Source organism: Fringilla coelebs (genome assembly GCF_963513975.1).
Source record: "Fringilla coelebs genome assembly, chromosome: 3".
Classification (NCBI taxonomy): domain Eukaryota; kingdom Metazoa; phylum Chordata; class Aves; order Passeriformes; family Fringillidae; genus Fringilla; species Fringilla coelebs.
Window position 1 is genome coordinate 78979076 of NC_140030.1, and position 72089 is coordinate 79051164.

The 72089-nt window shown below is 39.4% G+C and overlaps 1 protein-coding gene across 1 annotated transcript; it reads left to right on the forward strand.

Moving 5' to 3' along the window:
- Positions 1-10673: 10673 nt before the first annotated feature.
- On the forward strand, positions 10674-57797 carry RMDN2 (regulator of microtubule dynamics 2; the record flags this gene model as incomplete). Its single annotated transcript, XM_084202929.1, is given in 13 exon segments — positions 10674-10701; positions 10704-10787; positions 10790-10942; positions 11431-11896; positions 18231-18405; positions 19366-19468; positions 23757-23817; positions 34943-35018; positions 36693-36770; positions 45207-45305; positions 47110-47163; positions 47249-47329; positions 57118-57797. Coding segments are annotated over 13 exon segments (1512 nt in total). The 3' UTR covers positions 57172-57797.
- Between the last annotated feature and the right edge of the window lie 14292 nt (positions 57798-72089).

The following is a 72089-nucleotide window of genomic DNA, read 5'->3' on the forward strand; positions in this document are numbered from 1 at the left end:
TTGCTGTCAGAAATTTCCAGCCAGTCTGCTCTGTGCTGCTACTGCTGCTCCAAATGAGGAAGCCAAAATGGCCCAGAGGGCCTCACACAGGGACACAGGGAAGGTGCAGGGCCTTGGGAGCCCTGGCATGACAGCAGGTCTGCAGTCCTGGCTGCCACAATCCAAGCACGAATGCACTTCCGAAATGTCAGATGTTCCCTCCAGAATTACGTATGCATATTCACTCAAGTGTGACTGCCAACACACTGTGTGTGCCTTGCCAGGGACTTCAAAGGCTTTTGTACAACACTGTAGTCCTCTGATAAAAAGTTCTGCTTCTTATTAAACTCCTAATCCTGGTCAATACTCTTTGAATTTAAGAGGAAAGTGAATTCTTCTGGATTTTTTTTTTTTTTTTTTTTTTTTTTGCATAAAGAAGGATGTGTTTTTTTACAAATTAAACTGGTAAATAACCTGCATTTTGTTACCTTGCCTGTCTGAAATAGCCAAGCTGGACAATGGTGTCTCTCTGATGTTTACAGAACTACAAAAATTACAGTCCAAAACTCTTACCACTGAAACTGAGCTCTTCAAATGAATTGGGACAGTGCTCCTGATGGGTAATATTGTAGAAGTGTAACTGTGGCTGGCTTGTCTTAGACAACAAATCAGCTATGTTATTTTCTTAAATAATAACACTTCATATACTACTTTTTTCCATATATTAGAAAGTGAAACATGATGAAAATATCTGCTTAGTACACTAAGATTTTTCCTTCTTGTGGTATTTAGAAGTAGATACTAGTAAATGAAGTAGGAGTTAAGCAGTAACTTGACTGGTTAACTAAAGTGCCTATAATGATGCTGTTTTCTAGCTCAGTTTGAACTAATTTTTATTATGCATTACAGTTGAACAGTGCTTGTGGTCTTAGAAACATCACAGATAAAGATGGCCATTGCCTCAGAGCAATTAAAGTATTAAAAACAAAAAAGGAAAGAAAGATGCAGATAAGAAAAAATGCACTGAGAAACCCATGTTTGTTTATAAATACTGGCCAAGCTAGTTTACTACACCAGACTGCTGTTCAGTACAACTCTAGAGGAGAAGGCAGCCAAGATAAGCAGGGAAGTCACCACAACTTCGTGATATTCTGCTCATCCTCCTGTTTCAGTTCAAAATAGATTGCAGGATATTTTGCCAAAGGTTGTAAATAAAGTCACCCTTTTCACTACCAAAGAGATAATGAGTATCACATGGGCTGGCCTCCCATATAACACAACCCAATACGTGCCTCAAATAATTTCCATGACAAGGATGCCTTGCAAGTGGCAGAGGTCAGTATACCCTAGGCAGATAAAGAGCAAGACTGAAGTCTACAGCCTGAAGCAGTTGTGCAACTACTGACGCTGAACTTGAAGAGTTGTTCCCTTTCCAAGGGGCCTTTCTCCCCAGAGAAGTTACAGAAAACCTATAGCTATGTACCCTGGTGACACATGTAAATTCAGGAGGTAGGAATGCAGGTCATGACCATCTCTGTTGCAGAAACAAGCTCTCTTGGCATTTAAAATTTTACAGAGACCTTTCTCCACTTTCTTTGTTTCTACCTTTGTTTTTCCTTTGTGGCTATTCTACTTCTGAGCATCTGTTCTACTGTTTCCATTTCTATTTGGGTTGTTTTGGTTTAGGTTGTTTGTTTGTTTGTATTTTTAAAGACTCGAAAGACACATCACTCTGAGCTGAAGTTTTCTTATTAAGGGACAACTTACACAGAACCACAATATGATAATGCACGGTCATTCAGATCTACACGAGAAACAAGAGCATATACTTACAAATATATGCTGCTCTCTTATCTAGTCCTGAAATCTGATAGTCTGCCTCTGTTACAGGTATACAAGGTATACAGGATACAAGGCGTTGTCTTTCCTTTCTTAATTTGTATCATCTTTTGCACCCTTTCTCCTACAACAATTGCGATTTCTCCTACAATAGTTGCGATGCACTTCCATAAGATGAGCCAAACCAGTGACTTTTCTCCTTCAGCTCCTGGTCACACGCTCCTGCCTATTTTTCTTACCAAGGGCTTTGCCTTGAGCTGATTCAACCCAGCAACCTGGCAGAACAGTGACAACAAAACCGCGGTTTTCTCAGCCAAGGCAGTGAGCTGAGCTATCTATCTAATGAATGCTGGATTCAGCGCAAGGAAGGATGTAGAAGTACTGCTTTGGATGGCAGCAGGAACCCGCGGCACGCCGCTGCCATCCGATCTCCAAACGCACGCGCGAAGCACCCGGAGAAGCGAGGAACACCGGCGATGGGCGTGCTTTAGAACGTTTCCTTCCTCCCCTCGTATCCAGGGGCGTATCCAGGGGCGCCGCCGGCCTCGGGGAGACAGACCGGGAGCGAAGGCGAGAGAGCGACCCGCCCCTGGCGGCCGCGGCGCTCGGGCGCCACCCAGTGGTGCCGCTGGATGCGGCCGCGTCCGAGGGCGCCCGGGAGAGGCGGAGGACGGGCTGGCAATCCCTCAGGGACAGGGACCCGTGTGGCTGCCGGGCGTCTCCGAGAGCCTGTGGTATGTGGGGACATGCTCGGGGACGTGGTGGGCTCCGCGCCACTCCTGCCCCAGAAGCACGCACGCCATGTGTGGCGCAGTGCACCTGTTGCTCCTGTGCGCTGCTGTCCCGGGGGAAACCGTCCCCTCACGGCCCCTCTGAAACCAGGCAGCGCCGCTGCTTCTCACGCTCCGTTGCCAGGCTGTTGTGTAATCCGGCTCCTCTGGCAGCTCGAGTCTGCAGGCTGTGCCTGCCCATGCCTAGCACGTACTGCCTTGCTTTTGTGCCAGGTGTGTGCTTTGGCACTGGCACCGCTTCTCCCGGCCTCGTGTGAGCCCGGCTGCCCCGCCCCGAGCTCCGGTGGCAGCACCCCTCGGCAGGAGGCGGCTTTCGGCAGGAGGTGGCTTTGGGGTTGGACAAACCCCAGCCCCCGGCAGGAGGCGGCTTTGGGGTTGGACAAACCCCAGCCCTCGGCAGGAGGTGGCTTTGGGGTTGGACAAACCCCAGCCCTCGGCAGGAGGCGGCTGTTGCCGCTTTGGGGCGAGGGGACAGTGGCAAAGGGCGGGGCGGTGTGGCCGTGAGGCAGGCGCTGTCCTCAGGACGGTGTGTGGCCTCGGGGAAATCCTGTGGGCCACGCGTGCCTTACACCAGCCCTGCAACCAGGCTGGTTACAGGGAGCCGCTTGATCCAGGCGCGGACTTGGAGGCAGCCCGTAGCTGGCTTTTGCCCTGACCTCCCTAACCTGGTATTGCTCGATGTGCGCAGCCCCAGCTTGCCCTCCAGACACCCACTTGCAAGCCTGCAACAGCAGTTCCAAACATCACGGCCCAGAGGCGTAATTGCATCATGACACTGGCATGGTATTGTTTTTAGTGAAAATATAAAAAGATTTTTACATGTTGTTTCTCAACACTGGTTTGCAGCCCTACACAAATGAGTAGACGGTACCCAGAGATGAAACAGATTCCTATTCTGCACATTTGCAAATTCTATTTGCCCCCTAATTTGGGATAATGCTGCAGTAAGTTAAAAACTAAGCACATTTTTTAACATTCTTTCTGTATTTTGGAATCAGGTTCTGATGCAAAATAGTGCAATGGATACCTTATCTACATCATTTGATGCCTCGCATGCTGTTGGCTCTTCAGAGTAACTCTTGATTAGTATCAGATTTGTTCAGGGTGTAGTGCTAAATTTTACGCATATTTCAAACTTCTTGCTCAGTAGGACTTGTAGTTGTGTAGGGAATACAGATCTATAGACTCCTTTAAAAGTGTTTTAAATTTAAAAAAACGTTTTTAAAATATAGGAAAGTGAAAAAAGGATTATTTCACAACTGGAAGATAAACCGTATTTTAGTATATATAAAATATATCATAATACTTTTGGAAATTATTTTCTTGCCCTTTGGAAGGGCAGAGCCATATTTGACTCTTCTAGGTGTTTTGGTTGCTTAAGTCCTGCTTTCACAATACAAGACTATTGAGTAAAATATAAAATATTTCTTTTATGAAAACAGATGGTCTTGAAAAGCTGCTTAGTAACTTGGTAAAGTGGATTATAACAGTATGCTATAGAAGTCTGTCAAAAACTCTATGTGCGCGTTGACTTACAAATCTGTATTTCCATGTGCTTTTGCAAACTGGAAAACAAACAAACAAACCAAATAAAAACATGTTTCAGTTGTTCATACAATTTCTTCCTAGCTCTGGAATCGAACTCTGTTGTTCTCAGAAAAAAAAAAACCCTGGTATTTCAGTTTGACTGTCAAAGCACATGCCAATGAAAATGCAGCTAAAACAACTACTCTGGCCAAAAATCTGTTTCATAGAAATACGGTAATGTTGCTCTAGATACTTTTCTATCTTTTCATTAGATATGGATTTTTGAAGTTGCACATTGCACAGCCATGCAGTAGCTTTAAATAGTGTCTCTGAGAAGTGGCAATAGAAGAAACAGTTTCACTGTTTTCGGGAACAGCAGTACTGCTTATATTTCAGAATGTCCTGGGAGGGATTTTGTTACTTCTACTGAAATGCAGGAGAAAATTCTGGACCACCCTGAATAATGTTCCCCTATATAAAATAATGGATTAATCACACAAACACAGTTTTTCTAAATTGGAAAGAAACGTGCAAACATGTAAAAGGCCATCATTACAATTCTTGACAATGACTCAACATCAACTTTTGCAAGTGTTGCAGTTGCTGCTGCCTTTTTCCCCACAAGATAGCAGCACTGTAACTATGAATGAGCAAAGGACTTGTGAGCCCATCTCACCAAAATTCAGAAAGCCCACCTGGTTTATTTAGTCTTTAGGAATCTGCAGCTCAGAATCAAAAGGAAAATTTCTGGGCTGCAGACATCAATGAAAAGAATAAAATCTACATTTACATTTTACTTTAACACCCATCTCCTTATGAAAAAGCACATCAGGTGTCTTGAAACCATCAGCAAAACTAAAACGCTGTGTACATAAATATATTTGTTTGAGCTTATATGTGTGGGTGCATTGCATACAGTAATAATCTTGTTACTGTATATAGCAAAACTCTTTTAAGTGGTTAGGCATTTGTTTATGCTTCCCCTTAGCTCACCTGGTTTCACCACTTTTCCTCGTGCTTTTAGCTGCACTTACTGATTGTCATTGTTCAAAAGTGCTCCCACGATGAAGGAGGAGCCCCTTTGCCAGCACGCAGCAATTGCCAGGGGGAGCTGAACTCCCAGCTGTATTCACTCTGCCCTGAATGGTTGTGGAACCCACATCAAACTCTCCTGTGTCAATATGTATGTAGACAGTAATGCTTTGGGTTGGGTCAGGTGTGCACCTTGCAGGCAAATCTCCCAGTTGTCCCAGCTTGGCAAGCTTTGCTTCACCATGTACCAGGCATGGAACACCTGGTTGCACTTTGGGAATATCCATTGCAGAAGCTCAGCAGAGGCACTGCAGCCGCAAACAGGCACACACAACCCCTGTGATCAGGCTGGAGTTGACAAAAGTTAACCCAGGGCACAGCACAGATGTCATGGCATCAGCACCAGCTGTTTGGCCCAGAGACCCACTCCTGTCAGACCCCACCACTTGCTAATGTACACAAAGCCTTAGTGGCCTAGATGGAAACTTAAAATCAGAAAGGAAATTTTTTTATAAGCTCAGAAGAGGTAACAGAGAAGAGGGACAGAAATTATGGAAGAACAGACCACGTCACTGGATGATGATTTTTTTCATGTGAAATTGTAGACATCCTAGGGCCATCAGGCAATATTTACTGGGAGGGGCATGCTGCCATTTGCAGGTGGAGACAGTAAAGCTCTTTAAAATACTTCAGTATGCTCTGAAATAGCATATTTATAGAGAAGCTGAAAAAAAGACACTTTTCATTCAGTAAAAGAAAATACAGTGGGTGATGTGGAATACAGTGTGCACACACACACATCTTTTATAAAGACTTTGATTCTTTTTGAGTTTTAACTCCCAAGGAACATATACATATACTTGTAAAATATATTTTTATACACACATATTATTTTTCTTTTTTATGACTGTTCATATATTTTTCCTCTTTTTACCCAGGCACTCCAAGGACAATTTCTCTTTGTGAAGAAATCGGGCAGTGCTGTGAAATTGCATCGGATGTAGCCTTGCTTATTTTTTCCTATTGTTGTCAACACAACATATGCAAACTCTTTTGGGCTGCCAACTCTCATCTCTTACATCAAGGAAACTGAATCATCTACCTTGGCCTAAAAAAACATTGCAGAGTTTGTATAAATATATTTTGATAATGTCCTTGAGATTCCTGAAGACACGAAGAAGGAGGAACAGTACGTACGTTTTTTCTTTTGCTCTTTGAAAAGCCATGCCATCAGTGACCATTTGTACTTAGGTGAAATTGCAGCACTGGATCCTATCAACACAATAAATAAATAAAGATGATTGTGAGTGCAGTTGAACTAACAAAGCCAGGTTTCCTATCAGGTTATAACTTGTAGTTCTGTTTGTTCACATCTGATAAAATGTGAGCTCTGCTTTAGCTTTTCCTGTCCTTGCAAAAAGCTTTTCTCCTGTGTGGATTCTCAGTTTTGCACCACAGGATAAGCAATCTTCCCCATAGCAATGACTCTAATTCAGAAATTTCTTCTTTAAAAGATTAACTAACTTAACAAAATTTGTTAGAGTTTCTCTGTTGAATTTGACTGAGAACTGGCCAAAGATTAAAAAATACTGGGGAGGAGGGAGAGCTACAGTTACATTTGCAGGCATGAAGACATAAAGGCAGAGGCAGCCTCATTTCCCCAGGGAATTGTGCTAAGCAGTATATCTTTATTTCAAGAAAACAGAAAAGGTCAGTGTGCTATTGCCCATTTCCTTTTAACTTGAATTGATTAATTTCTCATTAGGGGCGCTGGACAACTGTTCAGGCCAAAAGCAGCAGAGAATACTGGCAAGTTTGACAGTGAGTGCTTCCCTTTGAGGTAAGATATAACTTTATTTTTATAGCAAAAAAAAAAAAAAATCAGAAGAATTTAACCAAACTTGACAGAACAGTGATTTCTGACTTCTGATATCCAGACAGGATTTCTGGCAGGCTGGTTGCAAGTCTGGTCAAAGGTATTTAAGCTTTCACAATGTTTGGTGACATATTAACAATATTTGACTTTACACCTACAAGTCAACTGCTGAAGTAATAAGTATGAGCTGCTACTAGCTCATTAAAGGTTTCTGTATCTGTTACAAGCAATAGATTAATCTCTTGGGGGTGGGGGAGGGAGGGGCATTTCAGAAAGAAAAGCATATCATGAAAGAAAATGGACAGAAGAATTACAGCTAAAGAAAATTATGAAAATTGTAAAATACAAATGCCTTCCATAGAGAAGTGAAACCACCAGTAGATTATGCTTGCCTTGTCTGGAAACAGAATGCATCAATTACTTACTATGTAATGGCTCTCTGATACATTGAACACAATCGCTCAATAATGTCCTAACTTTTCTACTATGACACAAAAATGTTGTCCAAGTTCAACATTTCCCAAAAGACCAGTAAACTGCCTGTCCTGGTTTTACAGAAATAGTGCTGTAAGAAGGCTGGTGCCCTGTGCAGGCGTGTCAGTGTTGCAGCACTGGTGTGCTAAGTTCATTCCTGCGCATCTGCCTGGGGCTGGGGGTGGAGGGAGGCAGGATGTTCACAAGGTCTTGCCACTCCAAAGTGCTGGCCTTCTTGAAACTACATGGAGTGGCCTTTCAATACTTGAAAGAGTCTACAAAAAAGAGGGAAAGTGGATTTTTACTTGGGCAAATAATGATAGGACAAGTAGGTTTAGATCAAAAGAAGAGATATTTAGATTAGATGTTGGGAAGCAATTCTTTACTCAGAGGGTGGTGAGGCACTGGAACAGGGTGCCAGGGGAAGCTGTGGATGCCCTATCCCTGGAAGTGTTCAAGGCCATGTTGGATGCAGCCTGAGCAACCTGTTCTAGTGAAAGGTGTCCCTGCCCATCACAGGACAGTTGGAATTTGATGATCATGAACATGCCTTCCAACCCAAACCCCTCTATGATTCTACAATTCTATGATCTTGACATATTCTGTCACAATTTGCTGAAATTAAGCTCCATGTTCAGGAGCTAGTGGGTGGAGAAAGTGTCATGGTATGGCATGTCACAGAAGGACAACACACAGACAACCTGGGGGCATAAACTTTGTGTTCATAAGAAATAAGGCTGAAAATACACTAAAAATATTTGGGGCTAACCATTTTATAACAGATGGTTGTCTGGACTTGTTTTTTAGGACTTCAGGTACAACATTTTTTTTTAACTAGGAAAAATTAATATGAGAAGAACAGTAGTTTTCTAAAAACATTTATTTCAGTTTTTAAAAAGCATATGTCAAATTTAGGCCAATTGAATTATGTCAAATCTAGGTAAATGGATGTTTAGTTCTCCAGCCTGGAAAGCTGCTGTGTTCCAGCAAGTATCTACATATATGCAATAACTTCTTGGGACCAGACAGATGACCCCATTTTCATAGTTGCTACATATCCAAGCAGCTGTAGGTGGTAGTTCTCCTGGGCCATTATTTTTGAAAAGTTCTCCTTGTCTAAGGCCTGCAGCCTGAGACAGTTGCTTTGGAAAATCTTCAAAAATACTTGCTTAGTTTTTGCATCCATAGTATTTTGTTTCAGCTCTGTGCTATGTTTGCCCTTCGATTAATTATCTTTTAAAAATCCTTTCCCATTTTAATTGGCTTATGGAAAGATTTTGGCAGAATATACTGAAAAAAAGGAAAACAAAAATTAAAGGTTTTCCAACACATTTATATTACCATTCCTGAACACTTGAAACACTGTCAGCATATGGAGATTTATGTTTTCTTGTTCCATTTTAAAACACTGAGGAAGTGTGCATCTTAAAACCATTACTTACAGTGAAATTTGTTAAAATAATTGATTTTAGTGAGGTTTCCATTAAATTGATTTCCATCCTTTGTTTAAAATTTTCAAATTACAAACATATGAACAGATTGTACATTTTGTTATAATTATATTGTAACTGGGAAACATGCAAAATACTGAAACAGCATTCATTTCTTCATTCCAACAAACTTCTACCTTTGTCTCAGATTGTAGTTTGGTCTCATATGGGAGACCAAACTTCATCCTTGGGATCTTAATGAAAAATTATTTTAGAGCCGTAGTTGATTTAAACTAAATTCTTTGATCATAAACAGACATTAGACTGATTTACAATTGCGAATTTGTGCTAAGACTGAAAAATTTTGAGTTATTGGTACCTGTTTTAGGTACTTTTTTTGTTTTGAACAGTAATCTGCTCACTTTTTAAAGGCAATTGGTATGTTTTTCAAGAATTGTGTTCCTTTGTTTCTGATTGACGTGGCTGAGGACAATTTCAGCTGCTGAAGTGGTTCTTCTATTGGACAGACACAGTGGTATCCATGATGGTTTCCTTAAGCCCTTACACAGAACAACATGAGTTTTATGTTTGTAAATTCTGGCAGGATGTTGTGCACAGGGTCTCCACAAGCCTTCAGGAAGACAAATGGTCAGAACAGTTTGTCTGTGGTGATCCTTCTTCCATCCAAGGCCAGAAACAGGAGCCATATCATTTTGTCATAAAGGGCAAAGGAGAGTCTTGTGAGAGTCACCAATAAAAGTTATCTCAGATGGGGCACAGGAGCCACATCTTTTTGTTATAAAGGGCAAAGGAGAGTCTTGTGAGAGTCACCAATAAAAGTTATCTCAGATGGGGCACAGGAGCAATACCTCCTACACTGATAAATCCAAGTTCTGTCCCTCTACTCTGCTCTGGTGAGTTTCCACCTCCATTGCTGCATCCAGCTCTGGGGTCCCCAACACAGGACATTGATCTGTTGGAATGAGTCCAGATAACGAAAACCAGGTTAATCAGAGGGATGGAGCACCTCTCCTATGAAAAATGCTGAGAGAACTGGCATTGTTCAGCCTGGAAAAGAGAAGGCTTTGTTGTGACCTAATTGGGGCCTGGGACCTGAAGGGAACTTGAAGGAAAGATGGGGCAATATCATGTACAAGAGCGACAGGACAAGGGGAAGTTGGTTCAGATTGAAAGAGACTAGGTTTAGATTAGACACTAGTACAAAAATCTTTCCTGTGAGGGTGGTGAGACGCTGGGACAGATTGTCCAGGGAAGCTGTGGATGCCCCAACCCTGCAAGTGTTTATGGCCAAGCTGAATGGGGCTTTGAGCAACATGTTCTAGTTGAAGGTGTTCCTGCCCACGGCAGGGGGACTGGAACTAGATGGCCTTTAATGTTCCCTTCCACCGCAAACCATTCTATGACTCTATGGTAAGTTCCTCCAGACTTTGAGCAATCTATAATGGACTTTGGTAAAATCAGCTTTGGGCCCTTAGATGGCTTAAATTGCAATGAGGCTTTAGTGCCGGGACTGCCCTCTTCCTGGCAACTGGGCGGGGTTTCTCCGTGATTTTGCAGCTTCAAGTCTCCACCAACGCAGTGGAAACACAATTTCTCTGTGGCCTAGAAGCAGCAAAAGGTTAAACCGGTGAAATCGAGCGGCCACCAGACTGTGGGCAGACACACGAACAGGTACACTTGCTCTAGAACGGCGTATTTCGAGCCATGTCCGTGGCAGGTGCAGCCGGCGTCCCGCAGCAGCACGGCCCGCCGGGATTCCCAGCGCTGCGGGAATCCCTCCTCCACCGGGCAGCGCGCGTCACCCGGGCGGCCCGGCCGGCGGTGCGGCCCAGGCCCGGCCCCCTCGATCCGGGTATCGCCGCCCCGGGGCGGCTCCGCCGCCGCCCCCTGTGCCGCGGCGGGAGAGCTGCGGGCTCTGGGCCGGACGCGCTGCTGCTCCTGGCTTGGTCCGGCCCGGCCCGGCCCGGCCGTACGTACGTACCGAGGCGGCGCTGGGCTCGGGGCCGGCGCTGCCGGGGCGGTTGGGGCCAGGGCTGGGGCGGCTGCGGGGTGGGCAGGAGGGGAGAGCGGGGCTCCGGCTGCCCTCGGCGCGGTGGGGCTGGGGGACCGGCGTGACGCCCCTCCGGGCGGCGCTCCGGCCTGACAGCTGGGTTGCCGCCTCTCTGCAGTGGCGGAAAATCCGATTATATGAGTTTCTCGCATTAAAACAAAAAAATCTCAGGATGCCGGGACGGTTAAGAGTGAAGGCTGCGGTCCTGCCCACGTGCCAGCGCCCCTCACACCCCCAAACCTACTTTAGTCTTGGTTTTGCCGCCTCGTATTCCAGAACCTGCAAAAAGTGTAACTTTGTGTCTGCAGTTCTTCCTGGTTTATCCTTTCGTGGTTTCAGAGCAGAGCAAGTCGTTTGCGTAGAGCACTGAGAAACATCTTAAACTCTTTTATCATTGTCTCGCAATTCTAGGGTGTGCTGAAATGTCTCCCTTTGAAAATAAAGGACTTATGCTGGGCATAATGGCAGGGACTGCTGGATTGAGCCTGGTGCTGGTTTGTTACCGCAAGATCCGAAGGCCTGGTGCATCTGTGCGTATTCGTGCGTTGCGGGACATAGGTAACAGAATTAATTCTGTGGGCTTGCCAAATGAGGCTTCTAATGAGCAAGGAGCAGTAATGGTTTTGCATGGAAGGCAACTGCAGATACTAGAAAAATTGAATGGCCTGCTACTAAGTGTGGACGAACTGAAGAGAGAGGTGGAATATCTGAAAGAAGCCATTCCAAAACTTGAAGAGCTTGTTCGAAATGAGCTTCAAGGAAAAGGTGATTTTCAGAAAGTTAGCCCATCACACAGAGCAACAAGGCGGAGAAAAGCAGAGACAGCTTCTAGTGCAAGAGAAACGACCAGCTCTGAGGAGGCAGAAAGTGAAGGAGGGTGAGTTAATAATAATAATCTGCATATTCTACCGTACACATGCAGTGCAAGTTGCATCATTACCTTTATAAAACTGTAAGCAGGAGCTTTTTAAAAGTTTGATATAGATTTTATACTTCTGGAAAAATAATTAAAAACATTCAGATTAACAGTTTTTAGACCAGAGAAGACTCTTGGTGACCATCTCTGACTCTGCACTATGGTTGAAGTTGGCTTAATTCCAGGAATAATACAGATTCTTTTTTAAGAGTGTGTTTGGTAACACTGATGCAGTATTGCTACATAGCTATGCAATGAGAGGCAAAGTTCAGAATATTGGTATAATTTTAAAAGTTCTTCTAGTGCAAAGTGTCTTTGACAGAGTTTGTTCGAACTGTACAAATGCTCATGTGCTTTTCCTAATAATTTTTTTATCAGCCTCACAGATGAGTTATTACATGTTCTGCCTAGAGGCATTGCATACTATGGAAGTTACATCTGAGCAAAACCTCTGTACAAGTGGCAATGTTTATGTATATGAGCTGTTGTATACACTCTTTGGTGGCTCAAAAAGTGACTTTGGTGGCTCAAAAAGTGAGGAATTTAGAGTACTGACTCAGGTAGAAAGTTCCTAGTTTTGATCACATCTTGAAGTCACATTACAGTTAATGGGTCTTTTATTCTCATGAGTTGAGGAACACGCTGGGGGATGATGTGTACCAGGAGTCCAGGAGAGGCACTATATTTTTGTCTTGACATTAATCTCCTGTAATTACAACTTTGTTTTGGTATAATCAGATTAGATACTTAGATGCAATTTACTGATACTATGTTTATAGCAACTGAGTTTTTTGAGCTACTTCTCAGCGTCTTACACGTCTGTGTAGGCAGCATTATGTCTGTAAATTGCTCATTATGTCACCTTTTCTCTTTAAAATATTTTAACTAACTGTAATATTCTGGAGACAGCTAACATGCTGCATATTAATGGAATTCTATATTTAACAGTTTCTCCACATTCGTTTTCATTCCTGTGAGCAGAATTTCTTTCTATGTTACATCCCAGCCCACATGGTTCACAAGTCTTATATTTTGATACCATATTTTAAGACTTGTCAGTTCTATTATGAACCAGTTCTTTATTTTAAGTATTCAGGGCTGGCGTAAGTATTCAAGCATAGTCCTCCTTCATCTGGTGTGGAAACATCTTGGTTCTCTTAGTTTCTTAGATTATATCATCCATTGCTTGGTTTGCATAGGCCTTCATGTTATGAATAAAATATTCAGAGATGCAGATAAGGCAAAAGGACCAGCTTATGAATTACCAAGTTCACAGATGCAAAGCAGGGGTTATTCCACATGTTTTTATAATTTATTTTTTGTCATTATTTTTTATTATTTGAGAAAATCCTGTTTTCTGATCAGGAGTGATGTGTTGCTGTTTGACAACAAGCCAAGGAAACTTGTATGTTCAGGTTCTTTCTTCTGTGTGACGAAGAAGCTGATGCAGTGATCCAATACAAGTGATTATAGTGTGCAAGAGCATTGAGTGTGTCCTTAAGAGAGGCCTTCTCTGACAAGTATTTGTGTACAGTCAGAAGCAAGGAAGATAATTCAAGGTTATAGTTAGCATTAGTCATTTGGCTATGCTCTTTCCCAATGCTGTTTTTCAATCCCTTATGAAAAGAGGTGGGCTTTTTTCCTATTAACACCTTGTACTTGATGTGTTTGTTTTTCATATCTTCTCTAAATTTGAGATAATTTGATTTCATTTAAATAAATAGTATTTTTTCTTCCTCTTGCAAATAGATTGTTAATTCTTATGTGTACAGTTGTATAAATAGTTTTTTCCAAGGTCTTCTGTAACTTTAATGACTGGTGCATGGCCAGGAGGGTCAATAACAACGCTTGGGTTTTTTCCAGTTACTCTACATCACTACTTCATATGCTGTAGGCATTTACACCATGTGCATTGTTTTATACTCTTCTGTGGCTAATTCCACACACAATGGTGCATTCGGGTGCTTGTTTTTGGACTACAGAAAAAAAAAAATTTGCTCTTTGTTACTGATAAAACTTTTTTTCACCTTTCTATACTCCCATCTAAAGTGCATTGTGTTTCACTGCCTCAGCAGTAATTTCATGATCTAGAAGATAGGATTTTGCTTGAGTTAAGCACTTCTGTTTTTAATTGACAAATCTGTAGATGCTGGGAATTGACAGATAAACTAATCTGAAGAGTTTTATGGATTTGTGCTGGATGACTACATTGGTTTCAGGTTTGTAAACTTCTTCCAGAAAAGCTTTTAGTACTACCTAGTTTTACCATTAAATATTGGTAGCTGACAGTCTCTGATAAGACCCTCACTGCTTTGATCTGCTCTGGGCATATTCTCAATGTCACTGTTGGTATTCAACACCTTGGGAAGAGAAGTTTTCTGTTTTGCCTTTCAAAAATTATGTATTTTTGTAAGTGGAGAAATGTCCTGTATGTTTTAATAAATGAGCTATATTTTTACGTAACAACAGTCTGAATGGAAGGCTCACTGAATGGATGAGACATTAAATAGTAAAGGGTCTGTGGTTTCTAGTCTGTGCTTCTCTGTATTGTTTTTTTGTTTGTTTTTTTTTTAGTTTGTTTCAGTTCCACTAATGTCCTAGTGAAAACTTCAATGTTTAACATTTGAGAATGTGTAACAAGCACTCATTTATTTACAAATACAATAAATTGTGTCTAGATGATCACCTGGAATGGAGCATGTCACCGAATTCTCCTCTTTGTGATTTTCAAGTTGTTTCCTCCCTGATATGGCAGTGATGAACCCTGGACATCAGTGTCATTTTGGAACACGTCTTCAGCTGGCCCAGCATCCAAGCTCTTCAAATTGCATTTGGCATCAGGCACCAGAATGATTCACTGCAGTAAATTCTTTTCTGATAGATGCTCTATTTATAATTTTTCCTTGAAATAGTTTAGTCAACAAGAAATTTCCCTTGCCTGCTTCTCAGTATCATTTCACTTAGCATTTTCTAATTTATTTTGCTGTTCATTTATTTTAAATGCGACCTTCAGTTGGCTTAAGAATCCAGTTTCCCAAACCTTTCCTTGAAAGCCACTTATCATTACTGATGGGTATGCACTTTGCTGAATCATACAGTGCAAATTTGATCCAGATCCATCTGTGACATAAAATCACCTTTCTGTGGAATAAGCCAGAGCAGATGAGAGGGTGTTTGTGTCAGCTTGTGTTTTTCTTCTAAGTTGGCAGGAAGATGACAGATGATGTTTGATCTGTGTAAAAGCTGAAGTGTTGTGAATAAATGATACCTGGTTAGGCCCAGTGTCTGCCAATTTACAGACACCCCAACACAGTTTTTGAACCACCTAACTGTGTTTATACCACAAGGGTGTTTTATACCATGTAGCTTATTTAATCCAGTACTAGGTTCTGGGATTTACTGAACTGCTTAGCAACAGTGGGGTGAGTCTCCAGTACACTTCCCATTTGTCCTTTGAACTTTGAACAGTCCATTGTGATACAACTGAGTCCTGTTGGTTGATCGTTGCTCCTCACATTCTTATCACTGTTTTCCTCTTTTATTTAAAATCTATTGGTAATAAAGGTGAAAACAAGTTGGCACTGACTCTGGACATTTTTAAAACATTCTTCCGTTTTTTCAAATATTGATCAATGTGTTTATCACTTGTAAATCACTTTTCTGTTTATCATCTGATAAAACCTCTTGCAGGAAAATACCAAGTAAAATTGCAGATTTCTGTTGTGTGGAATATTTGTAGAACAAACAATAATGACTATTCCTTGTTTTCTGTTTATGTCTTTTTTGGAGTCATGTTATCAGTCCTTAAAGTCCTGGAGTTTTTAAACTGTGTTAGGAAGAATCTCCACTTCTGTTTGTGTCAGTACTGATTTCAGTGCTTTAGAATGCATAGATATATAAGACTGTTAGCTGCTTTGTTGAAGGCCCCGCAAGTAAATTGAAATTTATGACGTTCTAATCAATGTTTAAGAGTGTCTGTTCCACATTTAAATACTTTGAGGGTTCATAAGGCAGGTAAATAGAATAAGTAGGAGAGAATTTGCAAGTACAGTGGAGATGAGAGGGAATGGGTAAGACATGGCCCTGCTGTCGCTGCTGTTTTGTAATTAACTCCTTATGGGTTCACATGGTCTGCTAGATAGTGACCTACTTCACACTTTTTCGATGAGTCTCCCAATAAATATATTACTTACCTGATGTCATGTGAATTTGTCTCAATTTCATGTTTTGTCATGACATGTGCTGCTGTGTCATGATATAGTGCTGCTGGAAATCTCTGCTGGGCATGTTTGGAATGACAGCCCAATGGGCTTGGGTGTCAGCCCAAACTTGTATTAGTCACCTGGCCATTGTATTTTTTGCTGGGAGAATAGCATTTTCTAATAATCATTTTTATCTGTTGTCTAACATGGAATAGTAGTGATCATAAAAATTTTAGCAGATGTTTATGCAGCAAAGGTAAGAAATACAACACCTACACTGACTTACAAAACACTGATTCTTGACTTTACCTGTTTAGGTAGCATTTGATGCAGTGCCCAAATTCCTGTAACCAAGGATATTGTCTTTACTGCTTAGTTGTTGCTCTTTTATATTATCTAGTGCCCTTATTTTAGGTTGGGAATTGCCCAGATCCTCAGTGCATTTATCCTTTATTTAGTGGGAATGGAGCATCTAAACCATGTGAGGAAAGATACTTTCCAAGCCTACTTCACACCACAGACTTTTGTATTGGAGCTAAAAGATTGTCCCACTTCCCAGGAACTCCCTTAGACATTTGATTAAGTTGGGGCTCTTAAAAATGCAGCCATGATATATATCTGTGCCCACTTCAAAATAACTATTAAAGAACCATATGCTGTGGTTTTAAACATGCTTCAGAAAATGAAAATATATGTTCAGTGACTGAATATAGTCTCTGCAAGATACAGCAGAGGATGTGTCATCAACTTCAGCATCATCAAGATTTTGTAAAACAAATCTGTAGAAACATATGAAGTTTCCCATCTCTGTTCTGCTCAATGATATTTTTCAGTTTGAACATGTACACATGGTCTGTGTATATATTGTTTTATCCAAACTTATTTTTTACTCCTCTTTCTGGTGCCACTGGGTTAATTTTGCAGCAAAACTGTCATGCCACATCTAGCACTTCTGTAGCTTCATAAGCATTTGCACTTGTTCATTTACAGGCTGGAAGAGTATCTGCTCTGATACAGTCATCTGTTCTGAAAGCAGCATATTGAAAACAGAATATTTTAAAGCCATGATTAGTAACCTTCTTGACTGCTAGCTTTCTGTCCTGGTTATATTTCTGATAAAATAAATAGATTTTTTTATATACTGACTGTTATGTTCTACTTCGATTATTCAGTTACTTAATGTGTATAGTACATTCCATGCTTTTCATACTCGTAGTAACCATTTAGAAAATCTCTGAACCTGGCAGCTGATAGGTTTACACTATTCCTTCTCCCCAGAAAAATATTTTCAAAAGTGGACATGCAGAAGATGAAGCTTCTCTGTCCATTTTTAGTACATAAGCAAAAGGCTGCTTTTTAAAAACAATGCTGTCAGCTGCTCCTCTTTGAAATTGGAGTACCCTAATGTACTCTCAGCACTTTGGACAGTAAGGCCACCTGCTTATCTCTGTGTGATATTTATGCTTTTGCAAATATTTCTTTGCCCTTGACTGCCTTGTGCTGAGTACTTGTGCGCTAAGCATCATGAATCAATATAAGCGCTTTTCCAGTTTCAGATACTCTGAACTTTGGAATGCTCAGAAGAAATAAGGAATTTATAACAATGGTGTTATATTTATTGGCTTGTATTTAGATCTTAAAAGTATTTAAGAAAATATTGTATTGTATAAATGATTGTTATAGCACTTATATTTTGGTTAGTAAGCTCATTCCTTGTTCAAAAAATAGGGAAATTGAGGTAAAGAGTTGAAGAGGCCTATTCAGGGTTACAGAGCATGTCATAAAACACGTTAATGATTTCAAGTGTTCTGCATATGAAACACAAGGCTACATGTGTTTCTAATATGTATCTGCATTTTTTTAATGGAGCATTAGGCAGCAGTATAATTACTTACCTGTTATGTTTGGAATATGACTGTGCTATCCCTTTGAAGATAAAGGTTTTGTAATAATAACAATAAGCTTGATATCATTAATAAAATCCTTTAAAGTTGGACAACCGAGATAAATTGTACTCTGAAATTTTTGCTTTTTAATTTAACAATGCCCTTTTTTTTTAAAGAAAAAATGGTTGTTATTTTCTGTGATTTTAGTTACCTTACTGCTCATACTGATTCTGAAGGAGACACCGAGGAAGAAAAGAGATGTGTGAAATCAGAAGAAGATGAAGACTTATTAAATTTTTTACAGCAGGTGGACAATTTGCACAAGGGTTCAGACGTTGATAAAAAGGAGGGCTTCAGACTGCTGCTTGAGAACAATGACAAGGTATTATGGGTAAACAATATTATGTTGCTATTAACTTATACTTTATACTGCTTTTGAGAACTAAATACAAGCTTTAAAATGCACATAGAAATGGACTATGAAATTTCAAGCATATTTTAAAATATAGTCAAAAAACAGTATTTCAAATTGGTGTCAATATTCATGTTGTGTGGGCATAGGAGTTCTACTATTTTATATCCCATTCTGATTCAATAACTTTGAGGCTTTGTTTGACATAGGAATTCTTTCATAAAGCAAAGAAAAATCAGGGCTTTTTTTGATGTAGCTTGTACTTACTTCTGCTGGCTTTGGAATAGTCTGTGTGAGAAAATCCTGTAAAATTCAGTAGTAACCAGACCTACTGTTCTCAAACTGTGAGCATCTCGTCTGCTTATTCCTTTCTAATACCATTCATGTGAATTTTTCCTTTGGCTTTACTGGACCCATATGTAACCCAAGGTAAAATTTAAAGATGGTTTGATGTGCAGTGCTCAGTTCAGTGTACCGTTTTATTCTGGTTTGGCAAGCATTAGTTCTGACTGTATTTTCATCTGAATATTGGAATACCAAGAAAGGTAAATGAGATATTGTAAGTGAGTGTGGTGCTTATGGCTTTCCTAAAGAAAATACACATCACTTGTTCAGGGATTTGTTGTGCTTTGCTGGATTACCTTGTAAATGTTTATATTGAAAGACGTTTAAACTTATTTATAAAATAAAACTTCTTTAGACAGTCTAGGGTGTTTTCAAAAGCTGTATTCTCTTTTGTCCATGGAAGATTGGTCAACTGGTTCTCACATGAACTAAAAGTAGTACGTAGAAGGATGGAGAATTTACAAAAAATTATGCCATCTTTTGATTACTTGCTTTAAGCATCTTATTAATTTTAAGCATTGTGAAAGTAAACTGTTTAAATCACACTCAGATCAGTTTAATTATGTAGCTGTCCTCTACTTTCAGTACGAAAACTGTGTGGACTTTCTTTGGAGGCTTGCACGTGCTTATGGAGATCTGTTTGAGATGACTACTGATGCTGAGGAGAAGAGGAAATATGTAACTGATGGTAAGAGGAAGAATGTTTGTGAAGAATGCCATATGAATGTAGTGAAACATGCTTTGAACTTTGGTTAAGTTTTCCAATGTAAGGAATTTGCAATCCAATAGATGGGAGCATTTGTACTGTAATGATAATGTTTTGTGTAGTAAACCGCCACAGTTTGCAACTTCAGTTCATTCTTTCCTCAATGAGAGATCCAAAATCAGTGGCAGAGAAGTATAATGGGTTGCAATCGGAGGCTGTTGTCTCTGCAGTTTGCCTTAAAATCCTGTATTTTGTTGAGAAACAGATGGATACAGAATGTGAAAACTCCCAGATGTTGTTAGCACAGTTTCTTAATTACATCTTTGGGAGAGCAAGAGGAATAAATAAATGCTGAGGCTGGGTCAAAGTTTGTTTTTCTGCTTTCCTGTGGTCAGGGAGCACTCCTTCATATCAGCAGTCTCTTTTGTGGTGATGGTGGGGATGAAGCTCTGTGAATCTGGAGCAACTGTTGACCAGAAACAGAAGTGGTGTGTGACAATTGATATTACTTCCAGACATCTCTCCCCAGGTGTCCTGTTTGACAATTTAATCTCTACAAGATTGTAATTTTCTTCGTCATAGCACTTTTTTTTGGTTGCTTTTAAAATCATTGCCCTTTCTTTCACTGTCCGGATGGATATTGGCTAGAGGAACAGTTTGTTTCCCTTTTTTTTTGAGCCTTCTTTTTATTACGTTAAAACCTACGTCTTCTCTATACTGTGTCACTCTCCTCCAGTCAAGGCACTGTTTTTAAAATAATCTTTTTTGCCTCTATGTCAGTGTATTTCTCTCTTTTTTTTGTTTCTCCATTGCCCCTTCCTTTTTGCCACACCAAGTCAGGTTTTGTAAGTGTAACCCAAGTTTGGGTTGTTTTGTCTTTCGTGACACCTCTCATTGACTTTTTGTCATTGACAGTGACAGTGTCACCGACAAAGCAGTTTCAGCTGTCCTTTGTCATCCTTAAAGGCAGTATGACGCCTTCATGCTGTTGTAACATATTCCACAATCAACCTCAGTTTGTTCAAGGTCCTTCCCTTTTCCAATCCTTTTGTCATCCAAATACTCCTGAAGACTTGCACTGTCTTAGCAACTTAATTGATACGGTCTTTGCTTTAGTAGCAACTTGTCTTTGTATGTAAATCCTACAGTGCAGTGAGGATTATGACACAAAGTAAATGAAAACAGTAAATTCTGTGGCTGGATCTTGTGCTTTTATCAGTGACTGGACTTGAAGCTGGCCAGGACTGTGGGGGACAATAAAGAGTTTTTTCAAATGTATTAATGGCAATAGGCAGTGTAAAAATAACATCAGCCCATTACAGGATGAGGATAGTCGCCTCACAAATGGGGACATGGACAAGGCAGAGATGTTTAATGTATTCTTTGCCTCTGTCTTCAACACGGGAGATGGAGCAAGGGGTTATCAGTGCCCTGAGCTGGAGTACCATGGCCGCAAGAATGATCAGTTCCTAGTCAACCTGGAAATTGTGTATTATCTGCTGCTTCAGCTGGATTCCTAAAAATCTGTGGGGTCTGATGGGATTCATCCAACAATCCTCAAAGAACTAGTTGGTGTCATCTCAAAACCTCTCCTGATAATTTTTGAGCAGTCTTGGGAATCTGAAGAGGTCCAGCTGACTGGAAGTTGGCTGACATTGTTCTGATTTTCAAAAAGGGCAAGAAGGAGGACCCTGGCAACCATAGGTCTGTCAGTCTTACTGGGCTTACTTCACCAGTGCCTGGTGAAGTTATGGAGCAGATTATTCTGGGAGGTATAGAAAAACATCTGGAGGACAATGCAGTCATTGGTCGCAGCCAGCACAGCTTCATGAGAGGAAGGTCCTGCTTATCAAACCTGATTTCCTTTTATGACAAAGTACCCCACCTAGCTGATCAAGGGAAACCAGTTGATACAATATTTTTGAATATCAGTAAAGCTTTGGATACTGTCTCTCACAGGATCTTTCTGGACAAAATGTCCAGCCCACAGCTGGATAAACACATCATGGGATGAGTGAGCAACTGGCTCACGGGCCAGACACAAAGGGTTACAGTGAATGGGGTGACATCAGACTGGGGACCTGTCACTAGCGGGGTTCCACAGGGCTCCAGTCTTGGCCCTGTGCTCTTCCAACATTTTCATAAATAACTTGGACACAGGACTGGAAGGGATACAGAGCAAATTCACAGAGGATACGAAACTGGGAGGAGCTGTTGAGTCCCTTGAGGGCAGAGAGAACCTGCAGAGAGACCTCACAAACCAGAGTGTGATGGTGATTGCAGGGGTCTCAGGATGAGGGAAGAGATGAGAAAGTTTAGTCTATGTTTCAGAAGGCTTGACTTATTATTTTATGATATATATTATGTTAAAACTTTACTAAAAGAATAGAAGGAAGGATTTCATCAGAAGGCTTAGCTAAGAATAGAAAAGGAATGAATAACAAAGGCTCGGACTGACTGAACATTCCGAGACAGGTGGACTGTGACTGGCCATTAATTAGAAACAACCACATGAGACCAATCACAGATCCACCTGTTGCATTCCACAGCAGCAGATAATAATTGTTTACATTTTGTTCCTGAGGCTTCTCAGCTTTTCAGGAGGAAAAATCCTAAGGAAAGGATTTTTCATAAAACATGTCTGTGACACCAGAGAGCTGGGCAATCACCAACGGTATGAAGTTCAGCAAGGGAAAGTGCTGGATTCTGCACCTGGGATGGGACAACCCTGGATGCATGGACTGGCTAGGGAACGAGATGCTGGGAAATAGCACCATGGATCCTGGTCACTGGCAAGTTGAATATGAGCCAGCAGTGCCCTGGCAGCCAGGAGGGCTAACCCTGTCCTGGGGGGCATCAGGCACAGCATCACAGCCAGGCAAGGGAGGGGATTGTCCTGCTCTGCTCTGCACTGGGGCAGCCTCACCTTGAGTGCTGGGGGCAGTTTTGGGTGACACAATGTAACAAAGACATTGAACTATTGGGGAACATCCAAAGGAGGGTCACGAGGGTGTTGAAGGGCCTTGTTGGGAAGCTGCATGAGGAGAAGCTGAGGTCACTTTGTCTGTTCAGTTTGGAGAAGAGGAGACTGAGGGGAAACCTCATTGCAGCTACAACTTCCTCATGAGGGAAGAGGAGGGGCAGACACTGATCTCTGTGGTGCCAGTGACAGGACCCAAGAGAATGGACTGAAGTTTAGTCAGGGAGGTTTAGGATGAACATCAGGAAAAGATTATTCACTGGAGTATGGCTGGGCACTGTAACAGTTCCCAGGGAAGCGGTCACAGCACCAGCCTGACAAGAAGCATTTGGACAATGCTATCAGGCACATGGTGACTCTTTGGGGTGGTCCTGTGCAAGCCAGGAATTGGATTCAATGGTCTTTGTAGGTCCTTTCCAACTCAGCAGATTCTGTGATTCTGTAACTGTATGTAAACTCAGCTGATGGATGATAGCAAAAGACTGATGAATGATAGCAAAAAGGGAGAGATAAAGAATGATGGAATGAAAGTGAGTCTTAGGTGTTGAGTAACCAGCGTAGTTTGGCTCATTCTCATGAAGTGGGGGTGGCGGCAGCCTTTTTAATCTCAGTTTTTGGGAGTGCTGCAGAGGGCTTGAGACTGCAGGAGAGCTGGCAGTATGGTTATTTTTCATTCCACTGGGTAGGAGGACTGTGTATGCTATTTCTTTGTTTTTATGAAATGAACTTACAATACAGAAATGTCAGTGCAGCTTAATTGGTTGCAGCTGAGACTCTGCAAACAGCAAGCATCTCATCTGAACTTCTTACTGGGGGGGTGGGTTTGATCAAATCACCTACTGTCATCTTTATTCAGTTAAAAGTGGAACTTAAAGGAAGGCTTTGTGCTAGGAAGGAACTTCAACTAGTTTGTTCCTGTACCCAAGGCATTGAAACGGCTTTGCTGGTTCTTCTGACAGGTGCTTGTCTGGCCTGCTTTTAAGACTCTTCAGTCTTACAGACATGACGGCTTCCTTTGGCAGTCCAGTCCAATCCTTCCCTGATTTAACTGCATCTGAACTGGATATTAAAGGAAAATACTAAAATTGCATGTATAGTGTATATATACTTATATGTAAGTGTATGACTATGTAAGTAAAGCCAGGATGTTACATTGTTTGTCTAAATGTTTCTAAGAACAGGAAGCAATTTCTTTGCTGCTAGAGTAAATCAGATTGCTTTGTTCTTGGGAGCCACCTAAAATGTGGAAGAGTACAATAAATCCTTTCATGTATTGTACTCCATTTACAGGAAAGATTAAAGCTGAAAAGGCTATTCAGCTGGATGCTGGGAGTGCTGAGAGTCACCAGTGGTAAGTTTGAGAAAGTTTTTACAAACTTGTGTACATTTATTAAGTTCAAGGAAAAAAAAACCCAATCTGACATCAGTTTCATAAATTAGTCATTAATATTTTTTCATTGTTTTATAAAATCCAGTTATCACCAGTTGCTGCTAAAGATTATATTGAACTATTCTGTGAAGCATTTACTATAGCATGTGAAACAACTCAATAACCATACTTCAATAAGAACCAAGAAATGTACATAAGAGTATTTGCTTAAGCCACTATTTTGTTGCTCAGAGAACTCAACCCATAGTTTTCCATTTTCCTTCCCTTTCAACAATTCACAAAATAATGTCAGTTCACCTTGAATTTCCTTTTCTTGTAATAGTCTAAATTGTGATAATTAAAAATAGACATAGAAGACTATGATTTTAATTAACTTCTCGATTTTTGTTTTATCATGCAGTTTTTCTCCAAGCATGACTCTTAGTTTAGTTTTGTAGACCTTGCCAGAACTAACAAACTCTGCAAATATAAATATTTTTTTATCAAATCAACATTGTCAGGTAAAAGATAATTCTGCTGAATTCTAGCTGATAGTTCCTCACCTTAGTATTTTATTAGTAAATTTTACTGAGTTCCTGATTTCTTTTCTAATATTATTAGCTTTTCCTCACAATTTTGGTTTATACATTCTTCATTAATTTTGTCTTTGCACTTAGGGGATGGGCTTTCACCAAACTTCTTCATATCTAAAACAAATACTTTTACCCCAGGCTCCTTTCACAATCTAAAGGAATCAGCCCCTTCTGGAGTGCAGTTCACTGGAGTCAATTTTGCTCATTTAGTCTTGCATGAGGGTGAATTTCTCCTGGGGCTCAGTTGACAACATCTCCATTGCCAGCAAAGGGAGCACATGTCACCTATCTCAGGTTTAGATACCTGATTAGTCACAGACATTGTCATTTGATAAGGTAATTCTCTGTCTTGCTTTCTCTCTTTCTGAAAGCACTTTAAAGCCATTTCTGCTCTTTGCTTCACCACAGTCATGGCCACTTCCTCAGGGTAATGCTGGTGTACCCCTCTCAGCTAGAACTGTGTATAAACAACCACAAAATCACATCCAAGTATGAATCCTGCCCCTCCCTTCCTCCTCAGCCCGCAAGACTGAAAAAATATCCTAGTATAAATGCAACTTCACTGGCAGAAACTATCCTGATAAACCCTTACATATTGTGCAGGGAGATGTAGGTGGTCTGGTGGACTTCACATGTGAGATCCTGTCCTGGCAGGAACATCTAACAGGGGAAGAATTATGAGTGTAAGGAGATGTGTTCCAGAGGTTAGCTCAGAAAGCCAAATTGCGAGGTTTAAGAGGAAAATCTTACATTTTTTAAGCTACTGCTTCTTGTAACAGAAAATGGATTTCTGTATGGTTTGCAGTTTTCATCCTTCATGTATCTGGGTTGCAAGTGAGCATGAGGTTTTTATCAGTTATTGTTTAACTGATGTCTTTCTAGAGGTATAGATAAACATTATAGATTAAAATAGGTCACTATAATTTTTTTTCTGAATATTTTACCTGCTTGTCTTTATTTTCTGACATCTTTCTGACTTACTGCATGATTTTTGAAGTGTGATGTAAGTGCAATGGTGCTGCCAATCTAAATAAGGCTCTAAATACTGGGCAGAATGGACTTCCATGCTCCAGAGGAACATTGGAATATTTTTGTTTAGCATAACAATAGTTGTTCCATCTGTGGTCCCAATAGATATTTTTGTGCTGTGCTGCTACGTAACCAGTTGGAATTGTTTTGTAACTTATTTTTTAAACTTGTTTTATTATATTTTATTCTTTATAAAGTATTTTACACACATTTAATTGATTTCATGTTTATTTCTGACTATTTCTGAGGTTTGAGGCCATTTACGTTTGTAAATGCATCCCCTCATGGATTAACATTTTGTTTCAAAAGCGGTTTTTGTTGTATGGGCTTTTTAAAATCATTAACTTAATTAATGAAATTACTGGAAGATAATGGACCCAGCACTAAACTTTGGGTAACACCTATAGCGTTGCTCAGGTTCACGTGAAACTGGTTCTGCAACCATCTCTACAGGTGATTTAATCTAAATATTTCCACGGTTATGTTTTGAGGAAGATCAGGTAGGACAAAGTCAAAGGCCACATGAACAAGATGTATCTCATTTGTTGCATTCCTCTTACCCAGGCTTTTTTTCTTGCCAGAATTCTTTTTTCATCCTGTTTTTTTTCACAAAAACCTTGTGTTAACTGTTTTGTATCTTATGCACTTCCAGGATAATTTATCCTGTATTGTCTTTGGGTTAGGCTGGTTTGCCTGTAACACTTCTCCTTCTCCCTGATAGCAGCTATGTTTGCCTTTTTGCTTGCTGTTGGGGCTTTCTGTATTACTCACAAGACTTCTGTAGTCAGCTCTGTGGCAGGTCTATATTGTTTGAGTCTGGCCTAATGCAAATTTTCCCAGTTTATTTAAACATTATTTCACATGTTAATGCCCATGAACAGGAAATAAGACTTCAGGGAATTTTCTCTGTAAAAACTGTTCTCTCAAAGTTGTACACAGACAGAATTTTTACCTGAGGGTATAAATAGAAAAGACTGTGTATAAACAGATAACAACGCAATGCAGTTAAGCTATGGATAAATAATACATGAAAATAATATGAAATCCATAGTTAATAAGAATATTTACAAGACAGAGATAAAACAACTGAAAATAAAAAAAATAGAACAAATATTTATACAAAAAGATGCTAGGATCACTAGTGGGTGGTCAAGATCAAAGCTGAAGGGCAGTACCCAGCTCCAGATGGACACGTGGATGTTCTGTCTCTGTCATATGTCCCTGCATGTGAGCAAGGGCCTGATCCTGCACTACGGGGGATGGAGAGTTGAAAGGCAGCATGTGCCATTTGATGTGCCAGGGTATTTGCATGGCATGACAGATATCACACAGGACCTTTGGGGTCTCTACACTTCCAGGCCATCATCCAGAAGTGGTGAGAAACCCTAGGGCATCTCGAGTGGCAGTAGGCATCTGTGTCTGGGCTGGGGTCCTGTGAATTGAACAGGGTCTCTGCTGGCTGTAACAGAGCAGCATGAGCGCAAGGTCAGTGTGAAAGCAATGCTTTGTCTCAGACCAAAATCCTTCCTTTTCATCTCACTACTAACATGACATTTTCTAAAGCTGTACAAGGTAAATAATCCTAGCCTGTGTAAGGTGAGCCCATCTGTTTGTTGCATGTAAGGCTATGTCAGTCTGTATCAGCTACTGATAACCAAGCTGGTTTTCTGACCTTGACTGAAGAAAGTTTTTGTTGATTTCTTAGTAATTTCTGAGGCAGTTTGATATTTCCAATCAGCACAACTGAGGTTTTCACTCACGTTTGGTATAACTGCTGTCTATGTTGTCCATTCATCCATTATTTCTAGTGTTCTCTTAAACTGTTTAATATATTATGGCTTACTAAGTGAGTGAGGATTAAATGATAGCCTGTTCTTTTCCTGGTCCTGTACCTTGCTCTCTACTTACAGTTAACCCTTGTGGAGCAGGGGGGATATAAGTGAGGAAGAAATTGAATTCAGCCTCGTTGGTTTCATCTTTTGCCGTTATTTCCTCATTGCTAATTGTTCTGCGCTTTCATTTCTGGTTTTTTTTCCTTCTGGTGTATTTATAGGATCTCTTCCTATTGTCTTACCAATATCCCTACCTTAGGTGTGTACTCTTATTTTTATTTTTAGAGTAAATTTCTTTTGGGTTTTAAGTTAATTGGGAATTTCTCAATGGAGCTGAATTGATCTAAAAATATTCCCTGCTATGACTAAAGGGTCATTTGGAGTTGTGCTGTTGAATGTTGTTTCTTACTAAATCTTCTACAGAGCTTTTCCTAATATTTAGAAATATTAGAAAAAGGCATTTTTTAATTATTTCTTTTTTTTCCAGTTTTTCCACTGTGCCTGTCATGCAGTGGTTAGGTCTATAGACCCATTTGGAAGTTTCTTTTGGAGGCTTATTCCTGCTGCTTGAAAGTTCTATTTACTAAATAAACAAGTTCTTCTGACACCTTGACACACATAATTGTCCTAGTGTAGACAGAGTTATACATGAAAAAGCAACCCTTTTCCAGAGCAGGTATTTTTCTGTTTTGTGGAACTGCTCTAAGGTGTCTGTCAGATAGAACACTTTTTTTGTGTACACCAGTGGAATTTATTGGAATCGTTCCATGAGCAAACTTGCTAATATAGGCCTAGAGTTCAGCTGTATTGCCTTACTTTTGATATTTACTTCATCTAAGAACAGAAAAATGCCATATGTCTTCTTAGTGTATCACCTATATTTTTCTGTAAAATTGTGTGATAAAATGATCAACACTCCAACTGTTCAACTTACTGATTAGAACACTAACAGTATTCAGCCTCAAATTAAATTTGAGGAAACATATGCAGAACAAAGAAGGCAAAATATCTTGAAGTAGTCAGTTGGTTTTCGTAATGAATTGCAGCTGCAAATAATTTTCATATCTGAATCCAGATTTTTGCAAACATGTGATAATACTTAATCTTGTAGTTGCCAATGAGATCAAAAACCTTCAGACTTTTTGAATGTTGACCTCTGAATAACTGAAGTAGATGGCAACACTGGAAAGGAAAAAAGAGCTTTAATATTTGTATGAACACCCTAAAGAAAGACAGAGTAAATATTCTAAGTGATTTGTGGCTTTGTTCAGCCAGTGTCAATTTTTCAAGTTATGGAGGAACTCACATGCAAAAGTTATCATCAGCTATTGCAGGTCCTCTTATTTTTTCCAAGCCTCAAACAAATTCATTTTGTGGGTCAGTGATTCCTAAAGGACAGCTGTGAATCCTGGCAGCTCATCTTGGATCATGGAGCATCTTAATCACCTGGATTTTAATTAGAAGTGCTAGGTGAACAATTTGGTGCTACAGTTGCTTTGTAGTTGTGCTGCTTTACAACTTTACAGTTACAGAAAACAAAATGTAGATGCATAAGAACAGTGCTTTTATTTAAAACTAAACTATCACTTTTAAATTCTTTTGCACAACCAGTGAATTTTTATATTTGTGGGAGGTTCATTGCTGGTTTTACTTCATGAGTTTGGGGAAGAGGTCTGGAAGGTTTCTCTGTGGTTGTGCAGATCCCCACACTTCCTTTTTTTGTTGAGGCGAACTTGTTACAGGCTTTGCAAAGAACAAAAAGGTTACTGTTAAGGCAAATTTTCAGGACAATTACTTAAAAAGGTAATTCTTTGTATTGAGCTTTGGTTTGTTGGCCACAAACAAACTTGGTGCTGCTCTTGAGTTTGCGTTACTGTCTAGAAGTCACCTGTTGGTGAGAGTCATACAGCAAGTCTCGTTTAGGTGCAAGTGAAGTTAGCAAGTGAAAACCCAGTGGCTGTAAAGGAAGACCCTTTCTGAACACACCTCCCCCCAAGAGTTTTCTCTGTCATGTGTGTGAGTGTTCATCAGAAGCACAGATATTTTCACAAGCCCTGGGTTTTCCATGGAAGTGAGTTCCAGAGCTTAGGTACGGTCTCTCGCTGGCAGGCAGCACTACAGAAGGGTAGTACGGGTTAGTTCCATCAAGGACACGAATAACCATTGTCATTTGGGTATTTTGATGATTTTACAGAAACTTCCCACAAAAAAGTGAACATTCCATCTCAGTAATAGAATTCTAACAGATAATTTGTCAGGTTTGTAAGGTGTAATGGCATAAAAATAATTTTCCAGTGAAACGAAACTCTTCAAAATTTTGGAATATGTTGTAGGATATGGTCGTGCTACCAAGAACTTTAAAAAATTAAATCTTCAGCTTTTTCTAAATAGATGCTTGTTACCTGCTGCCCTTAATTATTCCTTATTTAAACTTAGATGAGGCAGATAACTTGCAAGTGACAAACATCTGTTTCTGTCCGGCAGTCGGGTTTTTCAGGAATTGATAGTTTGTACAGAAATACAAGTTTTCCAGCTCTTAGTTGTTTTCCCTGTATTTGATTTATGGAAAGACCAAAGAAATTTTACAGCAATCTTTTTTCTTAATTATGTGTAATCTTAGTAATCTTTGAGTTACATCATTTTTTTAAAATAATTGAAAATTTCAAATTCAGAAGCCATTTCTCAAAAGCTGTAAGTTGTCCTGAAGTAAGTAGATCAGTGAAACACTGCAGCTTACTCCTGCAAGTGCAGCGGAGGAAGGTTTGACATGTGAAAAGATCTGTTTACTACAAGCTTTTTGCCAGAATGGTCACAGAGGAAATAATTCTGACAACCTAATAATGCCTATTACATTTCTATCAAGGAGAATTGTTGTGTTACTTTCTCTGAAAGCTATTGTTTCACTCTCTTTCTACACTTGTGAAGACTATCCTGCTAATTTTTTCAAGATTGTATTTCCATCTGTAACAACTGTCTGTAATAAAAATAAAAGTTAAATTTCTGGAAACAGGAATTTAACACAGTTGTGGGTTTCACAGCCTAAGGAATGCTAAACATGGCATCCACATGTTCACTAGTGAACTTCTGTGAATACACATTAACAGCAGCATTTTCCCTTGATTAGGTATACTGCATGTGTTGCCACAAATAAAGCTAGAATTCTTAATGTCCTTACCTTTGAGGTTTTTTAAACCAAAGTAGGGGTTTGTTACTTGTGTTTTTGCAAGTGTTACTTATACAAGTGTGTGCTACATCTGACGTTTCCTTGGAGCTTAGCGTCAATGCTCTGGTGAATTTTTGATTTGAAAAGTGTATTTCTGCCCATTTCTACAGTGTAGACTCAGTTATATTCCCAGAAAAAGGAAAGGGAAATAAAATCCCCATTAACAAAAAAATCTCTGCAAACAAAAAATCACCTAAACACTTCACTTTGCACCTTGGCACATCTTACTTGGTGTGTTGGCCATCTTAGACATTCTCAGGCACTGCTTCCATATCTCCATGAGGATGATCATATACCAATACAAACCAATACTTTACCTTTCCATGGAAACTTCGTGTCAGATGCATTTTTGTAGATTAAATATCTTGGTACCAAAGTGATACAATATGAAGTATGCAAAACTGGGATCTCAGGAAGGGCAATGCAATAGGGATCATAATCAGTAATTTCAGTTGCAAAATCTCTCTACATAGAAATTGGTATCTCATTGAAATAATGTCAAAAAGAAATCCTGTGGGTCTCCCTACATTGCAGAGACTGTCAGAATATATAAGTGGGTGAAACTGCTGAGTGAGGGAGTTGGGGGCTAAAATATCAGATGGCATGCACAGAACTGAGCCATGCAGAGGCGGGGAGATGCAAGAACACATTTAGAACTGGAGTGGGAATGAAGTTTCTTTTCACTGGGCCTCTTGTGTGCTGCCCACACATTAGCCTTTGCTCACACTACTTTACATGTTAAATATTTCTCAGATAAGGAGGAGGGAGTGAAAAACAGTTATGAAACACATGAATTAAACTTTGGTGGTGGTAAATATCACAAACTCTCCTCCCATTTGCAAAGTCTTGTCAGACACAATTTAAAAAATTGATGTTTTCCTTTCCTATTGATACTGAGATGCTAAAATGGCAATCTAGATTTCTGAATGTAGTCTGTAGCCACACATTTCCAAAGTCTATGTGACATAAAAGGTTTTTTTTGGTTTGGGATATATTGAAGGGTATATAGGAGAGGAAGGAACAAGTCTGGGAAGGTGCATGTTACTTCTGGTTTTGGCCATGTGAAATTTTTCAGGAAAAAGATAAATAATGCTACATTTCAGTGCCCTACTGTGGTTTCATCTTCATTTGAGACTTCAAAATCTTTACTGTGAATCTGTCTCGTGTAGAACAAGCTGTGGATGGCAGTCTTTAGTGTAGGTATCATTTTTTATATTAAAATTCAGATTGATTTGATAAAATTATTGGATCAACCTGCTTCTCTTTTTTTGGCAATAGGTAAGATAAGCCCTTTACAGATTTCTCGAATACACATGTAGCACCAGAAGGGAAAATGTTAATTCACTTTGGCTAGGACCTTCTGCATGATGGCTACATAGGTACTTGACATCCATCTCTGTCAGCTAGAGTTTCTTGCAAGTCTGAGTTTCAGGACATCGTTTGTAATGGAGGAACGTGGTGCTGACCTATTACACTGAGTTTGATTGTGTTTATGCTTAATAAAGGTTTGCTAATTGTGGGGATTAATCATATGCTGCTACACTGTGTTCAGTCATTTTTCTTCCATCTGGGAATAACATTTTTTACACCAACCAAGTACTGTGTCAGTCCTAATGAGGTAATTATTGTTGTGTTTATCTAGATGAATGTGTCTGGGGCTGGTTTTTTTACATTACCCAGGAGTAACATCAGCTCAGCCAAGAGGTCATTCCTGGCAGCGCATTGCTGATATGATTTCCTCTTTATTTTTGTCTGTGGAAGTTCTGTAAGCAGTACTGTGATATTCAAAGGGTGTGAGGGAGGTAATGGCTGTGCACAGAACCAGTATCACTTGCACTTGTAACAGACGTGCTATTTACCCGTTTCATTAGATAGTTGCATCTTGTTATATGATCATCTTTTCAGTGTTCCTCCTGTCACCACGAGGTGGGGCAGGTGACCATGGAGTCCAAGCTGTAGAAAGAACGACATGGAAAGACCAAGATGAAAGCATTTCTAGTTACTCCCTGCCTTGTTTTCTTTGGTCATTTTCTTCACCATGAGAGTGGTGAGGCACTGGAACAGATTGCCCAGAGAATGGGCGTCCCTGGAGATGTTCAAGGCCAGGCTGGATGCAGCTTTAAGCAAGCTGGTCTGGTGGAAGGGGTCCCTGCCTATGGCAGGGCAGTTGAAACTTGATCTTTAAGGTGCCTTACAATATAGACCATTCAATCATTAACATTACCCTTTGCACCACTGAAAATAAAACTTTGCCTGTAGTTTTAAACTCTTTGAAAATTATTTAAAATGTCTAAAAATTCTTCTCAGGAAAGAAAGGACACATTTTTTATTTTGTTTGGGGGATTTTCTAGAAATGAAATTAATATCCAAAATGCCATAGTATTTAAAAAATGAAATAATTACTTTTTATCAATTGGCTGTCTAGTCCATTTCAAAAGTATAAAATTTAAAAGACCAAACCAAAGCAAATTAAAAAAACCTAAAGATATGAAAGACATTTTTATCTTTTCTTTGGAAACATAATAGGTATTTAAAGTTAGTAGGTTAGCTTACTTTTAATTCAGTGGAAATTTCATTGGGATTTCCCTCCCAAGAGATTTTAGCTGTAAGTAGAAGTTTTTCTTTGAACTAGTTTAAACTAAGGCCCTATTTCTTGTCACGCACAGACAGGGAAATACTGCAAGATGCTGGATTAGCTTGTTCGCTTTTCATTGTTTTCTTTTGTAGCAGCAATCCGTTTAGCTATGGTATGCTGAGTTTATCTGATTAGCACTTAATGAGTGAAGGGAATAGGGGCAATGTTGCCTGAGTTACTTAACCCTAATAAAGTTTTCACTACCTCCCCCCTCTTTCTAAATACCTGAACTTTCTTCACCCCCACCCCTTGCCTTTTCCCTCAACTGCAACTCGTTCCCATAGGAAATGCACTCTGTCAGCTGCAGCTCTGTCAGCACTAGTGCTGCCATTAGCTGGATTTTGTCCAGTGCACATTGGTCACAACAAACACTCTGCTCAACAGCGTTTGACAGTGTGTCTGGAGCTCTTACAAGCTCTGCTGACTCCGTGCCTTACCTGGGAACACTTACTGACCAAAACAACCTGTAACATGTGCATTTCTGACTTAAAACCATTAGATAAAACTGAGCAATAAAGTAATTTCTTGGGTTGTGTTAGCAATGACATTTTAATCAGGATTCACTGGAGCTTGAATAATTACATTATATAAAGCAATTCAAGAAAGCTGATGTTTAATAGTGCTTATAAACTGTGTATGCCATACAGATTGTAGTTGTGTTGCCATAATTAATTCAGTAAGCTTCTTGCATAACTCATGTTTTCCTCTGGACTTCAACTTGATTTCCTTTTTTTAGGATTATATTTTATTTTTGTTTGGTGTTGCATTGTAAAATATTTGATTAAAAAGCAAAATTCTGAAAAATATTAGAAAAATAATCTACATGAGGTTTTGCTGCTTAACTATTTCTTTGGTGGTTTTGTTAGTTTTATACAGAGGTGCAAAGTTGTCTTAATACCAATGAAAATAGGTCCAAGGAAACTGTAATTGATATTTATGCAAGAGATTCTTTATGCATAAACATTCTATAACTGTTGAAGAAATTAGAAGAAAGCAATAGAAATTTAGGTGGAGTGTCAATAAGATACTAGTGTTGCTTAGGAAATCTGAATCTTTATAGGTTTACCTCTGAAAATATTTTCACTTATAACTGCTTAACAATACAAGTATTTTATAGAAATTATCTCACATTTCTTTTACCACTCAGTGTCCCCAATTTATGATAATCATAGTAATAATAATAGAAATAATAATGATCTTAGCAATAGATATCTAGTAATAGCAGTAGTGATCCTGTTAGAGCAGAATGTGTGTGTATGTTTTCAAATTTTAAAGACACTAGAAGAATGTCAGAAGTGCAGGAATGCACTGGGATACTTGAGAAGGGTAGAAGGCAACTGTGAACATTTCTGAGGTGTGTACAGCTTCCTACTGGGCACACCCCAAGCATTTGGCTTCCTGGGTGAGTTTCTGCAGCTGGTGCTGCTCACATTCCCAGTGAAGTGCAGAGCACGGTGTGTCAAGGTAAACTGCTGTCAATGGTAGAACCAGTCTGGAAATGTTGCACTCTGAACTAAATGGCTGAAATTTTGGAGGAGAAATCTGTTTTGTCACTTAACTGACAACCCAAATAATGTAATTTAAACTTCTCCTTGTTTCCATTGTTTTGTTTTGGTTTGTGTTTTTGTCTGTTCCTGAATATGTATAGCTCATGCCAAATTTCCATCCACCCATTCAGATGGAAAAATAAAAGTGTAAATGTGTGCATTAGGTATTGAAATATTTTGTAATTTGATTCAAAGGTTTATTTAAATCACAAAAAGTATGTGTGTGTGTTTTTCTTTTCCCCTCTCAGGTTTGCAATTATGTGTGGCTATATGTCTCAGTTTGAAAGTGTACAAAACAAAATCAGGAATGGTTATCTCTTTAAGGTATGTTTTTGTAGGATTTGGGGTTGTTTTTTTTTTTAAGCTATTCCTTTAAGTTATTTCCTTATATAGGGTCAAAGACAGGTTTTTCCAACACAGTAATTCAGCCTCACAGGTCTATTTTGGTGCTAAAGTTAAATTGAAAAGGTTATTATTATGTATGAAAATAAATTATATGCTTGCAAAATATAAGAATTTAGGTAGGATTCTGGAAACAGCATTAAGATTTCTGATTTCCTTGGTAGTCAAAGGGGGGAGGAAAGGCAATAATGATTCTGTTTAGAAAACCAAAACATATGAAATAGCCAGCGATGAACTAACACAGTTCTGCAGTCATCCTTCATGTTGCCCTTAAGTAATGTTTGTTTTAACTCTGTCCTTGCAAAGGTAATTGTGTTTTTTAGAGTTAGCTGTTTGTGTTACATGTGCTACTCTCCCCCTCCTTGTCCTCAGCATTGCTTAGACACTTTCCATCCATGCCTTGCCCTCCAAGCTGGCATGCCCCCTTTTTGGGTGACAGTGAAAGGCAGCAGACATGTTCCAGTCCCTGGGGAATGCCTGGGGTGGGCTCCTCTCACATCATGTCCGTGTTAGGACTTGGAGTGTGGCGGAGCTTTCCTATGAGAGAGCATTAATTACATCTGAGCTGTGCCAAGCGAGCTAAGCCCCGAGCACTGGGACAAGCTGGGAACAAAGGGAAAATGACAAATAACACAAGTGCTGCAGCTGTTCAAGGATGGAGTTTTTAAAAGAGTTTTAAAAGAGTTGCTGCCGTGTGAGCAGTAGCTGTTTCAGGGAAGTTTTGCTCCTCACAAGTAAATCCTGAATTCTGTTGATTTGGGAAAACAGTAGTATGAAAACATAGCTCCTATCTGAATAGTTAGTGGATATGATAATATAGTAGTCTCTTAGATATGTGTAAGTCAAATACTTTTGTGACTGGCTTAATTAGAAAGATATGTGGGGGGAAAAAAAAGAAGTTTGAATGAAATTTATTTTTAGAGGCAAATGTTAGGGCTGGAATTTTTTTTTTTCCTTCCAGCTCAGGTTGAGCAATAAGAGCTTTCTTTGGTAAATTAAAGAGAGAAATAAAGGCACTCATGACCTGAAATGAGAATGATTTTGGAAGGGTCTCATTAGATACTTTAGAGGTTTTGTAGTTTCACTATAAACAGAACCATTTTATTTTCTGAATTTCACAATATAATAACAGTTGGTTGTGTCAAGTACTATTTCACTGGGGCTGTCACATTCCAGGGTGGAAGGAACTATGCTTCAGTAATGGGTGCTGGCATGTAAGATCTGTTCAAGAGTCATTGCTTCCTCACTGATTTGATCTGTGATAGTTTCCTAATATTAACTGCAAATGAAATTAATTTAATTGAAGTTGTTTCCTTTTTAAGACAAGAGTTCTTGAATTATTTAACTGAACTTTACAGCTATTTAGTGATGTTCTAAATGCAGCATGCCTTCTTGCATTGTGTGCAACATTGCTAAATAATTTTGTGGTTTCCCTCCATGAGGAAGAGATTTGCTAGTTGAAGTTTTAGGTTGTTAGAAGACAATTGCAGCAGGAGAGAATTTCTGAATTTTTTTCTGACTTGCAGCAAACTACTTTGAATGTAAGCACACTTGCCAAAGAAACATCTAAAGTGATACTAATTTTCTTTTCAATAGGAGCACCTAGACAAGGCAATTGAACTTAAGCCTCAAGATCCCTTTTTATATTACCTAAATGGAAGATGGTGCTATTCAGTAAGTTGTGTTTTATTTATCTAACATATGAATTGAGTATAATAAAAAATTGTAATTAAATAGTGGGACTTAAGACAAAGTAGGTGTTTATTTAAGTAGAGGTTTTGAGCTAAATGAAACAGACATTTACACTTCCTGAGTTCAATACCAGATGCATGATGCTCACAGCTGACCATTCCTGCAATGTAATTAGGTAAGCTGTGCTTGTATGTCCCTCATTGTTGTGTTCAGGTTTTTTATCTGAATGAATGAATGAATGGATGAAAAGTAACTGATTTTTGGAAGGGAGGAAGGATGACCTCGAGTTTACTTCTTTGTTCTACCATAAATTTTCTGGGTGGACCTGGCTGGTAACATAGCCTTGCGGTAACTTTATTTCCCATCCATAAGTTAAAGGCACTGACATGCCGTGGGAATGTGTCTGTGGCAGCAAGGCTACCATACTGGCTTGGTAAATTCCAAGGGAACGTCCAAAAAATATTCACGCATAAAAATCTGTAATTCACCAATGAATTTTGCAAGAAATGCAATTTGTGTCATACCGGTACCACAGACCACAGCTGCTTTTAAAGATTGTTTTAGTTATATATTTTTATTTATATTTTATAAAGATTATATTAGATTGTAGTACATTCTGTAGTGATAAGTACTCATATATTAAAAAATAGGATAATTTATTTACAAGATTAACTGTTGATAAATTTTTTAGAAAAATTGTGCTTGTGCTTTAGTAAGAGAGTTGTCTTTTTGGTAATCCACATCTTTGAGGGCTCAACTGGCTGTCCGTACTGGTTAATTTCTAGTGCTTTGAGGAATCTTTTGTTGGAAGAAAACATTCTTGCATTGTCTATGCTGTAAAAGATCACTGTGAGTCTTCTCAGAATAATGACTGCTAATGCATAGTGAATTCCAGCCAAGCTTTTTTCTTTCGGATACTTCCAATGCAAGTCACTACAAAGTGCCGGCAAACTGGAAAGAAGGATTTGCTGTGACGCATTGCAGACTTTGTCTTTATCTGCAACAAGACTTAATGCAAAGTAATCTTTCAGCAGTTTTTCGGTTCATATGTTTAACTTCCAAAGAGCTTTCAGCAACCATGTTTTTTCTCTGTTGATTTGAATAAGGAATGACACCAGCTTTTTCAAGGTATTTGGCTGTTTGCTTTTTGTCACAGTGTACTCTTGAATATCAGCATTAGCTATGTAAAAATAGGTTGCTGAAGACAGTCCTATAGTATGCCTGCTGTCCTGCCTCTGAGAAGCGTCTCTCTGACCAATGATTCCTTAAGCACCTTTATACTGTGCTGTGCCCAACAGCTAACTGCAGCTTCCATTTAAGCCAAGTACTCCCAGATGTTTCTCATGGCTTGTTTCTCATGTGAGCTGCTGCTTTTTGGAAACACACAATCTCAGTATACCTTGCTTCTTTCTTATTGCACTTTTTTTTTTACTAGTTTCATTTTCATGATAATCACCACTTCCTGACTGGGTAATACATGTGGTTTGTTGTACTGTATTGTTACAAATTCATATCCCACACTTGCAACATCTATGCAGGACTTCTTTACTAAACATTGAAACCACAGATTAGCATTTGCTTTAGGTTATGACCTGACCTGTATTTATTTAAGTGAAACAATCTACCTAAACAGATGTAGCCACTGAAATATGTAAGGATTGAATTCAGATTTTTGTTGTTGTTTTTTTTTAATTCTTGCCTTCTGTAAGTGCCATGACAAAATCATAACCTGAAACACACAGAACAGATTTTTGTACTCTAAACAAATGCAGATATGGGACTGAATAACATCTTGTTCAACTTCTGGGGTTGTCAGCCTAGACAGTTAAAAACTTACTGTCTTTGCACACTTTCAGTAGCAAAATGAGGTCATTTGGAAACATTAGTTTTGAGGCCTTACTAGTTTTAACCCTAGCACAGTGAGATTGGTAATAGCCTCACTAGTTTTTAGCAGAGTGAATTGTTTCTGTGCTGATCCACTAACCCAGGTTTTGGCCTGGGTGCATGTGATATACGTAGTCATAGGAGCTTGTGGAAGGTATGCCAAATTCCTTGCTTCTGTTCTGCAGACTGTGAAGTTTCATGCTGTGGTAATTATCCCAAAAGAAGACTGTTGGCTGTGGCATTGATTCCAAATACTTTGTCAGGGTAAAGATTATGATAGAGTGTTGAAAAATTCCTTTGTCACTCGTCTGTTCTGGTACCTGTAGATGGAGTGATAATGCTCCTCTAGATGCTCTGTTTTTAATCTTCAGTCTCACTGTTGTTGAGGCTAGGAAGGTGTTGTCCAGTGTGAGATAATTAAAGCAGAAAGGGATGATTCAGGCAAGAAGGTTAGCTTTTACATTTAGCCTAGCTGACTTTTGGATCAAGTTAGGATTGGCCACAATGTTTGTTCTTTCGTAGGTATTGCTTCCCAGGGTATTTTTGTGTAATTTTGGTCACATATTCTTTTACTGAAGCAGTGTAGTTAAAAAAGATAACAAGTTTTTGATATTTTATAGGCTTTGATAGCAGTTTTGTGAAATCTGATGTACCTAAGTCTTCCCTGTATAGTCAGATATTTCCCATTCACTCCCGATTTAATGTTAGGGGATCTTATTACTATTGTCTAGCATACTTTTTTTTGGATGACAAACAGGAATTGCATAAGATACTGTAAATGGGGATGTTCAAGTGTAACTCAGAGCTACAGTTCATTTTCACAAATGAAAATCCATTGAAAAAACTTTGAGGTAAAAAGTATATAATCATAGACTCATCAATGTTAGAAGAGACCTTCAAGATCATCAAGTCCAACTGTCAATCCTGTCACCCACAAACCAGTGGAGGCAGATGCAGAAGATTTATTGAAGACTTAAATCTATATGCAGAGACTGCATCCTGTGCTAGTAAAAGCTGTTTAATTAGTGGAATTTAATCTGGCCTGACTGCCATTTCCCACCTTCCTCAGTACTGTCCTTTGCAAGGAGTAGTGGTACAGCGCTGCCGAGTTTCTTACTCCGCAGTTATTCTCACTGGGCCAGAAATGAAGCTGATGTAAGGTGTCATAGCACCTTCCAGCAGAAAGGATGAGCTGGGCTTTCACTGCCTCACATCAGCTGGGGTTTGTCTGTGATGCAGAGCCAGTGACAGTTGTGCACCACCTTGTCTAAAAATCAGTTTTTGCTGTTTCTTATTTTTCTTACCATTTAAAGTAAGTAGAGCTGTACAAAAGAGGAGGATCGTTGAATCCTTTCAGCTCTGTTAGAACATTACTTCTGGTATCATGATCAGGTAGGCAAGATTTTCACCAGTTATTTCATAGATGTCATGGTGGGCAAAATTTTGCCTATGAGACCTGCTGTGTATACAAGAAGTTAATGGATCTATGGTGCATTATATATAAGAATTATTTCCTTTAAGTTTTGGGCACAATTATCTGATAATTGTTTATAATTGTATGGTTGCGGGGGGAGGGGTGTTAAGCATTTGAATGTTTCAAATAGCTTATAAAACTTTCTAGTTAAGATTTATGTCTACTTGCCATTACAGGACAGGCACAGAACAGCTATCATGTACTTGTGAATATGGATCAGAGTCCCTGGAAAATGCTAGTAGTGCGTTAAAAATTACATCTCCTGGGATTTTCCTTCTGCAGGTTATATGCCATGTTTTGGATTTGTTTCTGGTGTATCCCAGTATCTGTTTGGGTTACATCAGGGAATAAATTGATACAGTTCCTTTGTGTGCTCTCTAAGTGGGCTTCCCTTACTGGAAAGTGAAAAGCCCACTTCAAGTTGGATAAATACCTAAATGCCTCTGCAGATTGTCCAGGTTCCTCAGCTGGCAAGAGAATGTTTTTGTTGGAAGCCAATATTTCAAAATTGGTGTTCAGTTACTTAATCTCTTCCAGAAGTCAAAACATTGCAAAATTATTTAGTACAATTTTACATTCGTACATTGTAATGAAAAAGAAAAAGAAACTCTGGGGATATTTAATTAGGTGTCATTAATATTTTACTGAAGCTGTATCAATGCTGTGGTTTGCTTTTATGGAAGACAATTGTGTGATATGTGTTCAGTGAGCTATTAGGAAAGAAGCATTGGAAAAGGATGTATTTTAGGACTGAAAGTCAATTGTGGATGCTTTTTTAGTTCCAGCAGGTTAGTTTCCTTTGTACCAACATCCTGGAATTTGAAAGGAGCTGTCAGTAGGGAGGGTTTGCTTCTCATAAAAAACAAACAGAAGACAAAAATCCAGCCAGTGTTACTATATTTTTACTGATCCTAGGCTAAGGAGGAGATAGGGATATTTTTGAAATTCATTTTCCCAGATTTTAGGGGAGAACCACATTTTTTGCCTTGGCCCTCAGAGATACAGGAGGCCTGATGGAAGTGTGCCGAGTATGAACTTAACATTCAGCTGCAGTTTAACTCTTTCTTCTATCTTTGGATATAATAGAGGTTTTGGTATAGGATAAATGGATGAAAGTTTGTTGACAGATCTGTAGGAGAGGTTGGTTGAGACAAGCATCTCTATTTGCTTTGGGATACTGTAGAGTGGCCTCCTCTCCTTGGCAAAGGCCAGGCTGTCAGGATGACCCACTACCCTTCAGCTCTGAGGGAGATGAGGAGTTGGCTGATGGTTCCTCAGGCCTTTGCTGCTCTTGAGTGGGTGGGAATAGCTCTCCTTATGTTTGGCAGCTGGGGAGTGATGTTACTTGAGTGACCCAGTGCATTAAAACCTGATATTCTGTGGAAACACAGTGTTCCTTGCAGGGCTTCTTTGAATTTTCAGGCTTCTGGCAGGACTGACATCAGGGTTTAGGAGACCTAAAAAACCAAAACTCATTTAACATTTGGAAATCATCTGTAGGGCAAACCCAATCTTCATTCCTTAATTTCATTTTTGTTGTTGCAGCTATTACTTGCAGCAGTAGTTGTTTGCCTTATTACCTGTTGTACTCTACCACTCTTGGAACACTCACTAAGTGAAATCATGGTTCTGCTGTAGCTGATGACAGTTACCCTCTCTTTATACTTGGTTTTGTATGGACCTCCAGATACATTTTGCACTATTGGAGTAACCTTGACTGTAGCAGTCAATTCTGCTCTATGCTAGGGCATGTTACACCAGGGGGTCCATTCCCTGTGCTTTCTCACAGACAGGGAATGATTAATAACTTGGTATAGTAGGAATGATGTTACCATTTCATTGAACATGGTGTAAGAGTTACTCAAATGAAGTTATTTCAAATTAAAGACTTTGCTTCTGTGTGTTTAGAGGAAGAGTATGGGTTCCTGTTCATCGTTACTGCTCTGGGACACAGTTTTGTGTATTGCATATAACAGGTCTCTTCCATTTGTCCCACTTCAGTCATAAAGGGGTGCAGACAAACTCGGGTGAGGCACAGTTAAGGTGTTGTGATGGGATTCACCTCAGCTGCCTTTAGCTATCCCCAGGGTCTGTGCTCCTTTTGCAGTTGAAGAAAAGAAAGATAGGAGTGTTCATCCCAGGCTACTGTAGGTGAAGAAGAATTGCCTAATGGAAGTGCTTCTCTGTATTGACCATGCAAGAAACCTGGACAACTTGTGTGAACTAGGTACTTCATATATGGAGGGCTAGACTTGCTCTGAAAAATTCATCAAGCCAGTGGCATGTAAGTCTCACTGCTGAAACATCATAGAATTCTCAGATTGTCCCTGGAACAGTCACAAAGTATAATGCTGGATAGAATGAACATTAAAAAAACCTCACTATTGCCATAGAATCATAGAATCATTAAGATTGGAAAAGATCAAGTCCAACTGTTAACCCAGCACTGTCCTGTTCACCACCAACCCATGTCCCCAAGTGCCACACCCACATGTCTTTGAACACTTCCCAGGGAGGTGATTATATCACTTCCTTGGGCAACCTATTCCAATGCTTGACCACCTTTTCACTAAAGGAAATTTTCCTAAGATCCAGTCCAAACCTCCCCTTGGTACTATTTTGTCTGGTCCCATCACTTGCTACCTGGGAGGAGACTGACACCCACCTCGCTACAACCTCCTTTCAGTGTGGATTGTTTTGTGTGAAATGTGCATGTGCTTGCCTGCACTTCACTTTTAAACATTGTTTTAGCTTGAAGGGGATGGTGAAATAAAAATGGCCAACTGCATATATGTTTGGGCTTTTTAGAAATTTGAGTAATGCAAAGCAGCACCCAAGCCAGACAAAATAAAGACTAAAACCTCAGTAAATCAGTTCTGATTAAATCTCATAAGAAAATAAAGTAACTGCCAGGAAGAACTTGTGTTTTCAATAGTTAATTATAACTACACATGGAAAAACTGCAATTTTGTTTCCTCATTATTGCATAACAGCAGACATGAGTGTGGTAATTGTATCTTTGCAGCGTGTATCTCCAGGGTGTTGTGTGCTTTTGCAGAGAACAGTGTAGCACATTCCCTTTATTTTTACCCCCTCTCTTCCTCCTCCTTGATGTGATGGACTTCAAAATACAGAAATGCCCTACCTCTTCCAAGAGAAGAGAGAACAAGGCAACAGTAAATTGACGTGAAAAAAATAGCATTTTGGCAAAAATTCTTTTAATAACTCTTGCAGAATATGCCTCAGAAACTATACAACAGTGAGAGAAATGAAATGGGGAAGGAAATTATATCTATACCTACAATTAGAAGTTTTAAGCAGCATGTTGCAGTTTGTCACACATTGGGAAAGCACTGCAAGGGCAACAACATCTTGCTGCTCCAATGAGTAAGAACTCCATGATTACTGTAAAAAACATTTTCTGTTCTCAGAAGAAGCTTCAAAGGCGAGGTATGTGAAAGAGAATGAAAACAAAAGCTTTATTTTTGTAATATTGTTTCTCTCTGGGTTATAATTGAGTGCTTTGGTGTGAGACACTTACTGACAACATGTAACAAATAAGGCCTTGGGACCCTGCTGAGCAGCTAGCATGACTGGAACAGGATGCTTTCTGTCTCTGCACAATTCTGCTCTTATGTAGCTGGAGACATTGGGGCCAGATGAGAAAACACGATTCTGTGCATTTTCCTGCTGCATGCTAACCTGTATTTCTGGTCTTTGCAATGGTATTTTTTGTTTGCAACAAGAAGTAGGTAGAACTTGATGTCTGTTCAAAGGAGAAGCATTCTGGTTGGTAGCTGTGGATAGTTTTGAGAGAGTGGATTCTTGTATTTTACAGTTATTAACTGACATCTCCTGGATAATTGGTAGATATAGGTGGAACTGGTACAGGCAGCAGCAGCCCTGCAAATATTGAGAAGCCAGGGAATGAAGCAGGAAAAATCTAAAACAAAGCAAAACCATTTTAAAATTTATAGCAGTAGGAGAGACTTGACTTCAACTGAAGTCTGTTATTTGAATTGTAGCTCCTTCTCAAAAAGAGATGTCCCTATGTGATTCATATCTCATCTCCACGTCTTTGATGAGGGGCTCTCTTTCACACACCCTGTGTGTGCCTCTTTTCTGTGTTGCCTCTGCATAGATCAGGCCAGAAAATACAGAACCTTGGTTTTTACCATTTTTTGACTCATCTGCTCTTTGACAGGAGCCATCAGTGCTGTGCTTCAAATACTGATGTGAAGGAGAAAAAACTCCTGGCTTTTCATTACAGATGTGGTAGAAGTGTTCAAAGGAAGGTGGCTTCACTCCTCCACTTAAACAGGCTCTTCTTTCACACTACGTTTCTTAGCAACTCTGTCCTTTGCTAGAGATGCGAGGGTTGGGTGATGGAGCCAAATACCTTATGGCAGTAACCAATGCAGTTTCTGTCAGGTGTCAGTGTGTGTAAGTCATATGCATTGTGTGGCAATATGACAGTTCCCTAAAATCCTTTTATAGCAGCTGATCTTCCAGAAATGAGAAGAGGTCATTGGCAAGTGTTATTTGTCAGATTGGAAGAGCTAAAAACTGAGCCTATTTCTTAACAGTGGTTGTCACCAGCTTCTGTGTAATAAATCAACTTGTTATACAAGCCTCAAAACCACGTTTTTACTGCAGCAACACCTTTTCATAATGTAGGAAAGTAGTCAAGTGCAAAGATTATCTTGCAAAGCTGTCTATCTCATGAAAACCTTAACAGGTTTCAAATACTATTTCTAGCCTTGGGTTTTTAAAAAAGACAAGATGCTATGAAACCTTAAATGTACATTAAGCTTTGAGCATGGAAGTAACCTTATATTGAGGATGTTGGTGTTTGGTCATATGACTCTAAAATCCAAAAGACTGCTTTGAGCTGGCTAAACTGACACTATAAAGAATTCCTTTACAGGTTCTTTTCCAAAATACGTTGTGTAGGTAGTACAATGTGAAAGACAGTATTTACTGCAAAACTGAAAAGCAACTCTTAAGAAATCTCACTTTTTAATTTTTTGCTTGTTTGTTTGTTTGTTTTTTAATTCTAGGTAGCTCAGTTGTCTTGGCTTGAAAAGAAAGTAGCTGCTGCTCTCTTTGGTACTCCACCAACTTCAACAGTAGAAGAAGCGTTGCAGAATTTCCTTAAGGTAAGTCCTAGCCAAAGGTTTTCCTGTGTTGCTGTTTGCCAGCTGTTATGTGTGAGTATCGTCAAGACGTCTGTTCAACAGACTGTGTTCAGTAGCTATAAATTCAGGGCTCTTCTAAACACCATTGAGCTTTCTATTAAAATATTTTTTTTCTTTTCAGTTGTAAAATTAGTTTGGACATGAGTGGTTAGCACCTTTCTTTTCTTTATTTAGTTTCAGGAAATTCTCCAATTGATTGCCATGGTTAATAATTATTGAATTGAATGTGATATGGATATAGATTAGTTACATATGCTGCTGGAACAGATGAACCATAGTGATAGTGATTGCTGATTTGCCTGTTTCTGCAAGAAAGTTGACACAGGCAAGGAAAACTTTGACATCGTGATGCTTCTCTTTTTTCTGATCTGAAACCATTTTCCATTGAATTTCAGTAGAAGCCTTTCTTATTTGTGGAGATGAAATGGCTTTTGTAGTGAAGTAGAGAAGAAACTCTGTCATATAGGTCCATGTTCCTGGGTGTTCTATTTGAACACAGTTATAAGAAAACACCACATGAATAAAATAAATCTGTCTTTTATTGCTTTCCATATGAATAATTGCTGTTTCTGGGGCTCAAAAGCATGCAAGTTTTTCACATTACTAGATTCATAGCATAAACTTCATCATTACAATTACTATCAAAGTTTTTCAAAGAAATTGGACAGGCATCTTTTCCTCAATATAAAAAGGGCTTGTTTTCTGTGTTCTTAGTCTATTTAAAGACTGAATGATCTCCTGAATTTTGGACAGTACAATACATTACCATGTTCCCAGTTTAAGAGATTTTATCTTGAAGGTCAAATTCCAAAAGTGGTAGAAATAATTTGAAACATTCGCTTTAGCTTCAGGGCATTTTGTGGTGGGCTGCAGAGTGACTGTGGTTTTAAGTCATCTTCAGCAACAAAAATCAAATTACTGTCTAAAAGACAACTGTTTAGGTTTCTTTTTCAGTTGTTTGATTCCACACAGTTGTGGTAAAGCAGCATTGTTTTGGTCCAAAGATTACAGCTACTATAAATTTCACTGAGGTAATTTTTCCCTCCCAATAGCCGGTCTTTGATTAAAAGCTGCTTATTTGTTAGTAGATAATAAGTAAGAGTTTTACTCATCTTGCAAGCTTCTACATCCTTGATTTGTTAAAAAAAAGATACATTATTAAACTTTTTTAATAACCTGAACTTTTCAGAAGATGATAATTTGAAAAGAAAGGGTGAACCCAAAACTGGAAGATAGAAGACTGTGGAAGGGAAGTAATTGTAAAGTTGATAAACACAGTTCTTTACTCATTACACAAAGTGTGAATGGTTGGTTGCTTTCTTATTTCTTTAATGAGGAAATAAATGTTAATAATCTATAGAATGTGGTATCTTTAAGCCTACCCTGTAAGTGAATGAATCCAATAGAACTTGTACAGAATGGCCCTAGATCTTTACAGAGTGCTTAGGGAGAGAGGAGAGCAAGCAGTACAGAACATTTGCTGTGTTTACTGTCAGCATCTCATGTGCCTGGTTTAGGGTTTGAGGGTTTTTGTTTGTTTGGTTGGTTGGTTGGTGTTTTTTGGTTTTTGTTTGGGTTTGTTTGTTTGTTTGTTTTCTTGATTTTTTTTGAAGTGCTACTAAACAGATTGCATTACACAGAGTAGGGATGATTCGGTCTGATGTTTGAGGAAATGTAGTACATTACTAAAAATGTTATGCATACCGCATAAATCTCATCATGCAAGTTTTTATGTCTATTTTCTTTCCTGTTTTTTATTATTTAGGCAGAAGAAATGCATCCAGGATATTCCAAATGCAATTATGTGTATTTGGCAAAGGTAACCAAGCTTTTTTAAAAATAATGATTTGTAGACTCTGTTCTTACAGTGGTCCGATTGGAAACAAAATGTTTTTTCTTTTCAGTGCTATAAAGATCTTGGCCAGAAAAACAATGCACTGAAGTGCTGTGATTCTGCACTGTCAATTCTCTCAGTTACTAATGAGGTGGGTATTGAGAGTGATAACTTGTTCCCTTGTGACTGCTCTCTTGTCTTTGGCATCCATTATTGCACTGCCGGTAACAACATAATGTTTCAGTTTTTCCTCTGGACACAGAACATTCCTTTTTCCTCCACTCTAGGTTGGCTCATTACAGTTGTCTGTATCAACAGCTTTAAAAAAATCTTTGTTTGGGGAACTGTCAGGGACTCAGCTGTATCAGAAATTGAATTGTACTCTTTGTAATTCAACCCACTTCATTAAATCATCTTTAGCATAAGCAGTTGAGTGTGTCACTCTAGCTGTGCTGAAATTTTGCCCCAGACCTATGTTTTTCTCAATTAAAAGCATTCTGGATTTTTGTCCTACAGTCTCTGTCTCTGCTCCTGAAAGCCTCTGATTTGTTATTCTTGTCAAGGGCAGTATGTTAACTACAGCAGAGGCAGATGAGTTATTCAAGATTGGCTTTGTCTTCCACCACAGGGCAGTTAAGGGACCACAGTTCTTCAAGTCACATCTCTTGGCCTAGAGTTTGTTCTAAGAGGTTACTAGGTTCCTCTTGAGGCCCATTACGGTATTTTAGGCCCATTAGAGCACTTTTGGTATGTGGACACTGAATTTCTACAAATATTTGAGAGATTTTAAGTTGTTTAATTTCTCAAATATAAACCAAGTCATGGCAAGAAGGTTCACTCTGTCTGATCTCATGTAGAAGCAAGTTCCATAACTGACCTATGACTGGAAACATCTTACCATCCTAGAATATGACGAGTTCAAACCTGAGCTTTTTCAGCCTAAGGGACCCCCTCTGAGCACAGCAGATGTGGTATGGAGAAAGAGAGGTGATTCCTGAGAGGAATTGGCCCCATCCCATTTAATTCTTTGAAGTTAAGGAAAAAGACCATTAAATAACTCTTTAACTTGATTGACAATAAATGCTGTGTGTGGAGCACTAACATGTTTATGTCAAGTGTTCCTGCTGGGAAGAAAGACCCCTGCATGCCTCACCAGCCGCTGCTCCTGGGTGGCCTAATTTTTGGCCCCAGTTATAGTATGTACCAATCATAAATTAAGTAATCATTGCTTAAGTTCAGTGTTTCTTTAAATATGTATTGATACTGATATGACATTAACAATGATTTAATTCTCTTTATTCTTTACTTACTGTTAAAATATACCTTCAGCTTGCCTATTACAGAATATAGGAAAGGCTGCTATAAGTTATCTGTTTAATATCCCATCACATTTGTGAAGTATCAGCAGACCTGAGAAGGAGAAGGAGCCCTGAGGTGAGAGCAGGAATTCAAAAGGAGTCTGAAAGATAGGTGTATGTATTCTGACAAGCAGGGTGGTGATGAGAACAAGAATTACACTGATTTGTGTAATCAGAAGAGTGAGCATCAAATGGGCCCCAAAAATCTTTTGTCCATCTGAAGAGGACAAGATGATTTGACCTCTCCTATTTTGACAAATTCTATAGATATCACAGATTAATCTCCTTTGTCTTGTTTACTTGTGATGTGTTTTGAGTTAGTTTTAGGAAAAAAGAGTCCAGAAGAATATGGCATTAGGGCAGTAGTATGTAATTCAATTTAAAAAAAAACAACCAAGCACTCAGCACAGGGTAAAAAAACCAAGCGCATGCTGAAAGAAATTTCTGTGAAATGGAGATCTGGAACATGAACTCTGCTGTTGCTGACTGTTACCTCAAATCCCATCTGAATTCAAATATTACATGTTGTTTTGGTTATTGTGTTACAGAAAGACTGTTACTGATTTTTGGGAAAATGTGTTGGAAGTGAAGTGGTTCAGGGCTTGGAGCTGTATGTAGGAATAACATTTAGTGAGATTAGTTTAAGAGAGGAAGAGACTGTAATAAGACTGAAGAGGCATTGGGGAGAGAGTAATAAACAGATGCTAATACGCACTCTGTTAGTCCCTGAATTGACTGCAGCTCTGTGGAAGATGGGGCTCGTGGTCTTAAAGAAAGCACAGGTCAGCAGCAGTGTGAGGATTTCTTTCCATTTGCCACAGCTCAGGATCTCAAGGTTGTCAGCAGTGTGGTGTTTTGTCACAGTCATGTGAAACTCATCATTCCCAAGTGTAATCATCGTTTCTCATATGAATTTTCTCTTTCTTCAAGCAGAGGAACTCCTTTATTGTTTTTAAATGTTGGCTTTTAGTGAGAAACATGTATTTGTATAAAGGCATAAAATCAGGAGCAGGCTGAGAGACAAAGCTGCTGGAAAGGTGCCACGTTGAGGAAATGTATAGTATTTCATGATAAAAATCATCTTGCAGAAAAATTATCATAGACAATGGTTTACTTTTTGTTGCTTCTGAGCATCCACAGTTTCCAGTGATTTCTGGGAACCAGAGGTGCTTGGCATCAGTAAAGTAGCCCATAGCTCATTTTAATCCTCAGGTCAAATTCTCAGCTGCTGTAACTCAGGACACTTCTTTGACACTTCTTCCAGGATTCATTTCACGTAAAATTTCAAGTTAAGTGATATTATTTTTGTCTTGAACTTCATGTCACATCCAAATATCCCTTCTGTGCCTCTGTTCTACCATTTACAGAGTTTGTTTTAATTCAAGGGGTAAAGGGGCTTCCAAACATAGCTAATTCTTGTTAAAGGAAAAAAAAATCAAATGGCATGTTTCAAACCTATTCTGAATCTTAAAAAGGATACACAGAAATTTAAAAAAAAGAAACAAGTTCTGATTGAGTGAGTCCTGTAAATTAAGAGTTACAGGCGGATTTTTAAAAACAGGACAGTTTTTAAAAATAATTTGGCGCATTTTTAATTTATCAGTCTATGCATTCTTTTTATTTTAAAAGGAAATATGTGAGATTTGGTTCAAATTACATCTGGAAAAACATATTACAGTGTAATTTTAAAGACGTTTCTCTCTCCTTTCTAAACAAAAAACCTCCAATGAATCATACAGTCCCTCCTTGGCCATAAATAGTGTAGAGTGGTACTTCACTGCTGGAGGTGCATGGGACATTAAATTGTCCAGTTTTTCTCTGGTTGCTACCCAGGTGGATAACCTCAGGGTCCTGGGAAACATTTGCCCTTTAGTAAAAAAGATCCCAATGTTCAGGGCTGCTGTGAGTTATTGTTAAGTGCTTAACAGCTGCTCTGTTCATCTAGAGGATGTTGCATTACCCTTACTGAGACTCATTACTTTGTACTGTGCTCAGAGCCTTGCTGAGTGTGACTGTGTGAAGGGCTCTTGAAACCAGATGTGGTGGACTATTGTGGTGGAACAAAATTACCTTTTTTAATTTGAAGACAAAAATGTAATTTAATTTTGAAATCATGAGTGTCTGTCTTGCATACAGAAAGACAGAACAGGTAGGGGGTGTGTGTGTGTGTGTGTCTGTTTAAACACATGGTCCTTTGCTTGTAAGGGGAATAAGACCCTAATTTCTTGTTTATATTAAAGATTGTTGGAAGTTTTCAAGGTTAGAACTTGTAGAATTTCAAGGTTCAATGTAGAATAATAAAGTATAATAGTCACAGAACTGTTTTTTCTTGTGTCTGGAGACAAGCATGAGCATGACAATGAATTCTGTGCTTGTTTGCTTGTAGGACCAGTAAGCTCATCACAAAGGAGCTAACAACCTAGCAGAGAAAGAGATTAAAATTTCAAGGTTGTAGTCTCTACTACATTTTCCAAAAAAGTGAATCTCAAAAGCAGCAGTTGCATTACAAAAAGTATAGTCTTGGAAGAGGTGAAGACAGGAAAACTGGAAAAATGTAAAGGAAATTATTTGAACTGAGTTGCTGAATCTTACTTAAAATGTAGATAAAAACTTCCCTAAAGATAAGAAAGTGTTTTACAAAATTATTGGTGATTTTGTGCACTCTGTCCTTCCCTGTAATTAGAAATTATAGCAATTCAGAGTTGAAATTAACAAAGAGACATTTAGATCTTACAAAAATTCATTATTATGACATTCACTTCTTACAGGTGTAGAATGGCAGGAAGCAGAGACTTGTTAAAGACTCTGCCTTCAGCCTCAGTGACATCTGAAACTCGTGTGGAGGAGGTGATAAATGTAATAATAGGCAGCAACAATGGCTGAATTTTTACACAAGAATGCAGCTGCAGAGGAGAACTCATACAGTTTTCTTACACTTTTTTGTACAACACTATAATTGATTTCCCTGGCTGTTAATTTCATTTTTAATGTTGTCCATAAGGAAAAAAGTGGGATTTGCAGAGGGATGGAAGAGAGGTCGGAGTATAAATTTCAGCACCCATCAGCTGTTCTGTTCCAACAGACCATTTGTCTATCTGGATTTTCAAGTTTTTCCAAGAAATACCCACTCCAGCAGCCATGGATTGGTCATATGAGCAGACCTTGTTGTGATATTTCCAACAGATATTCTTTGAAGCTGCTGTTGTAATCTGTCCTTCTAATTTTGAGGAGAAAAAAGTAATTTACTCTGGCTTTTAAAGTGAAGGTTACAAATTATGACTTGTTTTTGAAAAAAACTACCAATTGAAACTGAGTAATTTGGACTAACCTTATAAAGTGTTTTTGTTTTCTCATCAACCAGAATATTTTCATATCTTCAGCTCAATACAAAGTGTCATGCTTTTCAGAGAATATTTGTTGCTTTATTTGTTGCTTTAGATTTTTTGCATATTTGTCCTTCAAATGGCCAGCAAAAATCAATGATGTTTCAATTGAAAAATAATGGAAGTGTTCTGATTTGTGTTAATTTTGAATTCTAGGCTATTGTTTTCCTGCTAGTACTGTTTGTAGAGTTGAACAAGAATTTCCTAATAGCTACCACCAACTCAAAGCTAAAATATTTTTTGAGTGTGCTTAAAAAACCTATTCCTTAATTAGTGGGTTTGTATACAATGAAGGTGACTGCTTCAAGCTCAGGGAATACACTTTTTTAAAACTCATTATAAAGAAATCAAATTTCAAACTAAAATTCTAGGGGAATGTGAGACATTTGTTAAAGGGTTGCTAAAATAATTTGAGACTGCTAATATTTTACATTATTTTACACTTCAAAGAATAGTCTCATTTTCTCTATCTTAGTGATCAGATCAATTTTCTATCTGCATGTTTTTGAAGACCTTGAAAAAAGGTTTGTTTGCATTGTGTACTTATTTTTTCTCTCCCTCTGAAAATTATTCTGAAAAGGGATGAAGCTATTTTTGCGGTGTCACAGTTTCATATATAAGGATGAAGTTTATCCTGATAAATACCAAGCTTATTATATTTATGATGGAACTGACAATCACACAGTATTTGTTTCAACATCTATGGAAGCTAACACAGTTTCAGCATAGTTTTTAGTCCAGCAAGACTGGTCAGCAGCCAGTTCCCCAAAGTATAGAGTGTGTCTCTGTCTTCTCCATGTAGTGTGTCTCTACTGGCATTCTGATGATGCAGGGGCAGAATGAAAGATATATTCACAGAGGTGGTGGTACACTCCAGGATTACAAAATAGATTGGCAAAAACCCATTTTGAATTTTTTTCAAGTAGCTGGGCCAAGTCAGACTCCTGGGATTTTGAAATATATTGTCTTGGAGGCAATATACAGGGTGAAGGAAAGCCTTGACAGGCACCTTTCTGAGAGGGCTGTAACTGGGTGTGATTGTGTTCAGACTGTTTCAGCAATGACTGTGCAGAAAGAAAAGCTGTAGGTCCCATCATGGGAGAGGCAGACAGAAAGAGGAGAATGTCTTGAACACCAAAAGCTCCACATTGTATACAGTAATAAAAGAAAAACAGGTCATAGTTGAAATGTAGTCTTTCAAGTCAGGAAAGAACTAGCCAATTAAAATTTTACATGACTAGTAACTATTCTGAATTGTATTCTGCTGGTTTGTAATTTCTCAACAATAGTCCTTGAATGAGCTCATTTTCATATTCTTCTGGGTGAGAAAGGGTATTTTTCCCTCTACTTGAAGTAATATCCAAAAATCTGTAATTATTGACAGCTGCATATTTTAAAGCTGTGCTTGCCTTGATCCTAAAAGCCTTGAAAAGTTTTGGTTAATCCCCAGAGAAGATAGTGATAATTTGAAAGAACATCGACTACACCAGCTTGTGGCATACAGCAGTCACGCAGAAGAAGAATCACATGGATGATTGCATTGGTGTGTTGCAATATCAAAGGAGAAAATTCATGGTACTATACAATTGTTAGTGCACACTAAAGTCACACCATCTGTGAGAGTCTGTCAGGAAACCAGGAAGGGATAGGATAGCATTTAGCTTTGCAGGATTTATACTGTCCACAAGAGCTATTCCTCTCTAACAACCCTTGTGCATGCTTGGGAGTCTCTTCTGCTAGTCCAGGATTTCTGCTGGAGCTGTGAGGGAATGATACAGCTGTACCCAAAATCAGGAGTGTCTCTCAGCACCTCATTGCTGTTACTGCATATCAGAGTACAGCTTTGGACCACCCTTGCAGCCCAGCTCATTTAATATACCATGCTGCCCTGCTGACTTCAGTGAAACCCTACAGGATGCATGTCAGCTTGGGATTTGGCAGTGGTTGCACACAATTATGTTTTCGTTGGCTGGTGTAGCCATTTTGGCTGTGGTCATGGGGCGGTATCGTTCTCTGTTGACAGTTGGGACTTTGTCAACAAGTGCACACATGTGCAGGGCCTGGGTTGAGTGTATTAGCACATAAGGAAATAATTAGCAGAGATGGAAGGTAAAATCATTATCTTTCTGTTTTGGCTTTAATTACCATTTAATTTTTACGTGCACATTTATATGTGTAATTCTCCATGTATATGTATCAGTGAATTTTTTTTCAGCAAAAATGAACTGTCAAAATGTGGACTACTTCCAGTTAAGCCAACATTCCCTTTTTCCCATCAGGTCTCTCTTCCTTCTTGCTCTTGTTTTCAGCTCCCTTTCTCCCCTTGTTCAGTCCCTGGCCTCCCAGGTCTTTTTTTCCTGTGCATATTCCCTGTGAATGATGAAACATAAAAGTAAGCAACAAAATAGGAATAAGGCAAAATACAGTCCCTGACCCTGTAATTTGAATATGTTTTGTGTAGCAGTTTGCAGAACATTTTGAACTCATATTCAACTCTGAAAATGATATAAGGAGTGTTTAATAAATGTAAGCCTTGACAGTAGAAAGACAAGATTGAAAATGGCTGTGTATTCAGTCAGTGCTGAACTAAGCCTCAGGGTGAACAAATGGGACTGATGCAAGTATATTGCATTCCTCCTACAACTTGCAACTCTTCTTCTGCTTGCCACACTCTAAAGAGAAACCCTGCTGTCTGGGGAAAAAAAAAAAAAAGCTGACCTTATTGTTCATTTTCAGAAAGCCACAGACCCAGAAATCAACAAGGAAGAGAGTTGGCCCAGGACGGGATTTATGGCTTTTTCTTTCCATTAGCAGCCTAGCTTTGGGAAATAATGAAGTTTTCACCCTAAAACCAGAAATTAGTACAGTGAACAGAGTTGTGGCTTCTCTCTCCTTTTAGTATGACACACCTCTTGGTCTGGAAGGACTCTCTCCAAAGGTGACATAATATTCCCTTCACTGACGATTTTCAGCTCTGTTTTTAATGCCATTACTGGGTTTTTTTCAATACTTTTGCCGTATGAGTTCTTATTGACTGGAAGCTGCTGGCTCAATTAATGCAACCCGTTAAGCAGTTTGCAACAATAATTCCTGCTTTAACTGATGTTTGCCTGATTAAAACTGGCAAACCAGAGGTAGAATGTTTTGCACGTTTGCAGTTTCTTCTCCAGACAGTTCTTAGAACAATCTTGGGTTTTGTTCCATTCTTTTTCCTAAGCCCAGAGGAAGATTCAGGGAAGATTGCCCAGTGTTTTCTGGACTTTTGCAAACATGTAATGCTCACTGCCCAATAAAATCCTTTACTTCTAAAGAAACAATTATCCAAAGTTGTAAATGCTGTATCCTGCAAAATGAGTAGAGAATCCCATCAACTCATGAAATGCTGAACACTATTCAGATATGAGAAAACCTGCACCATTATAATTTTCAACTTAGAAAGATATCGTAAGAGTACAACCAGATACAATTACTCAAGCTTTTTCATTTCTTACTAGCATGGGACAATATCTGGCTTTTTATTTTTTTTTATTTAATGGAGTTTAGAATCATTTTCACAAGTTGACCACAGTCAGTACAGGAAAGAGTCTATTTTCCCTGAATTAAGGGAAAATTTTGAGGTTTTCAGTTTTTGTTGAAAGCAGCGGCATGGTGCTCCAGACAGCCTGTAGTGACGTGGAGTTTAAGGGGTGCTCAATGCTGTATGACATTTCCTTCTGTTAGAGTATTTTGGCAAGAGCTCACTGGCTTTGCAGTGTGTGCCTTTAAAGGCCTCTGATAAATTATTAGGCTGATAGTTTAGCCTATTGTTGCCAGTAGGAGTAAGGCAGTAACTCCGAGAGAAGTGTCCAGCTAATGTATTAATGCCTTAATCCAGACCAATAATATGATGTAGTTTGACATGTCTGGCATATGTTTTCTATCATCTCAATATTCTTCTCTGTTCCTCCATGACATTATAGACAACTAACCAAAATAAAGAGAAGCAGGAATTTCTTCACCCATAAAATATATTCTAAAATGTTCTGTATTTTGTTCCAGCCCTTTGGTTGATTGAGTAATGAAGCGATCCTGAAATCTAGTGATTACTTCATTGACTGTCTACAGTATTTTCAGAATATCCTGTGGCATTATCATTACTGCATCCTGTCATTAGAAATACACAAAATCTGTGATGTGCAGGCACTTTTCACTTGCACTGTTAAATATCCATGGGTGCATGTGCTGGGTGTTTGGACCCTTATGAGCCTTGAAGCATGAGGTGGTGACATTTTAGAAATGTGATTTTAAACCAAGGTGCATTTTGCAAGCTGGAAGTTTCAGAGCCGCAGCTAAAGGAAGCAGATTATATCCAGGGGACACTTCAAAATAAGTGGAATAATGGAGCTTTTGTACTGTGGTTACATGCTTATATGCCTGTGCCCCTTTCCAAGCAGATTATACATGGAATAGCCAAAACATATGTCACTGGGTACCTGTGAGACAGTCTTAGGCCTGGCCCCATGCAAACTGTGCACTTAAAACATTGGCCTAAAAGGAGCCTTTTCCTGCTGCCCTAGGAATACAGTGTAGTGTTGGCTCTGAGAACAGCAGGTCACCTGCCTCTTGCTCCCACATTGGCCGTGCTCTGCCATGAGCCCAGTAGCACAGGCAGAGCCCAGTCTGGAAGATACTGAGGGTACAGCCAGCCCATGGTGGCTGTTACAGGTAGGTATGGCTGTGTGCTCTGAACCCACAATCTAACCCATGTCATTAATTACATTTCCCAATGTGTTCTTCTTAGTTGCATAATAAATCATTAGCAAACATCACAGAACATCTTTAGAGAAACTGCATGCGGTCAGGATGCAAGATTACATCAGGTATAAGGCAAGGCAATACTTTATGCAAAGTACACCAATAAAAATTATATCCCAGGCTGAAGGGCTTACTGGTCTGCTGAGAAGGCTATTTGTGGGCTAACATTTTAAGTGCTTTAATAGAGCTGTAAAGGGAGGGCCGCCATCTGGCTCTTGTTTTCACTTCAAACTTTATTTTTGTATTCACTGATAAATTAACTTACTATGCAGTCTTTACATTTTGTGGCTGTTGCAGTTGTGTGTTATGTCTGTTGTTAGTAAAGAAATGTGGATAGGCACGTATTAGGCAAATGAAGGGATTTATCCTCTCTGAATTGATGCATGGTTGTCTGTTTCTTTCAGGATAAAGAGGCCCAGAAAGACTTAGAGGATTTACTTCTTACGCTGAAGCTCTGATACGACGTACTTTTAACTCTTCGTGCTGTAATAAAATTGTAAAACTAAAATGAGACTGGAAACTGCGGGTAAATTTCAGCTAAGTCAATGGAAAAACAGTCATTGATTTTGGTTGGCTTGGATCATGGCCTTTAAGTGTCTGGCAATTATGGTATTAAAATAATACATTCATTTTTGATTATTTATAATCTTGTACTGAAGTTTAATTTTAGATTTCTGACACTGTGAGTCTGATTGTCTGAACATGAAGTCCACTGCTGGCAATGGACATCCTGGGGGTTTGAATGCAAAAGGAATAAATCTCACTCTTTGAAAGATGAATCAACTAGTACATGATGCCAGCATAGAACTGTGTGTAGCATAAACAAAAAAAAAAATGTTTCTATAGTAAATTATATTTATATCAACTAATTTACACAGATGTGTACAGAAGAAAATCATGACTATTTATATTTACACATTTCTCTACTCTTAAAAAAAAAAATTAGTCTTGTTGAAGTTAAACAAAGCTGTTGCCGCAACAAAGCTCTTTTTACTTTAAACCTATTGTTGGTTTTACAAAGAAATGTGAAAATTTTATAAATTAAATATTATAATTTATTTGTAACATCAAGTACAATATTAAAGCTAAGACCAATTAAATAAAGTGGTTTAGAATAATCTATTACAGCTGTGATATTTAATGGATTTGTATCAGGACCTCCATCAAGTTTTTGAAGTCTGGCTCTCTGTCTTTGAAGAGTTGCCTAATGGGGTTTCATCAGAGTGTCTTTGAAGAACCTAGTCCAGCATGTGTCCATAACTAACCTTTTATACCATCTATATAACATAACCTGTACCTGAAAATAGACTACTAAAGACCAACTACTTCTGAGTGTGTTGGACAGCAGTGTTTTCAAAAAAATCTAGCAGATAGGGAAAGAATTTCCATTCACCACTGGACTGATCCAGAATACACCAGAGTCTGTAGAAGAAGAGAGGCCAGTTGTTATTGGCTTTTAATTCAGGATCTTAATCTAGATGCAGGGAGTGTACCTTGAAGAAGTAGGCATTTCTGTTAAAGAACATAGAATTGAGTAGGGACAACTATATGTTCCCTTGACCAATTTGATGTGTAAGATAATGTGGACCACTTTATAGCAAAGACAGGGAGATCTTCACATATTGAAACATGCTTTTTTTTTTTTTTTGAATGTTCATCCTGTGGGAAAAATAGTTTCTATATGTCTTTCTCATTTCAAAAATTCTTTTTTTTTTTTTTTAATACATAATCTCAGAGAAAAGGAAAAATGGAAGATTAATCCTAACACTTCCTTCTATGACAGAGTCTTGTGATTCACACAGTGTAATTGGCTTGTGAATGGGGAAGCTGGAAAGGTGACACATCATGATTTCGGTAAGGGGCTGTTGGTAAAGTCCACTTTCGACGTTTTCATAGCCAACGCAGGAAGCATAGTTTAAAACAATCTACAAGAGTGATTTGTACTTGGGGTTGTTGTTAACAGTTCACTGTCACCTAGGAAGATGTAATAAGGAGGCCTTTCCTGAAATCAATTTTATGCTAATTTATATCCTTTATAAAATAAATGGGATTATGCAATAGATACTTCATTTACAAGTAATTATTGCTGATAAAAGCTGAAAGTGTATTGGAGAAATAGATTAGAACAAGAAGTTACTTACATTAATTACTGAAGTTACATGACGTAAGTAGGATTTACTTCATTAAGGGCAAATATAAAGTCTTGAATTGAAGTAATTAACAGAAAGAGATTGGAGGAGACCAGGCTGTAATTCTGTGGAAAAGGACATGCAGATTCCAGTGAGTGGCAAGTTAATCATGGGTCAATAATGTTATGTTTTTGTGAAAAAGCAAATTTCATACTAGACTGAATAAATAAACATTCCCCATTGAATTCCCATGAAATAACCTTTTACTCTAATTAGGCCTAATAAGTTCTAATGAGGTCTGAGCTGGTGTACTGTATCTGGTTTCAGGCACCACACTTGATGGAGGTTGGGGTCTAACTGGAAGGAGTCCAGGGAAGAGAGAGACAAGAAAGATGAGAGTGCTAGACAACATTATTTTGCGTGTACAACATGAAAGAATTTGGTGTGTTTAGTCTGCAGGAGCAAGGACTAAAGGAGTATTCACATTTGTAAAAAGCTTTTGCAGACAAGACAGTAAAAAAAGAACCCCAAGCTTTGTTCTCCAAATTCCCTATTCATAGGACAAGAGGTAATTGCCTAGCTTCAGATTAGGCATTAGGAGAAAATAGTCCTGATGGTAGCTTTGCAAAGCCCTGCAATACATTTCTTGAGAACATTATAAAATTATTTACTTAAATTTTAGTATAAAAGTTAAATCAGATCTCATACATAGGCAGTGTTTAAGGCACATTCATCTTCTGGCAGAGGTTGGACTATATGACTTCTTGAGATCCCTCCTGGCCTTGCTGTCCCTGGGGAGTGCATAACTCCAGCTCCCTACAAGCTGTAGGCACTCCTGCAGGGGTTCAGAAGTTGGTGGGCTGTGTCTGCACACACTGGTTCAGCATTTGGGCCCAAACTACCAAATGAGTTTGTACTCTGAAGTATTTATCAGAATGTTTCAAGACTTGAATTTAAAGATGCGCATCATGACTGTTGTTGAGTATTTCTTTATTATAACTGTGGTTTTATTCCACATGGTTACATTTTTAAAGAAATCTATGATTTCATAAATTAAATGACTGATCTTTCTTTTCAGCCTTCTGAATTAAGGCCAGTATTCAGTTTTAATTTTTGCTAATGACTAGTGTATGTGTAGAATTACAAATTAACATCTGTGAGAGAAATGCTGGGCTTAATTATTTAATTCTAAATTGTCTTTAGTAGTTTGCAGAAATATTAGTCACACAGGTAAGAAACAGCTAAGATATTTTGTGCTTTTAAAAGTTTTTGCTAATTAGTATGCATGAGAATTCTCTTTTTTTTTGTTTCTGATTTGCTAATCTGAGAACTTTTTAAATTGAAGCATGTTCCCTAGATTGTTCCCTAATTTGTCTTTGGAATAAAGCTTTTGCTTTTAGTTGTAGGCCCAGGCTATCTGTTCTCTGTGTCATACCAGCTGGAGAAAAAGCAAGCATAACTCCAGAGGCCATATGTTTTCTTTTTTGTTTAAAATATCCACAAGCAGACAGTCACTTCCGTAGTTTTGTCTCTGTGGAGGAGCTAGAGTCTGTGATTCTGTATTAACCCCCTGCGGGTTTGAAGCCATATGGAGCAGATGGGGCTGCAGGCTTCCTGAAGCCATGGTACCTCCTTCAGTTCTTCTGCTGTGGCATCTCGTTTGGTCTCTGCTGCAGTACATACACTGTAAATCCTCTGTGGTCATTTGTCTCTTTACATACTTGAAAAAAAGTGAGCTCAGGGGTCTTGACCTGGTACCAGGATTTATGTGCTTCATTACAGTTAAAACTACTAGTTCTGCCATCTGTGATGACTGAGGTAAGTTTTATTTCTTGTGGTGAGGCTAAGGCTTCTGTCACTGAATCCTAATCCCTTTGCAGTTGTCCCCCACAACACACAAAGCATGTGATACATTTTTTTGTAGCAATGGCACAGACACATTGTGGAAATGGTAACAGAGATACGCTCTCTCATACTACTTTGTTTAGAGCACTGTCTTTTCTTCTACAGTCATGGTGAGATATGCATTTCTGTGTAGTAATATCAATACACTGACTTCTGCAATCACTTAGAAAGCTGTCCACCAGCGGTGAGAGTAGCTGATGATCTAGAAAAGAAAGTGACAAGTCCCAGGTCCAGTTCAAGTTTAAAAAAAACCCTCACGTAAATCCATGCCTATAACTCTGTTATTATAATAGTGAAAGTCTGAACTAAAAAACCAACCAAACAAAATACCCCCAAAAGCAAAAAGCAATGCTGAAACCAAAGCAACAACAAAAGAAATGCAATGAAGGAATGGCTACCCAGAGACCCAGCCATGTTGAATCCAAACATAGCAGCTTATTTGGATCTACTTATCTTCAGCCATTACTACCGGATCACATTCTTCTTGAAGTACCTAGAACTGTAGGGACATAATATGAACTGCAGCAAGATTGGTGGGTTTTGTGGAATTTTCCTGGGCAGGAAGGCTAGTCTTGTGGTGTTTTTTCAGTGGGCACAGTAGTGCATTACACCTACTCCAAATCAGAAAATCTTGTGGTAATGTGATGAAATTATATTGCAGCATTCAGCCAGTGCAAACTCAAGGAGTGAGTCTGAAGGGCCAACATTATTATTTGCTCTTTTTTCCTTCTGCATATAAGGTTATATTCTTATTTTCCAGCACTTTTCCTTCTTACAGGCTTCCAGATTCCTTGGAGAAGAAACAAATCAAACTGTCTTGACAATACAAAAAGAAGTAAGCTTTTCTGGCCCTGTCTATGTTTGTGTAACCCATGCATGTGTGATGCTGGGAAACAAAGCACTGAAACTAAGAATGTGAAACATTAATAATTTTTTTTTTTTTTAGGAAATATTTTACTCATTTAAATAAACAACCAATTACTCTAGAAGTATCTGTGGGATCCAGTGCGGACTTGAATATGAACAATCTGAGCTCTGTGCTTGGTAGTGCTGCTGACCCATGATGTGACTGTGGGGTTAAGCTCCTTAGCTACATACCCAAGTTACACACACGCAAACACAGTCTGTCCACTCTTCATATGTTTTGTTTATTAAGATTAATTATGAGCTGGTTTGAATTGCCTACGTGTATAAGCTAAAAATAGAGCCATACAATATTTACAGGGAATATTGTAACCTAAACATGTGTTAAGGATATAGGCATGAATATGGATGTGCTTTTTCCAAATTAAGGTCAGGTTTCTGATTCATGGATAAAGGTAACCAACATGGCTATTGAAATTTTAGTCTCCAGAGAAAAATGTTTTTGTTTGCTGTTCAGAAAAATGTGGCAAATCAGCAGAATGGACTCAGTGATTTACTTGTGTGTTCCTAATCTTGGAAGAGAATAATTTATGAAGAAATGAAAATTCATTTGTAAAGCTCCTGACTGTGGTTCTGGGTTAAGGATTACTCTTTTGCCGAATGTTAGGCCAGCTATAAAATCATATATAAAGTCTTAAAGCGGTAATAAAATACATGTTTTTCAAATTAGAATAGCAGGATATGTCTAATGCAACACTTCTAGGTGCAGCGAGGGGTTCATAGAAAAGCAGTGCTAGAATGTGTGTTGATTTGATGCCACCAGTGAATGGGTATTGGCAGCTTCAAGCACAAGAGTGTTCCTACTGCCTTCACCATGAATCCCTGAGCAAGAATTACCAGTGCACACTGGCTCAAAAGACCATAATTGAGTGTGTGATCCCACAGTCATTTGACATCTTTGTTTTGGAAGTGTTTTTCTTACTGAAGAGTAGTTTCACGTGATTTGTCCTGTGACATTTTGGTGCCATTGAGAGCATGGCAACACAGCCTCTGGACATCAGTGAGTCCCAGGCATTGTGCCAGGATGAGATTTTTAAAAGCACCTGCATGACCTTGTATGACGTTTGCTTCTGTACATCCTAGTCTCAATCCAGCTTGTTTAGTGGTGCCCTGCTTTCATGCCCTTTTACAGCCAGTCCTACGTGTCCCAACAGGTTGATTCAGGAAATGAGGAGGCAGGTATTTTCAGCTCTCATGGGAGAAATTCAGAACAATAGACCAAAGGGGGGAAAAAAACCCCAAACAACTGGACCTGGACCTGTATAGTCATTTGAGCAATACTTTTAATTAGTTGTCCACCATACAAGATTTCTCTAAAGGTCATTAGGTTATTTTCTCTAGAGGGGGAGTTTTGTGATTACTCTAGCCTATTGAGCACCACAGAATTTTTCCTCCCTCCAACAACTTATTTGCCCATCTGAAAAAACCGGGCTGCCAAGGCTTCTTTCACCCATGAGGACGGTTTGAAATAAAACATGTAAGAAAAACACATAGAGAACACACAGAGCAGTAAGTGGTAAAGTAACCTCACTTTTTAGGCCTCTTTTACTCTTTCAATCAGCCCTCAAAATGCAGTCAGGGAAGATGAAGCCTTGGGAAGCATTTCTGCTGGTTCGGAGCATGTGGAAAGCAGCGCAGCCCTGTCTGCAGGCACGCAGCTGTACTGCGGCACTGAGGAGTGTGAGGCAGTGCCCCAGGTGGCGAGCAGCAGCCAGCCGGGCAGGAGAGGCAGCGCACCTGACCGGGCGACCAGCGCAGCCACCCCGATGAGGTTCAGGCGGGCCCTGGCAGCGGGAATCGGCGCGTTTGGTGCGTGCGATCAGCGGCTGAGCGCCCTCGGGGATGTGCAGCGGTGCCTCGGGAGCTGTGCTGCTGCGGGAGGCTGCGGGATGGCGGCTGGGCCTGTGGGGGCTGCTGGGCTGGGGGCGAAGGAGGGGTGAGTACGTGCTCTGTGGGGCATTCAGCTTCACCCTGCCGTGGCTGTGTCAGGAGGAGTGTGTGTGGGATACCTGTGGGGGGGTACTGTAATGGCCGGTGCTACACAAGCCTGCGTGTCTGATTGGGGCACAGACCGGCATTAAGTTAAAAGAGCAAATCTGGAAGGTGTCCCTTGGAGAGCTAGCCAAAGGTCGACAGGATTTGGTAACTCCTGTGGGAAGCCATGTTAAGTCTTGAGCCTGTGATTACCTAGGTGCAAGTCTTTCTTCTGTGCGGGGCCTTGCCTCCCCTCAGGCCTGCCACGAGGACCTGCTCCAGGGCTCCCTCACTACCTTGTGCTGTGGGGCACGGCTGCACGTGGCAAGTGACGGTGAAGCCTAAATGGTAATTTTTTACTTTCCTTGCTTCAAAAGATGTCTTTGTTCATGTTCACCGACTTAAATTTATATGGAAAAATACAAGGCAGAAAAGACAGCTCAAATACGTTGCCTATGAGCTGCTGTTTTCCTGTGGGAAGAGCTTGTTAAAAGCGTGCACTCATATAGAGCGAGGATACCAGTGTGAAAACACTGCTGTGGCTCGGGCTTGTGGGACACGATGTGTTTTAACTGCCGGTAGTTCATTCCCTGTCTTCCATGACTGGTTACAGGGCTCAGTTGCAATCCCCCCGAGGGCCCTGAGGCAGCCCGGGTGGGTGTGAGGCAGGGACAGCTGCTGCCAGCGAGCAGGGCTCCCTCCGCCCGCAGCGCTCCGCAGGGACAGCTCACGCTGATTCCACCGGCTGAGAGCCGCTTCATTAGCTACCAGCCTTAAATGAAAGCAAAGGGGTGCCGTGTCTTTCCTAAATGGCTGGGGGGTTATTTAATCCTTAAATTCAGGCCAGAGAAGGAACTTAAATGAAGGAGCTTTTCTTACGTCAAACCGTGAGCAGCAGATGTTTTGTGTGTCCATGGTGGTACTGACTCAGGGCTGACTGGGTTCACCTGCATTGCAGCCTTCTGATTTCTGTGTTGCACTGGATTTACTCTGGCAGGATTGCTGTGGATCCTGTCTGGTTTTGAATGCAGAATTGTAATTGCATGAGCAGAAATTGTATGGAGACCACAGCTTTTGTGTTTGGGCATATATACATACAAAAATATTTGTGTGATAGATATATCCATAAGTTTAACAGAGGAGTTGCAGTAGATATAACTTGCTGTGTTTTGTAGTTTCAATAAGAAACTTGATTACTTTGTGAACTTTTAAAAATTTCTATCCATGTGTGAAGTGAAAACTTGAGAAAGACTCTGCCTGCACATCCTTTTATATCATAACTTCTAACTTCAGAGTTAAAAGATGAAAGGGAATTGCCACAGCACACAGTTGGACCTCCCTCTGAGAGGAAAGACAGGAAAAATATCTGTTGAACACAGGATACCTTGTGTGCTGGAGAGGAAATGCTAGATGATAACCCTGATAAACTTTATATAGGGCTGCCAGCTCCTAATGGAAGTATCTTGTGTGTTCAATTTGGAGCAGGCAGATGGTAAAGAAAAAGATAAAAGATGCTGTAAATTAATGTATTAGCTTCCTTTGCCTTGCCTTCTCCAAGTGTGAGCTTGTGAACTCCATGAAGGGGTTACTGAGTCAGTATGAATCAACACATAGTCTGTCTATCCTTTCTCTATCGCCTGGATGGTGGTTCCCAAAACAGCATATCTGCTTCCAGGCAGTCTGTGGCTGAAAGGGAGGATGAGGAGGAGGGGAGAGCTCTATGTGTTGAGGTGGGGCTTTGTCTTTTGAGAGTGCTTTTTTTGTAAGTAGGGATTATGGTTTGCATAGAAACCCTCAAGGAGGATTGCTTAGTACCCATCTATGGTATGTTTGACTTTATTTGGCTTCCTGAACTCAGTACTTGTTCACCAAAGGGTGAAGTAAATCCTGTGGGAGTGGGGAGGGGAGAGAAATTTCAGGCAAGACTGAAGCTGTCTTAGCTCTTAAGTATGTGGAGACTGAAGTGCATCCCTGAGCGGCTCCTGCTGAGATGCTAATAACTGGTCTGCTCTTCAGTGATTACACTGAATCTCTTCCACTTTTCTTGCCAAAACGAGTGGTATTTTCAGTCAGATTCCAAGTAAGGAGAAGTCAAAATGTAACCTTAAACCAGTGAGCTTTAGAGGCAGCTTTGCAGGGGCCCTGAAGTGCTTTTTCTGCCAAGTGTATGGGCAGAACTTTCAGCAGGAACCACAGGTCTGTCAGTAGGTTTGACCTGAGACAGTTGGGGCCCTGTGGCCAGAAGGGAAAGTGTCCATAAAACTTAAGTCTGCAGCAGAGCTGCGTACATCTCCAGGACTTCAGTTTCCATGGGTTTTGACAAATTCTGTTTTATGATGTTGATTTTCTGTGACTCCTCCTCTCTGGAGCTGGCTTTGATTTTTATTCTGATTTTTCTGACACGTGGCAGTCAGAAACAGAGGAATTTGGAATCTTAGTTCAGCATTTTATTTCTGCACTGGTATCTTCATTACTATGTACAGCCTCCAATATATTTAATGCTTAGTGCATGCAGTATGTACAACTGAGGGGGGGTAACGCTGTGTTTACTGAGTTACTTGGTCATACTTGCAATTACTTACCTGTTTAATCAGATAGGGTCCCTTACCATCTCTAGGATCAGCTTTTGCAACTGAGTGGAGCATCTCTTTTTTCAGAATTTTATAAAAGCTACAAAAAATTTTTTTTTTGCACCAGAGATGTGGGAAATTGCAGTCAGTTGCTCAATGGAATTAAAATAAAATACAGGTGATGTGGAAACTTGGGTAGAAAGCAATCTCATTGCTCAAGTCCACAATTTTTTTTCCAATGACATAATAGATTTTCCAGTTGTTATTGACAGATTTCAGAAGGATATATCTCATATTCAGACAGGTTGAGTAATTCTTGATATTGCAGGCATTGGGGCAGCCTTAGAGAGACTTATGGTCTTTCAGCACAGATGGAATTTGCTGTTACATTTTTCACATCACAAAAGCTGCAGTTTCTAAACTGTTGTAAACTTAAGGGATGGGAGGAGCCAACAGATCTGCTGTAGGAAAGAAAACAGTTTTCAGCACAATGTTATCAAAGTGGTAATACAGTAAGAACTTAAGAAAAATCATATTAATACCAGAATGAATTTGTTAACTTTGAATTATATTTTTCTTATGAATTAACCCTTTTTTTTTCCTTGTGAAAGTAGCTTTAACAGTTTGTTGAAATCTATTTGCAAGAAGCATGTCCATCAATTAAATTTTAAAATAAATATATAAATGTATCATGACTATGCTTCCATTAAACACAGATCACATGGCAGCCTGTAGTTGTATTCTAATAAGCAGATCAGCCTGCAAGGACACGTGTGGGGGAAACAGTGATGCTGGGCAGCCACTGAGTCACCAGCCCTGTGATCCCCTCTCTGACAATGTGCTGCTTTGCAGAAGCCACATCCATTGTTTTAGTGGTTCTCATTAGTCACGTTCAAGACAGTGCTGCGAACATTAAAAAGGAAAGGGAGGAGAAACCCTGGCATGTACCAGAATTTTTGCTTTGAGTCTCGTGTGTTCCCAGTTGTCATTTGGCTGGGACAGTGGGACGCTGAGGAGACTCGGTTCCTCTCAGTGCCGGGCTGCAGTTGCTGAGGTGCCTGGGGCACAGTGCTTGTTCCAGGAACACAGCGTTTTGTTGATTCCACAATTAAATGCTATGGGATTTTAATTTGCTCTTTACTCATTTTTCATTTCCTTAATTTTTGGCATTCAGATGCAATTTTGTTGAAAACATTGCCCGGGGACATGAACACTTTCCTGGAGCTGAATGTGTGATTAGCAAAGCACTTCCCTAGGATCTCCTCCTTAACACCCATCCCTGTTCCCTAGGGAAGGGCTGGGCTTGCTGTGAGGCCTATGGCTTGAAATGCACACATAAGTTTTGTGGTTACAGGAAGCCCCAGAGAGAGGTTTGGCAATGGGCTTGTCTGCGTTGATGTGCTGGTGTTACAATTAGCTCTTCTGTTTCTACATTGTGGACAGAAATTCATGAGCCTGCTTGGGATCCCAGGCCATGCAAGGAACAGAAAGAATTGAGGCATTTCACAGTGTAGCTCATGGTGTTACTCCCCTCAGGTTCTGCAGCCTTCCCTGTTCAAATGCCTGATACAGCTTGTGTGTCTGCATCCTTTCATGTGTTCTTAGCCCATGCTCTAAACCTGGCAATGAACGCCCTTATTGGAGACACTGATGTATCTGCCATTTGGGAATGAAGAGGCTTTTCTGCTCCTAAATCCCATGATTGCCCGTGCCATTGTGTATAAGTGCTACCCTGAGTTTTACGCTTGCATTTTGTCAGACAGTAACAGTGGTGTATAATTTAAGGGATTTTATTTAACTGTTGGTGACTCTGAGTTGGTCCCAAACAAGGTGGTCTACTAAAATCACCTTGTGTTTGGGAATTGGCCCCAGCATTATTTACTAACTCCTGAAATGCAAGGGAGAAACAATTCTAACGTTCATCTGTGTGAAAGATGTTTAGCAATATAACATGTTTCTATGCAACTAACTCCTTATTCAATGATTAATTATTGTAAGGGCTATGTAAAAATTTTGTTTTCCTCCTGCAACAATATGAAACTCAACTGGAGTACTTGTATCTCCTTATATGAAAGCTTTCACAGAAAGATTTCTTTGGGCAGGCTGTTGTCCTCCTCTTACAGTTAGGTGTCTAAAGGACTTGTAGGGCATATTGTCTTGAAAGCTTGGGAACTCCACCCTGAGGTGAGCAGAAATATATTAGAAGCATCTGGTATTTATTGTGGTTAAGCATAACCAGAAGTTTTGTTCTGCTCATATAATCCATCTTCAGTTACCTTAAGGACCAGCTGAATTTCCTTGGTAACACCTTTCCTCTACTCCCGGAAAGCTTCTGCTTACTTGCAACATCCGGAACCAAGGAAACTTCAGATGACCCAGTTCTGTGATATCAAAATCTCTATGTGATCTGTTCACAATGGGAGAGCAGTGCTCAGTCCTACTGCAGAATGAGGCTGCTTAATAGGATATGTGTGGCTTTTTCCAAACAGGGTTCAAGTATGAAACAAAACATAAATCTGGCCTTTTATTTCTGCAAAGGGAAAAATGTATAAAAGAGCATAGTGATCTCATTATTTCTATTGTTTTTTCATTGAGAAATAAGAACAAAGCTTGTGCTATCAGAACAAATTCTGCCAGAAGAGGTGGGCATCCCAGCTGTGAATTAGGACATGCAAGAATATTTTAGGCTTTTGTCCTAGCCAGCTTATATGCACAAACTCTGCTACTCCCTGGAATGTTCTTATTAATCACTAAAACGCATACTGGTTCTTTAATTTACCATGGGTTAAGCTGTCAGGTTTCATCTTGCTGGACAGACTGAAGAGCAGAGAGATATCTGGCTGCAGGTGAAGATTGCCCTTTGCTAGGAGATGCTGAGGTCTCTTTGGAAGGGGACCAAGAGGCTTTCTTTCTTATATATTCCTGTTATTACCTTTTGCTGTCCCCTCTGCATTGCAGACCAAGATACGAGGGGTGGATCAGTGAACACCAACCCCAGCTTGGCTTTTAACAGCAGAATTTCTTCTGCTGGTCAAAACTCAATTTTTCCCTCTGCCAGGGTAAGTGTGTGTGGAAACCTCTAATGCTGGGCGTCTTGAAGCTGCAAGCCCCAACATGACTACAGGGTAATTGCTTTGCGCTTGGCTGTGTATTTCTGCTCTGAAACACAGCCTGTAGGCTCTAATGCTATGAGTAGTCCAGTATGAGGGAGATGTTTCAGCTAAGCCTTGGCCCTTGATTATCAAGGGTATGATAGATCACTGTATGTCCAGGTGCACCAGACTTGGATCCAAAGATGGACTGTGAGGCCTCGCTTCCTGGCCCATGTGCCCATATAATTTCCAGCAAAGGTGTTGCTTCCTCTTGTGTAGCCTCTGTACCTATCTTTACTTGCTTGAGCTCTACCCTGGGGTTTGGGTGGGCAGGATCCCAGATAGTCTTGCCTCCTGAAGGTGGTGTCCTAAGATGAATGAATGTGTTTGGTTTTGCATATGCAAATTTCTCAAGAGATTCACAGCCATAGATGTTGGATAGCAGGTTCTTGACCCCAGCTTTTCTAGAGGTTTAGCCTTTAGCTACAAATGCTGAAGGAGCCAAGTCTGGTGTCACTGCAGCCAAGTGGCCTATCTGTTCTCTTGGTTTTTCTGGCAGTGCAGGATAGCTCTGTAGATAACACAAACAATTCATCACAGGTATTGAGAGCAATACAGGGACATCTGGATGGCATTGTAGGTACTGTGCTACCTGTCAAACTGCATTTTTTGTTGTCTTGGCCAAAGCTGTAGCTGGACAATTAGAAGGAGAAGAATTTGCTAACTAGGATGCAAATTGAAGGTTTCTAGGCATTTAAACAGTTTACAGGATAGTCCATTTCAATTGATATAAACCCTTCCAGCAAGTAGGTAGAAGGGGATTTACCAAGCTTGGAAATAATTAAAATCATGCTGAAATTTTCCTAACAGGTACTAAATGTGACATAGTGTGTGGTCTCTCTGACAGGGTTGCCTTTCCCTATAAATGGAAAAGCGCAACATCAGATGTTTCAATGCATGCACATAGATAAACAGTTCTTTTATGACATATTAAGAACAGTTTGGTTTATGGCTTTTTAGATGTATCTTAAAATCTTGTTTTATAATGACTTTAGCAGAGCTGTCTGATTTCCAAGATGTGCTTCTAAAGGAGGATGAAGTTTGTACCTGGTTTTTATTAACTACATTGCCAGCTAAAAATAAACCAAGTTGCAGACAGCAGTGTGGACCTTCAATGTGTTTCATTAAAAATAATAATGATTCTTGGGGACATGGAGACAGAAATCAAGCTCTTTTTGTCTCCTGGAATCTGTTTTGCTCATCTGGGAGAAGAAAGTAACCTGACAGTCTTTGAAATTTACTGATATTCATTCAGATCACTGGGCTTTGAATGAAGCTGTAGTTAATTATGAACTTTAACCTCATGTTTTAGTTTATTCCTGGACAAAAAATGTGGCTTTGTCATGCCTTGCAGGCTACTGGCAGAGAAGTTCTCTGATAGTGTGTACAAAAGGATCCAAGGGTTGTATGTCAAAAGTTGAAAACTGCAAGTACAGAATTACAATTAGGGTGGTCTGGTTTTTTTTGGTTTTTTGTTTTCCTTTTAAACCAGCATAGGGATGTGGTGATTCTCTCTAATTTGTTCTTTACTCATGTCTGAGTGCCTTTGTGAAGAAGGGATTCAAACTGACATAGGAGTTAAAGTTACAGTGGAGGAATTCACAGGACATCTGCAGGAGTCCAAGCCTTTTACTGAACACAGGTTGCAGGCCAGTACCTTGCAAGAAGCAGTGCTGAAAATATATATAGTCTGGCCAAAACTAGACAAAGGAAAAGAAATATCCTAGAAAAACACTGGGCTACTTTCCAGCCTTACTGTGTAAGCCTGTGCTGCTACTGAAATTCATTTACCCAAGAGTCGTATCTCTCTGAAGCCTGTCTTTTCAAATAGTGCTGCTATTTAGCAGTCAGAACTAAAAGGCAATAAACCACATGCATTTAAGCTGAAAACATGATGTATCTCCTAATACATTTGGAGATCACTTCTGTGGCACAGTTTAAGCATGCTGGGTTTGGTGAGCGTCTGTAAACACATGTTTTTGTGTGTTGGATAAAAGAAAGACTACAAATTTGAAGTAGAGTTTCGATACCTGTTTTTGATAACTTAATAGAATGTTTGTGGAGCCTGGGAAAGCGTGCATTCTGCAAGGGATTTTGACCAATATCTATGCAAAAATGAGAGAGCAAAGGAAAAAATTCCAACCCACAAATCAAACACTGGAAAGAAAAAGGTAGAGTTCTAATTTCTAGTTATTTTTGAAGTGTATTCAGTGGTCTGAATTCCCCTGCCCATATTTGCATTGGCATAAATTGTAATTTGTCTCCTATCTTTAAAATTTAACTTTCAGTATGCAGTAAATTAAAAAAAAAAAAAGTCAGTAAAAGGTGATGGCCAGATTAGGGAGTTAGGTGTTTGCGAGTGTGTTGCTCTGTAGGTTTTCCTCTCTTGAAGCCTGACCACAAAGTCTGACTGAAGGCATGCTGTGCATTGACCATAGTTGTATTGATATTTGGAAACATGCGAACAGATAACAGTATTTTATAAGATATTTGTTTTTTAAAAGCTAAGGGGAAAGCTTAGATTCTTTGATTACATGATGACCATTTCCATAAACACAGACTTCTACACTAAATCTCAGAGACCAAACAGGGCACTACTGTTTATTATCCATGTCTTAAACTGCATGGCTGTTTCACCTACTACCATAAGTAAGTTTGCTGCATGTAGTGCTTAATTGATACTACAAGTATCAACGACACTGAAGTGCTATTTAGAAGTGTA